Source organism: Urocampus carinirostris, chromosome 1, assembly GCF_059441175.1.
Source record: "Urocampus carinirostris isolate Australia breed hairy pipefish chromosome 1, RoL_Ucar_1.0, whole genome shotgun sequence".
NCBI lineage: Eukaryota > Metazoa > Chordata > Actinopteri > Syngnathiformes > Syngnathidae > Urocampus > Urocampus carinirostris.
This window is the reverse complement of record NC_142349.1, coordinates 16,676,345-16,748,433: the sequence shown is the minus strand read 5'-3', so window position 1 is coordinate 16,748,433 and position 72,089 is coordinate 16,676,345. Positions and strand designations below refer to the sequence as shown.

The 72,089-nt window shown below is 39.9% G+C and overlaps 1 protein-coding gene and 1 pseudogene across 1 annotated transcript; one reads left to right on the top strand and one right to left on the bottom strand.

Moving 5' to 3' along the window:
- Positions 1–21,722: 21,722 nt before the first annotated feature.
- Positions 21,723–61,326, bottom strand: c1ql1l2 (complement component 1, q subcomponent-like 1-like 2). Its single transcript, XM_088328888.1, has 2 exons — positions 60,197–61,326; positions 21,723–23,814 (listed from the first exon to the last, which is right to left on the bottom strand). Exons 1-2 carry the CDS (start codon positions 60,815–60,817, stop codon positions 23,635–23,637), a joined length of 801 nt encoding a protein of 266 aa, XP_088185014.1. The 5' UTR covers positions 60,818–61,326; the 3' UTR covers positions 21,723–23,634.
- On the top strand, positions 55,911–56,089 carry LOC148373740 (U2 spliceosomal RNA; annotated as a pseudogene).
- Positions 61,327–72,089: the final 10,763 nt, after the last annotated feature.

Below are 72,089 nucleotides of genomic sequence, written 5' to 3'. Positions count from 1 at the left end.
GACAACAAATCCCTTCGACTGCATTGGAGTCCCCATCATTTTCAAATAATGAGTCAACAAGGAGACAAGCTAGTTCTTCTGCTGTTGTCAAGGGCAAAACGAACCCTCTAAACACAATACTGGAATGTACCTTATTCAATGTTCAAAGCTAGAAAGTGACGTCATGTTTGTCCCGAAGTTTATTTTGTTTTGTGTTTGTTAGTGTAGCATGGAAATAATAGCCGTAAGGAAAGGCTTTTAAATATAGTCTGAACGTCAACCCAAACCCAAAGAAAGATTTTATTTGAGTGCGTTTCAGAAATGCAAGTACTTGCACGAATAACATATGGAACTTGACAGAGGTTACAAAGATAACAAAAAGCCAGGAGATGGCAGCAACCAGGAAAACAACCAAAATGCATACAATATTTTGTTTGTGTCTGGTTAATTTATGTCATGCCTCTGTGAAAATGACAAAAAAAACCATTGGGCCTGTTTTGCTTTTTTATTTTTTTTTATTACTTAAATAAATATGTTCCCTATCTGTTAAAACATTTAAAGAGACATTGTGTGATATTGGCGACTAGATACTGCTTTATTGTGTAGTGCAACTGAGAATACATTCTACAAAGTGAGAGGAAGAAACGATGGAGACTTAAAGTGACCAAACCATACCAATTTTTAATCATCGTATTGTTCAGATTACAAGGCACTTAAGAGAGTAAGTCGCACCAGTCCAAAAATACATAACTAAGATAAGGAGTTATTTAGATAACTCTGGCATAAAAAAGATGTTTGCCAAACTATTACCTTTACTCCAAATGACTAAATCCAATGAAATATGAATTATCTTTGTCACTTTTACCGGTTAACACCTCCTCCAACTTGAGACGATAAGCCGCTTCATCTTTCCGCTTCTAAAAATGTCCCCCCACCACAGGGCAAGGTTGAAATGATCAACACAGGCCTATAGCGCCCACTTGCAGTTTAGTGTGAAAATAACATGTGAAACATGTACCGGTAATAACAATGTGAAACTCAATAATGTAATAATGTGTAACTATTAACACATATAAGCCGCCATTTGTTACTTGCCATTAGCTTGAAACCACATCAAACTGCCAAGAACACAATAAGTCTGGAGCGAACCAAAGTGCAGAACCGCAGATTAGTCAAGAAAGTGGTTGGGATAAAAAAAGGGGACTACAGAGCAGAATTGTGACACAACACTGTTGTTCACAATTAGGGGAACGACCAATCATGGTCCACTTGTTATCGGCACCCGTCACGATTGGACATTACCTGTGATGTTGTTATCATAGCCCAATGGATAACAATATGTTAACTTAATTTAACATATTTTCCAGTGTAATCTACAAGCCACAATAATTTTACCCATCATCTTTTAACTAACGGCGGCACAGCAGTTGAGTAGTTAGCACGTCTGCGGCACAGCTCTGAGGTCATGGGTTCAAATCCAGCTACTTGCCTTTCTGTGCAACGTTTGCATGTTCGCCCTATGCTTGCGTGGATTTCCTCCCAGCACTCCGGTTTCCTCCCAAATTACAAAAACGTGCATGTCAGTTTAATTGGCTGTTTCAAATTGTCCGTATATTGCGACTGGCTGGCAACCAGTTCAGGGTGTCCCCTGCCCACTGCCCGAAGATAGCTGAGATGGGCTCCGGCACCCCCCTGACCTTACTGAGGATAAGGTGTAGACGGATGGTTTTAACTAATAATAAACTTTTACATATAAATCACACTCTTACATTGAGTTTCCATTTAATATTGGCAATTATGCTGGCTGATGTCTTTTTTTTTAACCGCACTCGTTTTAAACTGTCCAACTTATTATTTCCCAGAAAGGCTTTACTAGAGTTTAGCCCAAGGCATAGCTTGCAGGTCGCTCATTGAACGCACCTTACCTCAACTTATTTCTGATGCAACTTTCAGGCTCAATTAGCCTTAGCAAATCACTTGGCCTTTTGGCTGTGGTGGCGGCACACAACCCCGTTGCCAAACTTTTCCGGCCGCCATGGCAACTACGTGACACGGTGACATTTTTAGCTGGCGGCGTTTATCACCTCACACAATCCCCGTCGTGTTTGCCTCTGACATTTTGAAGACTGGTGGAGTTGGCGCCCGGAGCCACTTTTGGCTCAGGCGCCTTTTCTATTGCCGGCAGTTTCTTTTGAATTTTTCTCTCTTAATTTGGATGATTATGGAACACAAGCAAAAGTAAGCAAGTATATGCTGGCAGCTAGGATGGGCTCCAGCACCCTGAGAACCCTAGTGAGGGTGAGTGGTGCAGAAAATGAGAGGTTGATAAGTAGGGGCAAAATTAGAATATATGTACAGTGGTACACCTCTAAACACGAGATTTTTGGTATACGAGGTTTTTTGTCAAACAAAAATCTACCTCGCTATACAAAAGAAGATACAATTCACGAAGGGTCCCAGAGGCTAACACCAGAGACCGCTCCAGATAGCTCACGGCTTGTGACTGCCTACTCCCACATCAGCCCGTCCAGTTTGGACATGCTCACTACTCGCCAGTTCACGGATCCTTTAACCGCATAGGTTGTCTGGGCACCGAAGACTAGCTGGCTAGCTGCATTGGGTTACCTCAAATTGAGCTGGATCTCTGCAACAATCAAAAGAAAACCGTCCTGAATGTAGCGGTTTCCCACGAGTGTTCGCTCCAGGTCATCCGTTTCATGTCAAATAGACCACCGGTGGCTTGGGACAGTTTTAAGTTTAGCCGAAGCAGTAGGCTGGACCAGCAGCACCGCTCCTGCTTTCTATCTCGACGCCGTCCCAGTCGCCTCTGGAACCCGATAATAATCCACGGAGCACCTCCTGGATATCACTATTTTGTTGCGCTCTTCTGATTTTCCTCAGAGATTGATTAAATTGATTAATTTATTTTCATTAAGCCCATATTAGACCCCACCCCCACATTTTCATATTACACTATTTTTATTACAGTGTGTATTTTATGTAGCACTATTTACATACTCTATATCAACACGTTACATTGGGTATTTATGTATTCTATTTATTTTACTTAATCATTTTTTTATTTTCAACACAAGGATACTGCTGGAAGTGTGAATTTCCCTACAGGGATGAATAAAGTATCTACCTACCTACCTACCTACCTACCTACCTACCTACCTACCTACCTACCTACCTACCTACCTACCTACCTACCTACCTACCTACCTACCTACCTATCTATGTATCTATCTATCTATCTATCTATCTATCTATCTATCTATCTATCTATCTATCTATCTATCTATCTATCTATCTATCTATCTATCTATCTATCTATCTATCTATCTATCTATCTATCTATCTATCTATCTATCTATCTATCTATCTATCTATCTATCTATCTATCTATCTATCTATCTATCTATCTATCTATCTATCTATCTATCTATCTATCTATCTATCTATCTATCTATCTATCTATCTATCTATCTATCTATCTATCTATCTATCTATCTATCTATCTATCTATCTATCTATCTATCTATCTATCTATCTATCTATTTAATGTAACAAGCTACTAAAGGCTATGCAGCGCTATTCTTCAGTTTGTTTTGGGAGACACCCACCTCTGTTTTACCGACAACATACATCAGCTTGTAACAGATAGTCACATCCACCCAACACAGAGCCCCCTCACTAATATGTCCCCGCTGCCTGCTGACTATCAGAACACAATTCACAATACAATGAAATCAATGACAAAAATTAATTCAATTCAAAACCCGCAGAGTGAGCCAGCGATAACCAAAGAGCGAAATAGCAAGGGGTCCCTGTATCCTCTTATATATGTTATTACTATATTTTTTAGGTTGAATTACTATTTGCATTTGTTTTGTTGTGATCAGGGAATGTGTTTTATAGCTATTTAGGGTTCACTTGTAAGCTTTTGGAAGATCAGGAACGAGCCAATTAGTTTTTCATTTCTTCATGTTAGGAAAATTCGCTTGTTACACAAATACAATTTGCGTTACAAGCACCATCCTGAAATGAATTAAGCTCGTAAGAAGATGTACCGCTGTATGTGTGTGTTTGTGTTCTGGTGGCACGCAGAAACACACGTTTAAGCTTGCGGCAAAGTAATTGAAAATTAAATTTAAGACTGAAGTTGTGGGCTGTTGGCCTAATTTGGCAGATGGCTGAGTGAACGTCTCCATGGAACCAGTTCCTGCAATTTGTATCTGTGTTTAAATCAAGACAAAGACTCCTCCATGTGTCCTCTTAATGATTTTTGGTTGGATGAGGATCAGCACAGGAAGCTCATCTTGGGTCAGCTTATTGATATTTGTTCCGATTGTTGTTTTTTCCCTTCAGTTCCTCTGAAGCCCTCCTTCCCCTCTGCGCTTGGCTTCACCTTCACGCGCTCAGCACTTCCTCTCCTTCTCATATGGTCAGCAGATTAATGATTTCACTTTGTGTACTTCACCCTGGTTAATTGTTTTATTTGTGTTCTCTTTTTCTTATCAACTTGACTTTCTGAGTCTTTGTTGAGACCCCAAGTTCAGCACAATTGACCTTTTGTAACAGCCTGAACCCCCTCAATTGATAATTTTGTGTTAAATATCTTTCAAAACACATATAAGTAGAAACATGTTTACCGATAATTTTCAAACACACACCTCTAGGATGTAATCTCTAAAAAGGAATCGCCTCTTCTAACACTTTCACCTGTTGCCTATTTTGGTAAGATTATCCAAATATCTTAATGGTTAGTGGTTATTGTTTAACATTTACTATCCAGAACACACATTTAAGGTCATGGTACCATTTTGGAATATTTTCAGTTAAGGTAAATATCTGATTTAAGGTGACAATAAAAATGTTAGATAAGCTGTCAATGGTACTAAAACGTGACTTGCAGGTACATTGATCAGTTTATATCAGAGGGGTCTCACTTAAATTACTTGGGGCCGACCATATAATACATTAATTTAAAAAATAAAAACCCTAACAAAAAATCAACAACATTAAGAGAATAATAAGGAAAAATGCATAAACTATCATATAAAATTGAATTTTTTAAATTCTAATTTCCTCAGCTAGAGGCAACTGACATGACAGTCAGTCATGTTGCTACTACCCAAAAAACCTTGCAGAAGGCTGAAGAATTCGAAGAACATCGGAGCAGTTTGCTCATTTTAAGTCTCAATAGTTTGTATTATTTTTTGAGCTTTTTATCTCTCTTTTTTGTTGCACTACATAATGCAGCGATATTTATATGACACAGTGTCTTTTTAAAAATACTTCACAAAAAATCCATAATTTGTATCCTGCACTGACATTAAAGGGACAGTGTGTATCATTTGACCACCAGATGTCACTGTATTGTGTAGTGGAACCGAACATTGAAAATTTGCTACGAAGCACAAAGATGAAAACAAATTACAGAGGCTTAAAGTGACCAAACTGCAACGTTTTTCTTTTGCCCACAATTTCGCAAGGTTTTGGGTTTTTTTGGGGGTTAGCCATAGCAGCAAGATACAGACAAATATGTCAGCTTCCACGAGGTAAAGGTAATGTCATGTAAAATAAATGTCAATATCTCAAACCCTGAGTATTTTAATAAATACATGTGTATTTCATTGCTGTGTATTTTGGGTTATTTTATAAATACATATAGTTTTTTAAATGAATAACTATTTTGCCACCACCACATTGAAAAATAAGGCCAAAAATTATATTTTTCTCTTAACCATCTTTTACCAAATGCTTTACCTTGGATTAATACATTTCTAAAAAGCTTATTGTGTTTCCAAATTGATGGGATCTATTTTATCCGGAAACTACTTAAATTGACTTGAATGTGTAACACAATTATGTTTCAAGAAATATGCTCTTGAGGAGAATCGTTGTAAACAAGACATGTGATACGATAGGAGACTCACTTTTATGATGATAGAAGTCAATTCCTGTGTAAACAGGCCTAACGGGAATATCCGGAGTTAGTGTGCCAGTATGCGTTTGTCTGTGCGCGAGTGTGCGACAGTCCATGGGAACATATGGCGCGACAGGAGAATAATGAAGTTGTTTTCTTGCACTGGCACATCTCCAGAGGTCGCCTGGATGTTCTTGTATGACACTACGGCATATGGGCCGTGCACACATGCGTATTGTATACGTGTTCATGTAATTGTCCGCAGCACGAATTTAAAGAAAAGAAAAAGCTCTGGAAAAATAAGAGGTAAAAAGGGTACAAATTCTTTCAACTAAAGATGCGAACAACCGCAACATAACACAGGGGGCATATTTGGGTCCTAGCATGTTTTTTTATTTGTTTCCACAATAGAGTGGCAAGTTTTGGAACAAGAAAACTGATATTTTGATACCTTGTTACTTTTACTCTACTATTTTCTTCATTTTCCCAAAATTGGGCAGAGGTGGTTATAACCGTTTTCAAGCATGCAACAAGTTTGTGAATACAAAAAGGTGTAGTATCAGTATTGTCACAAGCGGAACGACACTATACACCAACATCAACGGCAACCAGATGATAAAGGTGCTGTATCTGAGTCAGAACAAGAGGATTTCCTGCTACTGGTAACCATGGGAACCAAAAATATAATATATATGATCTTGTTTGTAGATTAAAATCTGCATTTTGAGCGCGGTTTGCCTTTTTAGCGAGGAAAGAAAGAAAATTGTGTCATTCGGCTCCACCTGGCAACCCAGCCGTTGTCGCTCGGTGGTATGATGTTGCGATTATACATCTAGAGTGATTGGAGCGATTCAGAAGATTATTCATATAAATTAATGAAATATCTTGTTTGGAACATTAGTTGGTAAAGGGCCAAGTTTCAACACCGCACAACACAACAAAAACCCACAATTTCATGTTGACTTTTTTTATCTTTTCAATTACCCCCGTCGAGACACACAGTCTGCAAGTGTGCCTTATGTACAGTAATCCTTGGCTATAACACGGTTGATATTCCACAGTTTCGCTACTTCACGGAATTTGTGTTCAGAATTTGGATTGGCTAAACACATTCTACATTTATTATTAATTAACGTACAGTCGCTATTTTTAAAAGCAATAATATTAATTAAACGTTTGTCCAGAACTTTTATCTGTCAAACAAATGCTTGGAAAAAAGGGGTTGTTCTTTGTTTTTAGTGTATAATAGAGTAGTTATGGCTTGTATGATAGCAAATGCAGACAGTGGCAAGTGCTACGAGAAAGCAGCCAGATTAACGATTTCAACCAGAACTTTCTTCAAAAAAAAAAAAAAAAAAACATCAAGCGCCACTGGTCACATGATTTACCAACAAATACCGACTCAATTACCTCTGCCACGACCGTAAAATATCGACTGACTTTGTTTTTGTCAACTCTTAAATCTAAGCATCATCACACACCTCTGCCCATCAACGCTGAGGTCCGGCTCATCTCTGAAGAGTGATACAGTGCTTTACACTAAAAAATGAAAGTGCTGTATCGGAGTTAAAACAGGAGGCTTCTCCTGCTACTTGTATCCAGGAAAACCAGTTCTGTTTCATGTTTCATGTGGGGGAGTAAATTCCTTCTCAAAAAGCTGCCTGGATAGGGATGGGTGCTGCCAGGCTGTACTTGTCCAAGACAACGCAGGAAGTGGTGCCCCGACGACCCAAGCAGTTAAACGATCTGTGAATCGCGAATTGTATAATTGAACAAAAAAAAACATTTTTACTTCACAGATTTGGCCTGAAATGGTTTCTTTTAGGAACGTTACCCCCACGGAAAACAAGGGATTACTGTATTCCGATTACGCCGATGGTGGCGCCCCTCTACATATCCTGTTGTGGTGCTCTCCTGCAGGTGGGACAAGGCCATGGTGACAAGCGCACCACACGACAAACAGCGGGAGTGAACCGGCTAATTTGAAGAGTTCCTATTTGTGACGCATGCAAGCTGTCGTTTTTGTTCTAAAATTGTATTGAAACTCAGTTCATCCTTCTGTTTACTCACGTAAGCAATCCATGTGGTTTAGGGCAGATAACACATTTACCCTGCTGGCCTTTCTATCTTTGGATAAGATATTGCATCTTTATCGAATTATCGCAGATCATATGTTAAAGACCCACTTGCATTTGGTAAACACATGCCATGAGAAGACTACCTAAAGACATTTGTCACTTACAATGACCCAGTTTACAATGTATGATTATAAGTGTAGTGTTGGTACTCAATAAATATCAGTGTTGTGCTTGCAGAGTCAGATCTCAGAATGACATGTACAGAACAGCCAATTTATCATTTTATTGGTATCGCTTAATTGGTTTTTTGAAAACCAGCATTTTTACCGAAATATTATTCAAACTTGAGCATAGAAAAATACCTTCACTTATAAAAAAATGTAAAGTTTTTTTTGAATAAATGCATAAATAACCCAGTTGTTTTCTGCTTTGGTTTAAAGCTCAGTTGGAGAAGTTCAATTTAAAGATGTCCTCATCCATTTTTATTTTTTCACATAAAGGCCATGCAACATGACCAAGAATTAACCGATGGCCGGACCTGAATTGCTGTTCGCTTGCTGATACTGCTCGCTGTCTCAGTATTGCCCCCTGAAACGAGGTATGCAGCTCTGCTATCCCCCTTTTTGGTGGGTATAATGGGACAAGTGATTCTCGGCTGCTGCACGCTTCTAGTGTTTGAGCAGTAAATGGTAAAATCCAGCAATTTTGAAATAGAAAATCCAAAAATTGTCAACTTAAATCAGAAATAACTTTGACACTGACTAAATATAACTTTTTACAATTTTTAATTTCATATTTCCATATTGACAGGTAAACTGTACCTTATCTGCTCCCTCCCTTACTGCAAATCATTGATGATTTTTTTAAACTCTCTAAAACCACATTGTGTATTATGAAGATAGTCAAGCAGATAAAGCATATTTAACACACTTGTCTCAAAGGTAGAAAAGTTATTTGTGAGGTGAATCAACTGTCCTTTTTTGAGACCCCAAGTTCAGCAGTGATGTTATCCGCTCCGGAAGGGGTGTCCATATCGAAATTTTACATTTGACTTAGGTGACAGACTCGACAGTAAATAATAAATTTCCCAGAATATAGTCTGACACAGTCAGATAAGTTTACATTTGGGAAAGAAAAGTTACTTTTTTAGATGTTTTTAACTAATTTATATGCAATTCGATTTTATGATGACTTTTGACCCAGAAACAGTAAATACCATAGATTGTTGGCTGATTAGCTTAGCCACTTGCCACATCTGAGTTTGAAAACCTCTCTATTTTTCCCCCATATTTGAGATGTGTTCGTTGACTTTTACATTGTCAAGATTGCCATGATACTTTGTAAACGTTACCATGGAGGCAACTGAATAAAGCATGAAAAACTTGAAGAAACGTTTTAGTTCGCATTACAGCAACGGTAGAGTGAGAGTGAAGTAGTTTTTTTACTGTTGTTGTTAAAAGATGTGGCCTCGGAATGTAGTAGCTGTGCCCTCTTTGAATTTGCGATTTTCTCAGTGTAAAGCTCACCATGCCGCAATTGACTAGGCCACGTGGGTACGCTTGCACACGCTTGGCTGCAATCACAGTTAGACATCTCTAGCTCAATACCTCCCACGGATCCAACCGAGGAGGTCAATTTGCAGATGAAGACCACAAATAACCTTCAATGCTTGCAAGTTGGAGATGGACTCAACAACCCTTAAGCCAATTGTATAAAACTACAGTATACTGCGTTAAATTCATACAATGTTGATATTCAGAACAGTTGAGTTAATATGAAGGACATTATATTAATCTTGTATATATAGACATTTATTTTAGTGTTTGACCTTCAAAACAAACTACACTTGCTAAAAATCGCAACTTGGGCCCAGTAATCATGTGCATGCTGGCTACAATGTTTTGTGTTTTTTTATTTATTGTAACATCCATAAAAAAGGTCATCTCACTATTTCTTGTCTTCTTTTGTCCTTTCGCCCACTAGGCGCAGTTTTCCAGTGCACTGAGTATGTGTCCTACCTCACACTTATGCAAAAGTTTGATACTTGTTAGATGAGTAAACATATCAGCCCAAGGTGGTATTGCACGAAAGTAAAATGCAAAAATCCAGGCTATCTGAATAAGAATGGCTTTATCTAGTCTGGCCAGCACACTTTGGCTTAATCGTTTGAATATGAAAGTGCAGCTATGTAAGGCCAGCTGTAGATATTTGGGATTAATGCACGTTCGTGGCATCTTCAAATAGACCCCAAAGATCGATCTCAGAACCACGGATCAGGGAAAAATGTCGTCCATCGTCTTTTACAGCCGCTGAACAACAGCTCTTTATGGAGTTTTATACAGATGTGAGCGAAATAATAAGGAATAAAGGTTACACGAGCACTGTTAATAAGAAAAGGGAGAAAGCCTGGCAGACAATTGTGATCGTGGTCAATAAAACATCATCCTATTTGTAGGGAATAAAAAGGGATATCTGTGGTTCAGTTGTATTGCTTTTGCCTAACACAAGAGAATCCTAGGTTTGAAACCTGACTGATGTGACTACTTCAGATTTGAACCTATTCACCCTAACAAAATGTTTATCGTATCTTTCTCCTTAAAGTGTATTATTACATGTGTATCCTGGAGTGCTACGTCTAATCTCTTTGCAAACCACGAGCACTTCGTTTTTATTAATGACATTAGAGACGAATCTTAATTCATTTCTAATACGTACAATAAAAAAAATCATTGTCCGTCATAAAGAACAATTCTCTCACTCTTTGACAAAGGAACAGATGAATGCGAGTTGCACTTATGTACACTAAATTACCCATGTCAAATACTTCATTGATACACTCTGCATGCTTTTGCGTTGCTTTTTGAATTGCAAAACGACAATTCAGGCTTGAGAGCGTTCTCCATTTGGGCCCCGGTGCTATGGAATGCCCAGCCTCCGGAGATAAGATCTGCAACCTCAATGGAAGTTTTTAAATCAAGACTTAAGAAACACTTCTATTCCAAAGCTTATGATTGATGCCCATCTCATATTCTGTATTGTCCTGTCTTTTTCCGACTGCCTGCCTGGTGTTGACACGAAGGAGAAGGACGATTTGAGATGAGTCAGCGGACCAGCGTCGACCTGAAGCATGTCAACGCCTGCATTTACCAGCTGGCAGAGATGGGAAGCTGCGTCGTGGCCGTCCTAGACTTTCTGGACTAGTTTACAGGCTGGGGGCGTCGTTGCTGTCATGCACTTTCCGGAGAAATTTTCAACATGTAACCTCGTGTTTACTATGTTTGTGTACTTTAATGCAAAAACTAATTCACCCTGGTCATCCTGAAAGGGGGATTACCACTTGTGAGCCATGTTCCCTCTAATTTTCCACGGGTCTGAGCGTTCACACAAAGTTGGTAAGCAACGCTTGAAACAACAGTGAGCAACAGCAATCCCAAGTGTGGCAACTAAGTCATTATCAAACATGTCCAAAACTTGACATCACGTTACATTTTGCTGAGTTTCCGGCAATGCAAAGTTATTTTTCACTTTTGAATGAATTGACTAATGTACGATTGCAAAGGTTCCAGGGCCTACAAACGTCATTTCTTTTTACAATTCTTTCACAAGATTTCCATTTCTTTTTTTTTTCCTGGTATGTTTTGCCTCATAATACTAACATTTTGGGGGCTTATTTAGTCGGTTGCACAATACACAACTGTACTCAATCATTTTTTTTTGTGGAAGTACAATGTTGGCAACAAGATTGACTTGGTATAATTAATAATAATAATAATTATTTGAATGCAACACAAACTTTTTCTTCTTTTTCCCTGTTTTTTCTTTTTTTTTTTTAATTCCTTTAAAAAAATATCATTGTGTTAATTTTATCCTAGCTGTTACTTTTTTCTTTTTGTTCTCTATTTACTTTTTCCCCTTTGTTTCTTTCTTTTTTTTCTGAATTTTTCCTTATTTTTTCTCTTCCTTTCGTTTCTTTTTTTCTCAGCTTTTCAACTATTTTTTCATTTTGGTATTTTTTTTTCTTTTTTGTTCTATTCCCCCTTCCTTTAAGCCATTTTATGCATAATTTTACATAATATTTGGTGATATAGGGACGAAAGAAGCAAAAACAATCTTAAGAGCCATTTAGGACCCGAAAGAGCCGGTTCCTTTTAGTGAGCCGAGCCGAAGAAACCAGTTCTCGAAAAACTCTACTGACTTTACTCAACTTTGTTGTACTTCGACCTTGACTTCAAAATGCCACATTTAGAACACTGCGTCAGGGGAACCCATGCATTTTTACCTTCATGCACTGTAACTTTGACTTAATTCACTTCTCAATTAGCAATTTCGAGCCTTGATTTTTGTGAGCTGGATAGATTTTCTTGTGCGCGGAAAAGCTCTGAGTAGTACGCAATTGCGCACACACGCAGCTTAGAGGGAACATTGCTTGTGAGGTCCCTTCTCAAGGTTTCCCTTTTTCCTCACGATGAGGTTTTGAGTTGTTCCTTGCCCGCATGTTGGTTTAAGATCAGGTAATTATGTCATTGTAGTCCTGTGCAGTCCTTTGAGATATTTTTGTGATTAAGGGCTATATAAATAAATGTGACTTGACTTGACTTGACTTTATTGGAAAGAAAAATGCAGTGAATGTTTGTTTGGAGCAGTTTTATCGCACCTTAGTTTTTGCCGCAAGAGACACACTGCTGCACCATGTTGTTTCCTCCTTTTTTTTCTTTTTTGTGAAGGCGAAGGACAGAAAATGGGAGGTGAAGAAAAACTCTCGCTATTGTCTCTATTGCTTGTAAACTTGGCATCTTTGTGACAGAGTTGAGTAGACCCTGGTACAATTGAAGGGGTTGGAAGTCTGATGTGTCCAAGTGAGACATTTTGCTGTGTTGTGCCCATCTTTAAGGCGACTTTCGGCTGCTCCGGATTTTGCAGTCTTCTTGGATTCAGTATACACAATATTTATGAACCAAAAGAAACCAAGACCTGAATAGATCTCTGAAATATATAAACCTAGACATCAACGTAAAATATATTTGGAAAAGTAATTAAATTTCTTTAGTAAGCAATAGGGGAGGTGGATCGGTCAAAATATCGATGATAACAAAACCAACCAAATACAATGGAACCTCGGTTCTTGACCATAATCCGTTCCAGAATTCTGTTCGAAAACCGATTTGTTCAATCACCGAAATCGTTTTTTTCCATTAAAACTAATGTAAAATCGTTTTCATCCGTTCCAACACCCTGAATGTTTACCATGAACGTAAACATGAAGCTAACCCAGGCTAATCGTACGTTCCGTACGAAAGATTACGCTAACATGAAAGTGTAAAAATAAAAAAAAATCAGGTCGTTTACACGTCATTTAACACCCGGGTCTCCACAAAAAGTGGTGAGCGGTTAAAGGATAAAGAAAAGAATTATGAATAGGATTTCTTACCTTTGTGGTGGTCTGCAGAAGCCATGCTCTATTCCCTCGAAAGAAGGGAAACTCGCACACCTTCTTCATATTTTGCTATTATTTATTTCTTAAATGCAATAGTTGTACGCACTACTCTTCTTTTTTCACCTGTAGCAACTTTGCTGCTTGCACCGACCTTCTTCGGAGGCATAATAAGGGGCTAAAACACTCTGTCCATCGATATGAAAAGCGAAAGTGAAAAGAAGCAAGTGCGCACGTGATAATAGTTGGTCACGAGTGGTGGGGGCAATCCCGTACGCCGCTCAGCATCGCACCCTAGCAAACCGGCGTTCGAACTTCGATTTTTTGAACAGCAAGAATTTCTCGAAATTTTTGGTCGAGAACCGATTTGTTCGAACTGAGAGGCGTTCGAAAACCGAGGTTCCACTGTACTTTGATCGGATGGATACTATGGGCCTGGAACTTTGCTTCTCCACCAATTTCCTCAAAGCACGGCTTTTCTATGTTGAATTGTAATGTTTACAACATTTGCATTTTCAAAGTATCGTACTATGAAAAGTATAGGTGTCCTGTTGACATTGTTATGTTCGTGTCATTGTTACGTTGCTGCAATTTTCAGTTCAACTTTATCACTTATGTTCAGAAACTGTTGTGGATTTTAAATTTGTTGTGCATTTAACCTGCTACAATGAAAATAAACAATTCTGGCTGAAATATTGATTTTCTTAGCCTGTTAAAATTTCAGTGTTTATTATTTAGCGCCTCTTAGTGGTAAAAAAAAGAAGCCATGAACGATGAAAGAAAAATGTATCTTATTTAATGTAGTTTTTTTTATATCCAAAAAATATAGAAATTATAAAACATTTTTTTTCAAAATGTTATACATTTAATTTTTTTGTTAGATTTTTGATGTATAATATACTTGAATTAACAATGTGTCATGATTGCCTATTGCCCTCACCTTTGCCCTCTCGTTTGGCGCCAGCTGTCGCTCGTTAGCTGATTGCTTCCCGTCCTATTTAAACTCAGTATTCCATTTACTCCTTGTCAGTCCGTCAGCGAACCTACGCAACGCGAGGCAAGCACTATTTGACTCTGGCTTCCGTCTGTCCCATCCCCACCTGTATCCTGCTCGCCTGTCCCTGACTTCCCGATCATCTCCGGCTACTTACCCCGTTTTGGCCCACCGAACACGCTCCGATCTCCGGCTACTTGACCCGTTTTTGCACATCGACCACGCTCCGAACGCCCGTCGAGGCAACTCCACACGTTTCCGTTTTCCGACCACGCTCCGATCCTGTGAGCTCCTTGCTTCTCCTGCCCAGCGATCGCCGAAGCGCTAGCGTTTGTGTTCCCGCGCATGGTATCGATCCCGTCTGTCCCATCCTGTCCAGTATCCTGTTCGTCTGCCCCTGGCTTCCTGTTTTCCTGCGCATGACTTCTCTGCCCCGCTTTTCCTACCCAGCAATCGCCAAATTGCTGGCGTTTGTGTTCCCGTGCATAACTGCTCTGCTTCCAAAAATAAAGCCTGGTGTGAAAACACATTTGGGTCTACCGTCGTACGGGTTCTGACACAGTGTGTATAATTTAGCTTCATTTAACTTCATGCATTAAAACAGTATTGATTTGAATAATCAGAAAAAGTACATGAACAATCATATAAATTTGCATTTTTCAAAGTACTCATCGCTTGACAACTTAGTTTTTATTTTACATAAGATGAGCCTCACCTAAAAGCAAACTGGCATCTTTGTCCGACATCTTGCTGCTACGGGTTCCCAACAATCTCAAAAAGGGTGCGGGGAAAATAAAATGTAAAATTGTGCATTTTGGTCACTTTGGGAAGTTGTATTACTTTGTTTTATTCCTTGTTCTTTTTAGAACTAGGTTTTGACGGCTCTACACAGAGTAAGGGGCCGGTCACACAGACATTTGCGGCTGAATCACGGCCAGAAATTTCTGACTTTGAGGCGGACGCTATAGCACGCATTGAGATCGCCATTCAGACTAGTTACGGCAGTGCATAACACGAGGTCGGAAATTCGCGCGCGGGTGGCAGCGCGAAATCATTTTCCGCTGTTCAATTCTTGAGAGCGCGTGGACTCAGCCTTTCACGAGTTTATCGAGGCTGGTTATTGTGTGATTTTTCTGAGTGAATGAGTAAATCAGGCTATGCGTTTGAATTCAAATCAGTGTAGTTCACGCGGGCAGTAGTACTGTATTCATATGTATGTAACATTTGTAAAAAAACAAAAAGCCATCCTGAAAGATATAAATAAACGCAAAATTTGCACGTCGAGGAAAACAAATATAAGAACAAGACAAAAATACTATGTCAATTTTATGTTGGTATTATGTTTATATATGTCAATAACTGATTTCAACCAGGCGGCATGTATTTAACAATGTGTGTGTCGTGATTGCCTAAGTGGAGCCACCTGGGGTAATCGTTTGGCGCGCTGGAGCGCGCTTCCTGATTGGATGGTGTTCCCCACTTAAGCTGTCAGCGTCCAGAGATGGACGTTCGAGTGTACTCCTCGTATCTCTAAGTGTGACTCCAGATTACAAGGTACCCACGACTTCTCTTGCCTGATTCATGCCTGCCTCTCGTTGTTTGACCTATTTCCGTTACAAGTTTTGCGACATACTCTCCCGCCCCGGCCATCGACTTACCCGCTACGCTGCACCTTACGTCTTCCGTCACGGAGCTGCCGTTCCGCCCAAAGAGGCTTTCGACCAACAAGCGCCGACGTCCCAAGCCTGCTCCAACGATCCTTTCTAATAAAAACTCTGAAACTAACGCGATTGGATCCGAGAGTCTTTTCTGGTTCGTGACAGTGTGTCAATTTCAATGCTTGCAAAAAGTCAAACAAAATTTTATACAAATATTTAATGCAAAACTAGTGGTGCGTGTCATACATAAATAAATATGGTATATTCTCCACACCCTTCCCACCTTTTAAGCCCTAACCATTTTCATGCAGGATTCATTTTATTAATTCGTTGTTGCAGCCCTATAAAAGATGAAATTTGCAGAAATTACGGTACCATATTGTACTGAACACAGCGTACCAAAAACCTAAACACCATGTATATTGTTACACTCTGAATGATTAGCAATTGTTTTTTGCATGCGGCTGCGGTGTCACCTTAAATGACTTCCAGGGTTATTTCTGTTTGCCCCCTTTGGCCAGATGATGTTTTTGGTGGCACTGTCAACACAATTAGCGCATAGGACAGAGGTGTGGAGCAAATGATCCAGCAAGCGAGTGACTCGCTTCCCTTAAGAGCAGAATATCGTTGAGCTGTGTCACTTCCCATTGCTGGCAGTCCTGAAGAATGTCCAGTGCCTGACGCTTGTCCAATCCAAGCTGCTCCAGCTTCAAGCCAGCTAATCCCCCTTGACGCCTCCTGCCGCCTCCCCCTCACGGGGAAATGGCAACAATCTGGCCCCCTTCTTCTACTCCAGCCCAATTGGGCACCGGTCCGTCTTCCTTATTCGCTTGTAGGCTACCGAGCTCGTCTTCATTACTCCCCTTTGTGGCTTTGTCTCGTCTCTCCATCTGTCTTTGTCAGAGTGAATTGCAGTCTTCTTCTATCTGGCTCAATATCACATCACTCCTGAAACGTGCAAGCCTTGATGAGGACCTGCGATTGTCGAGTGAGCAATAGCTCCGCGTTTCCTCGAGGGCCTGACAGCGGCGGGTGCTAAACTTGGAGGCCGTCTATCTCCGAGCGCACCTTTTTTGCAGATCAAGCAGCGCTCACTTAGGCGCCACAAGACAGGAGAATAAACAGCCCCGGCTTTCCTTCGATACCCGTCACCCCGTTTCTGCGTTAAGGGTTTGACATTTTCAAAGCACTCGCTGATAGGATCCCTCGCTCAAACAAGCCCAGGTATTCTAAATATGATTTCATTGTTACTCTTCGAACGATACACCAAGAGTTCTCTGAGCATGAGCGATGAGACTGTAAAAGATATATAGAATTAAGTAAAATATTAGGGAATATTTGACATGGCGGGTTAAAGATGTTTATCCCATAACTTGTCCAGGTTGTCCCTTTCTTAGCTTTAAGCCAGAGTTTTAATAATACAGACACTGCCCTACATACGAACAAGATCGGCACCATCGTTTTTAAGTTGAATTTGTTTGTAAGTTGCTTCAGTGCTATATTGTGTATGTTTAAGGTATATATAACTATGTTTAAGGCTTGTATAAGTAACTTGTATTGTTTTGTACTGAAAAAAAACATGTCATAAAATAATATGCTCTATAAAGATAAATAAAGTTGAGTTTAACTTACTTTTGGAAAATGCGCTTTAAGAAGTCCTCCTCTGTGGTAAAAAATGGCCGGAAAAAAGCGATCCAACCATTTTCTCAACCACATCAAGCTTTCTTATTCCACTCTCTTATTACAAAAAAAAATGTCTCGCCTTCTCTTTACACTTTCAGTGTTCATTTTACCTCTGAAAAGTGATGGGTCCTGGGGAATCGCATGCTCAAAAATCTATGGGTCCCAACAGAGATCTATGGGTCCCCAAAATTTAGTGTGTCGTATTTTCCCTTCCAAAATACAAACAAATCTTTTTTTTTTCAAACATGTTTATTTATGTAATTTAACATGTTATATTGTACATGTGTTTCCTTATATCATATATATTGTTAATGAACATTTTGTTGTGAGACACTAAGTTGCTCAACATGAATGTGGTTTATTATAAAAAAAAGTTGGACGTTCACTGTAGAAGGACAAATTACATGCAAATATAATTAAGTAGAATAATACATTTTCTTATTCAAATGATTAATTCATTTTCTGGATTAAATTATTGTTGGTAATATACTGATTAAAAGGGATGACCACAAACCTGTCTTTTTTCATTTTCTCCTTTTTTTTCTTTTTTTCTTAACTTCTTTCCTAATATAATGCATCAAAGCAAGTGAGCCGTTTGAGAGCCAGCTCTTTAATGAGTTGAGTCGAAAAAGTCGGTTCTCTAAAAAGGGACGGATTACACAACTCGAAATCGAGATCGGCATGCAGACGAAAACTCGAACCGCGAGACCAAAACAACAATGGCGGATCTACCTGACGAAAAGTTTGGAGTGCGGTAAATCTTTGTTAAAAAATGATAATGACAATTTCGTGTCAAAAAAGTTGCGTCCCGGGGACGCACGTCGATTTGAGACTATGCATCTCCAGCAAAAATAATGCATCTAGGATGCAGGGACGCAGGCAAACGAGAACACTGCACTTTACACCAACCATATTGAATGGATGAGCGAGATATTAAACAATCAATATGTCAAAGTTCTTAGTGCGCTAGAGATAAAGTATACGTTTACACACAAACTTGGAAGAAGAAGCCTGATCTCTTCTTCGGGGTGGACGCTGGGTGACCTCACACAGTGGCACCACACGCCGGCAGCGGCGGAAAGAAGCACTAGAGTACTGTCCTGTACTTGGAATAAGGTGCACAATACTAACTTACAGCAATGTCCGGATATATTTCGACACCCCAAAAAAAATGTTCGTATTTACCAATTTACGTACGTCAAATGGTCATAAGTAGGCGAATGTCTGTATTCCGATGAGGGTGATTTATGGGTTTGTATTTGGCTTTGTGACTATTTTTTTTCTGTTTCTGATATTTGATACCTGCAATGCAGATTGCATAGGATGCTAGTTCCTTATTCTGACTATTATTGTGCACGAGTGTCCCTTGCTTTCTGTTTTAACTTATAAACCTTTAGTGTGGATCTGCTTTTCTAACCTAGGAGATTTTTAATGAAAATGAAGCGGTTCAGGGGAGGGTCTTTAAAACTGGTGGGAGTTCTTATCGGAGAATTGGGCTACCCAATTCTACTTGCAAGTCCAAAATGCATTAATGCCTGTCTATTTTGATTGACTACTAAACTTAAGACTCATCTCTTTATACTGAGTTTTCTTTTTTTTTTTTTTTGTCATGAATTTGATGTTGTTTAATTTCCGTGCCAGCTTTGACATCTTTACTTCTAAAATGATATTTTATGTTCGTTTCTATTGAAGTTAGGATTGATAACAAAGTATTACGTGATTTAAAAATAATAATTATACCTTCTCTTTATTAAACGGGCAATACAGTAGTGAAAATTATATAAAAAAAGAAGTGTAGTCAATTTTTGTTTACCTTTCATTGAACAACGGAAAATAAGTCACCAGGATTGTACATCTTGGTAGCATGGAACTGTAGTTAAGGTAATTTGCAACACTGCATTTGAAATGTGGGGATGTGTTGATACCAATGCAAAGTGTACCATATTCATTCGAGTATATTGCACGATATTTCTTACCTGAACAAGAACTCAAAGTTAGCGTGCGTCTCATAAACAAGGGCTGGGGTGACACACTTAAATGTATTAATATATTATTTGCACAATGTTTTATAAGGTAAATATTTTGCTGACCACAATCGCAAAACAACATATGCGTCCAAATCTCTCGACCCACTAGAACCTACAGTCTATTTTTAGTAACAATATCCAAATCACTTGCGGGAACGATCTAAAATAATTCATTATGATGGCTCATGCGTAGAGGTGAGGTGTTTCTAAGGCAACTGCATTCAATAATCATACGTGTCTTTAGCAGATTTTGTCAGACATTGCCAATTCTGAAAATTCTTATCCTTTTGCTGTGATGTATGTTATTTGATTGTTGATTCCCAAATACTTCATAGCTTAAGAAGCAGGGAAAGTATTGATACCTGCCATGCTTTTTGCTCCCGCCGCCTGGCCTCAAATCTAACACTAATTTTGAGCCGAAAAATGTAAAACCTAAGTGCTATTTTTAATAAAAGATTAGGAGTGAGCACGCTTGGCACACATGTGCGCGCTTACTCAAAACAATTTGGTAAAAAATACATACGGTACGTATCATGGTGATACCAAACTTTTTCAAGGTATCTGTACTTGTAAAAGTGGCTTGTACCAGTATCACTTTTAGTAATGTGGGAGCCAGCTAGTTTTTGGAATACTAACACTTACCAATAATATTGTCGCACTCACACTTGGGCAATCCTGTTGGGCCTAACCACGCCTGCCGCTTATTTTAGAGGTAGTCGAGCACAATTTATTTGCGCTTGAACACAGCCTGGATCCCCACTGGTGCACGCTTTGGGGAGGTAGACACAGCAACAGAAGTAGCCGCGACGCAAAATGAAACCGTAACGTTGCGTGCGTGCAAACGTATGTGCCTTGTATTTAGTAGAATCTACTTTTTTTAAATACCTCTTCATCTCTGGGGATTTATTTGATCCAGCAAAAACATCAACTAAAAATCCATTTTAAAACATTTTGAAGGCATTCAATTGTAACTCAAAGTCTAATAAAACAATTGTCCATTACAATCACACTCAACTACCAATAACGCCAAAATATTTAAAAAGATAGAATTAATTAATACTACTAACAATAATAATAATAATAATAATAATAATAATAATAATAATAATAATAATAATAATAATAATAATAATAATAATAATAATAATAATAATAATAATAATAGTAATAGTAATAATATAAAACAAATTAAAAATGGTAAGGCAAAGACTCACCATGTGAGGAGAGAGATCTGAGGGATGAAACTGTGAAACAGAAATTCAAATATATTACAGTAAACATCCAAACATTTTCTGCACCACTTATGCTCACTAGGGTCGAGGGTGTGTACAAGTCACTCGCTCATTCACACCTAAGGGACAATTTGGACCGGCCAATTAACCTGACCTGCATGTTTTTGGAATGTGGGAAGAAACAAAAATGTCTGGAAGAAACCAACACATGCACAGGAAGAACATGCAAACCCTGCACGTGTAGGTTGCGGTAGTTGGAATCAAACCCTGGATCCCCGCACCGTGGGGCTGCGTGCTAACCATCCAACCACCGTGCATAACAGTAAACAGTTAGAAGTAAAGTGAATCCAGGTATAGAGTATGTTTTCTTTTCATTCTAAAGGATTTGTTTGTTGTAGTAACATATATTTTTTTCTTGAAAGGTTGATTTTCACTTTTTTTTTTTTTGCATTAATCGTTAGGGCCCAAACACTGGCCTATTGTTTTTGGTAGAATGTTCTGTTTTTTTCTTTAAACAGTCTGATTCTTGAGCACTTGGCGTAGCATGGGAACTCAACAAACTGGTCACACTTTTTTTGTTTTGGTGAAACATTTAATATTGAGTATTGTTTTAAGGCTTGGTTTGTCCCCTCACCCACAGAATTTGAGAACCATTGCTCCAACAATTGGAATCAATCTGCTTTTGTTACAAAGTTTCCCAAATGACAATTCACTCAAAAAAATCCCCATTTATTATTTAAATGAATTCAACAATTCCAAAAGATAGACAAACATTTCATAGAATTCCTTTACAAGCTTATATTTTATCATTTTTTCCCCTTCTCCTTTCATATCTGTCGCACAATCTCTTCATGGGCTTGCAAAAGAAAATTTTGGCTATAGCACAGGAGACGAGCGCAGAGAGTAGCATGGCGTCAGAAACCGTTTGAGAAGTAAATCGTACTTGCTCTTACATGTAACATCATGCACTAGACTCTCATACAAACACGGCCATATCGTTGCACAAATACTACTTTACTCTCTCACACATACTACGACACACTCATACAGATACTATTATACTCTCTCTCTCACACACAGGCACTACAGACACCATTGAAATTGCTCTTACGGGTTTTTCCTCACCTAGTGTAATGCTCACTTCACATCTCAGTGTTTTATTGTTTTGGGTACTTTTGGTTACCATGTCTAACTGGAGTTGCTCCCTACTATAGTAGTATGTGTGAGGTAGTTTAGTAAAAGAGTGTAGTAGTATGTGTGTGACAACATACTGTGTGGATGAAAATCATACACTTAATGTGTTTTGGATAAATATACAAAAGAAGAATAATATCGACAGAGTTACCTTGGGTATTCCTGTCTTTGTTTATAATGTTCCTTAGTTGAGTTATTTCCTTGTTTTGATTTTAAAAATGTTCATTCTGCAAGTTAAAAAATGAAACAAGGGTAGGCACTTAAAAGCTTCGGCTTCCGCTACTCCCTTTGGACAGATGTTTAACTATTGCATTATTGTATTGCATGGCTGTTTGTGTGCAAATAGTTTATTATTTTCATTTGTTGATTAATGATTGATACTGTTTTTTATCTTATTGTTTGTGCTGTGCCTAAATAAAAATTATACTAGTATGTGTGAGAGAGTACAATACTCTGTGTATGAGGGTGTTGAACTATGTGTATGCGTGAGAGAGTATTATAGTCTGTCTGACGGTATAAGAGTATGTGTGCGAGAGCAAGTAATATTTACTTCTTAAAGATCGTCTCATTGCATGGAAATATGACCCACAGCATGCTGGCATGTACGCACTCCCGACGGCCGTGCGTGCACGCCGTCCACACACACACAAACATGCAGTCCGACGGTTCCGAGGTGAGTGGCCGGGTGCCCAGTTAACTAAATACGGTTTTCTGGGCCGGACGCTGATAATGAAGGGAGCACAATCGGTCACGCTCCTGTCACATTTGCTCTTTTGCTACTGTTCTGCAGGAAGGATCTCACTGTAACAACAAAAACACATTTTGAAGAACTCAGATAGCAGCAGCAGGATGTCACCTGGTCTCTATATGTTTCAGGGTAGTTTTCCATTCAGCTGCCAATTAGATTTCTGAATGGGACTGGATGAATACAGTCATTTTCCACTTCCATTACAACATCTTGTGGGGTTCACAAGGGACAAGCATATTATTTATTTTTTCTGTCAATCAATGTGGATTATTACGCATCTTTACCAAATAAAAACACAATCTAAGCATTAAATTACACACAACGGCACAACAGATTTCAGTCAAGTCGGAGAAAAGAGGTGTGACGGTCTGCATTGTGCAATGTGGGAAGGGAGGAATGAGCTTGAGACACTGGTCGCGAGAAGCTTCGGGCACATTGGCGCCGTGGCGGTGGTTGCTAAGGGCGTAAAAGCCCTCCAACTGCCCCCATTCCTACCGGCAAATCCCGCCCCGCTGCCAGTGTGCCCAGGCCTCGGCCGCAGCGGTCGGACAAAGCGAAGGGTTGTCCGTGATGATAGAGAGAAGAAGGGGGTGGGACTAAAAGCCCCCTGCACCCCACAAGTCTTTCCTTCAGTCAAGCCGGACTGTCTTTTTTTTTAAATTCTTGGTCGAATTGAGCTCAGTCCGCATAGAGAATGAAGCCCGAGAAGGTGCTGTATTTGTTGTTGTTGCCACCATGTGCTTTGCCGCCATCAAGTTTGATGTAGACCTCGTCCCCGGCGTCCAGGTGGAGAATGACGCTGTTCGAGGCATAGTCATAGTTCTGGTCCGCGTCTTGGGCAATGGCGCTGGCACGGACCTGAAAGGACAAACAAAGGAATACAAGTTTGATATTTGATAAGTTGTTTTCTAAGGTTGACGCTTCAAACCAGTCAGACGCATGCCATGTATTTTACACCTAGGCCTTCAGCTCTACTCTGAATCAATGACGTATTATTTGTGAACATACTGCTTCTAGGAGCCGGCTACTAGAAGTGAAATTTCTTATTTTATTTGCGAGGACTCGGATAGGGTAAAGGTGATTTGGGCTAACCCCGGCTATTGCCGTGTTCCCAGTTCTACTCATTCAACGCCGCTGGATGCCACTGGACGCCACTGGACGCCACTGGACGCCGCCGCCAAACGCGGTCTGCTCAAGGAGCCGCCCACGCAGACTGCGCGAGACGAGAGTTTGGGGGCATGGGACGCTAAGTATAATTTTAAAAAAGAGTCGCAAAAGAGAAGTTTGGCCCAAACCCAATATAATGATTGACATTATGAGACCGGCCTGGCCTGAAATTCGGATCGGTTCGGGCTGGGGCTTAAGATCTTAACTCCAGGCTCAATGTGGCGGGCAAAACCTTTGACTGCTTGTAAATGCTTATAATGGAAAAAAATGTAATACACGGAAGTATTAGAATCTCGTTAAAATATATACTACTAAGCTATAAACCATAATCAGCTATATTGGAATGATAAAAGGCTTGTTGATTTTTAATAAATTCAGAATGTATGACTTTTTTTTTCAATAAAGAAAACACATACCTTTTATATTTTATTTTTCCAAAACAGTGTGTCGAATCGGTATTGTCTGCATAGTTAAAAAATAAATTGATTATTATTGAAGTATTATATCTTGGCATCGTTGACTATTCTGTCTGGTTATTGGTATCAGCCTAGAAAAATAACTTATCGGCTTATCTGTACTCTGACAACAAAGCTTTTTTACTGTCTGTTTGAAGCACTTTCTACTTGAACTCCTTCCTGAAACAGGCCTTAAACCCATCACATCAGCTCAGGTCTTCAGCCGATGAGACCAGCATTCTTTGAAGTTTTGCACCTTATCACGGATCATCATCATATGCCATATCAGTAAACAGGGGGTCCGACTTCAGGAGCTATTCTTCAGACTATGTATGTTATCCTCAGACTGCCAAGCCTCTTCAGCTAAATCCAGAAATGTTATGATATTCCTCAGGTTGCAATGTCAAGGATCAAATGCTTGACAAGTTCTGATTTCATCATTTAGGTATACCCATCCATCCATCCATCTATTTTGTTCCGTTTATCCAGAGTCAGGTCGAGGTGGCAGCAGCGTCAGCAGGAAAGCCCCGACCTCCCTATCCCCAGCCGCTTCATTCATCTAAGCATTCCCAGGCCCTCCAGAGATATACCATCATAAGAAGACTCCAGTTTACACTGCAATGGGTTAAAATTCATGAGATTAACATTTCTTTTCTTAGGCTGTCATCGTGCGCCTTAATTAAAAAACTTGAGAGTCTACCGTTTTCATGTCTGCCAAAGCTGGCAAAGTGGCTTTTTTTTTCTCATATAACTTGAATGTCCTAGGACCTGAACCAAAAAATAAATAAAAAACACATGCTGGACAAGGAGGATTACTTGCATTGCCAATTGGGATGAAACAACAGCTGCGCTTGTAAAGGTGCTATACAAAAAAGTCTGTTCATTCTGCAAAAAAGAGGTACAATAACTGTGATTGATCGGGCTGTTTGCTGAACCAATACAAAAACAAAATGTCGGAAAGCATAAAACGAAAGATACAGTCAAACGGTACTCTGAAAACAGCCACAAATGTATCTGATGGCATGAATAATCAGAATTGATTCATACAAATAATTGCTTGTAAGTGTGGGTTTCAATGATATCCTCAAAAGCAAAAAACAATCATCGCATACAGCGTGTTTATGGATGTTTTATTTATTTATTTTGATCTATTGGCCCTTTTTTTATGGATAATATGATAACATGTGATAAAATCAGTTTTAATTTGTGTAAATTAAAAAAGATAAACTCAATAGTTATATTATAAAATAATATTTCACAATCATGACAATAATATGTACAACACATTTGATTTATATACTTGTATAGAGTAATGTTAAAAGCAAAAAAATTACTCCATATCTTTCTACTTTTTTCTAAAACCCCCAAATTATGACAAATGATAATGTTTTAAAAACAAAAATGTGGTTGATTATTCAAAAACTGTATCTGCAGAGGACCAATCTTAAATGGAAAATTCAAATAAAAGTTCGTTTCACTTTTTCTCAGCTCAAATTTTGCAATTTGAAAGGGATCGAACCGGATTCAGGGTGATGAGAGCAGCGAAACACAACCCCTATAGATGACATATGAAAAGGCATTGGATTTTTTTTTCTCATTATCACACTATTCTTATTCACGGCTCCAGTGACGAATGTTGATTTTGTTGTGTATTTCAAGGCTACAATGACGATAAATCGTATTCTGTTTTTCTATTCTATTCTAGCGTTTATTTATATCTTTCACTATGACATTTTGTTTATCTATTCATTGACATTAATCTCTGGCACTGCGACTAAAAATAGTGTGATAATGAGATAAATTCTGATGTCTCTTCATATGTTCTGTTTATCACTGATTTTTCAGTAATTAAGACTGGCTTCCACCGACCCGGGTTCGATTCCAGTTCCATCCAATGTTTTGGGATTTTGGTCAGTAACGATTGAAATCTTGTGTTTCTTACGTAAAAAAATGTGCATACAAATAACTATGATAGAAGAGACTGTAATATTTGACCACGAGATGTCGCTATATTGTTTAGTGCAACTAAAAACAAGTGCTACAACCACAAAGACGATTATAAACTACAGGGACTCAAAGTGACCAAACTGAACCATTTTGTTTCTCATTTTTTTGCCCAGCCTCTCACAAGGTTTTTGGGGTACCCCTAGCAGCAAGATGCTGGACAATTACATCAGCTCCCTCTTAGTGAGGCTTTTTATGTAAAATAACTCAACATTACTTGAACTATGAGTGTTTTAAAAAAATGCACATTTATGGTAGTTTGTGTAATTTTTGTATTTTTACTATACAAATCATAGTAGTTTGTTTTTTTATGAATGCCGTTCAACCACTAGGACGCACTAATTGATACAAATTGTCCCTACAAGCCAAACTACAGCACGTTTGGTCTATGTAAGCAATGGTGGTATTCTTAGAATTATTGTAGTCTTTGACTCGTAGCAAAAAGTGTTTTCTCCTAACAAGGCAAATCGCATGTAGCCAGTTAAAGAGAAACAGTATTGAACCAAATGATTACTATTTTTTGAACATCCTCGAAAGGTAGCAGCAGTTAAATCGGCCTATTAGTCACTTAGTCAAGCCAGGTAGGTCGAATGAAAATCAATCGCTTTCCAACATCCGCTGTATTTTCTCATGGTTCATTATCAGCTCTCTTAAGATTGTATTGCTGCCGGTTTGAGTTGTTATCAGGCGACACTGAGGATCGCCCATAATAACTCTCTCTGGAGGAGGCGGCAATAATGACCAATTTGAGGAAATAGAACCTGCAAATGGAAATATCTTATTCGATCAAACGGGTTTGGGGAGTAACGGAATACATGGAACGGTGTTACGCATTTAGGTTACAAAGAATGTGATTGTATTTCATTAGTTACAGAAAGAATATGTAATCGAACCAATTTTATATTTATTCAAAATAAGGATTAGTTTGCAGGAATACAATTGTATAAAAAATTGTACTTACTGATAGATAAATGGTCTCTCAAAATTCCAATCACTGACACTAGAGTGAGATGTAGCTTAAACACGACGTGTGTGCGAATCGTAGTAACGTCTAAATCAGTTGCGCAGAGTGTACGGAATGCACGTTTGTCACACTGAGTTGTAGTTAAAAGCACTTTTTTTGTCTGCATTTTATTTTTCCTTCAATGTAGCACCCATTTCCTAGAATTCGCGCGAGCCTGCAGTTATATGCGTTGGTTTATGTGTGTACATATTAGTGCGCTAGTGATGCATTCAGGGATGTTTTTTAAATTTGATTGATCGTATTCTTTTTGTATTCTTCACTTAATTGTTGTTGTTGATAATCAACTACTGTATACGATCACTGTATAAATATGAGCCTAATGTCAACTGAAACAGAGCATATACTGTCGCACATGTGAAAAAAGAATGTTTTGTTTTGGCTTGATAGCACATGGTTACATTTTGAGCACTTTTTGTAGGACTGGAAGCAACTCCCTCCAATTATTTTTCTTTTTCAAAGTTGCATTGATCATTTATCTTCAACATAATTTAGATCTATCATTCATATTCTGCTTATTTTGTCTCATAGCACATTTGGTATTGGGGTATTCATAACATAATTGGAAGTAAACAAGTTACATTACTGCAATATTATGGTAATCGGTAACGTTACTGATAATATTTTTTCCACAGGTAACTTACATATTTAAAGTAACCCCCGCAAACGTGCGCTCGAACACTAAAAATGTTTACATGTGGGACACATTCGATCTCAATTCTCAGCTTTAGATTAAGTCACGAAAGACTTGGGAAGAACAAAAAGTCAAAGAGAGAGGCCCAACTGGGTCACAAAATCCAATTCCCGAAATTTCTGGCAGCACTCCGCTAAAAAGCATTTGCGTGTTCAGGTGACATCTCCTTGCCAGCAAATGCAGGTTCCAGTACACAACTGATAAAAGCTTCCACCTGAGTGTCGACTGCTTCTTAAACCTTAATGTTTTTTTTTTTTTTTACTACTTTTCCTCACCAGAAATTAGGATTAGCAATTTCAGCCAGAGTAGTGTATATATATATATATATATATATATATATATATATATATATATATATATATATATATATATATATATATACATATATATATATATATATATATATATATATATATATATATATATATATATATATATATATATATATATATATATATATATATATATATATATATATATATATATATATATATATATATATATATATATATATATATATATCTCATCTCATCTCATCAGCCGTACCGCTTATCCTCATTAGGGTCGCGGGGGGGCTGGAGCCCATCCCAGCCATCTCCAGGCAGTGGGCAGGGGACACCCTGAACTGGTTGCCAGCCAATCGCAGGGCACACAGGGACAGACAACTCATTCGCTCATTCACACCTAGGGACAATTTGGACCGGCCAATTCTCCTGAAATGCATGTTTTTGGAACGTGGGAGGAAACCGGAGTGCCCGGAGGAAACCCACGCAAGCACGGGGAGAACATACAAACTCCGCACATATATATGCCCTATATATATATATATATATATATATAGGTTTCATTAGTTATCTTTAGATTGTGGACAAGAAAGGAGAAAGTGATAGCAAACTGATATCAAGGAAAAAGCAAATGGGCATTACTCTTTTTCTGACGTACCAAATTTTACGCATCTTGGCACATATATATATATATATATATATATATATATATATATATATATATATATATATATATATATATGCATTTACTTAACTTGATTTGAATCAGTCAAGTTTGGTTGCTAAAAGAAAGGATAAAAAATTAATGGCAAGCCCAAACTTGGAAGGGAAGTAAGCCGGTGCTGCAAGCATGAAATATCATTTTTTTCCTTTTGACTGTTTACTTGTCTGATTAAATCTGGCACAGCTCATATCGGTGCGCAAACAAAAGCCCGCCGTTGTGATCTGGCGACGTCTGCGTCCAGTGTGTGTTAATAATACGCCGGCGTGCGTCCCCCGCCACGAAAAGTCAACAGCCCCTGAATAAGGAGTCGCGACGGCTTGTGAGGATTTGTCAGTTAAGATTTTAATGAGACTTTATCAAAACATTTGCTTTGCAAGTGATCACACATACACATATGCAGATTTTGGCAATATAGATATTCAATTATAATCTTTGTTTGCTCATCTGTCGAGGTTACATGCCTTTGTTTGGTCTTTTAAGGGAAATTTCTTGTTTAAGTTTGCAAAAATGCACGGCCCTAAATGGTAACGTCAAACATATCAATGGCTGATTTCTTTTTAAAGTTGAGTTTGCAGAATGTTTCATTTAATCTGTTTTAAAAGTTCAAAGTTTAACTCTGGACAACATTAGATGAAAACAATGACTGTGAAGCAAATTCGTGTTATTTAGGTTGGCGTTGGTGAAATTGCTAGATGAGAACTGGAACGAAGGGATCTGGTCAAAGCATCAATCCAGTATGGGATGGAAATCAGCACAGAAAAAACAAAAGAATGAACCAACAATCCCCATGGTATCATCACAAACATCATCATTAACCACCAAGAGCTTGAACCTGTAACCAAATTTAAATAACTTGCAGCTGTCATATCACAAGAGAAGTCAGAACAAAAATAATAATGACCAGGATAGCTAAACAACATCCACACTTCTAACCATCCTTTCTCTGCGCCGCTTATTCTCACTAGGGTTGCGGGGGGCTCTGGAGCTCATCCTTGCCAGGACACCCTGGTCATGGACCGCACTTGCCAGACTTAAACCCATCTGGAAGGTCAAGGACATATTAGTAAAATCAAAGATCAGATTCATGCAAGCGTTGATTACTTCCCTCTTCTTTTATCCTTGCAAGACATGGACGTTTACAGTAACACTGGAAAGAAAATCCAGGTTGTGGAGATGCAATGCTACGAGAACTTCTAGCCATCATGTGACAAAAAAACAGTGTGCGAAACGATCAGAGAGCACATTGGACCGTACGAAGAACCGTTGTCAACTGTGGGCAAACACAAAGTTCATTGGAATGGTCACATCACAAGATCTTTAGGACTGACCAATATAATTCTCCAGGGCTTAGTCCAAAGGGGTATGAGGTGAGGAAGACTGGAAAACAACTGGGCAGACCATATAAAGGAATGGACTGATCCCAACTTTGCAATGACTTAAGCGCAGGCTAGGAACCGTCAACAGTGAAGATAACTGTCCAGAGTAGCGTCCTCATTGGTGCTCCGATGACCCATGCGGTTACAGGATCCGTGAACCGTGAGGTTAGGGCTAAAATTATGCTAATGCTTTGCCTACATCTTTTTTTCAGTTTGTGACTGTTGAGAGACCATGTAAGTCAGGGTTCTCAAACTCAATTGAGTCTGGGGCAGCTGAGGTTGGGCCAAATTGAGCTTTCCACAAAAAACAGTGCTGATAAAAACTTCCTGCTGTTCTTAAAGTGAGTGTTTTATATTTTTCCACTAGATGTCGTTGTAATATTTAGTGCAATCAAAAATTAGTCCAAGGAAGACTAAAAACTATGGAGACTGAAATTGAGCATAAAGCGCCCTCTTTCTTCCAATTTTTACTCAGCCTTTCTCAAAAAAATACAAAAAGATGGGAAAAATATTTTGTAAAGTACTAAAAGAGTAATAAAAAGAGGAAAAAAATGAAAACCCTTATAAAACGAAAACTGGGGGAAGCAAAAAAAGGAAAATTGAGAATAAGAAAGAATACAAAAAAGAAAGAAGAGAAAGGAATTGAAGTGGAAAAGGACAAAAAAGAATGATTTTCTGTCTTTTTCCTTTCCTTTTTTCTTGGGTTTTACTTTTTGTCATTTTTTCATTCTTCTCTTTTCTGTTTTTCTTTGTTTTTCTTTCTTTTCTTTTTCTTCTTTATCTTCTCTTTAATAGTATCATCTCATCTCATTAGCTGCACCGCTTCTCCTCAGTAGGGTCGCGGGGGTGCTGGAGCCCATCCCAGCAATCATCGGGCAGTGGGCAGAGGACAGCCCGAACTGGTACAGACAACTCGCTCGCTCATTCACACCTAGGGACAATTTGGACCGGCCAATTCACCTGAAGTCCTGAAATGCTTGTCTTTTGGAATGTGGGAGGAAACCGGTGTGCCCGGAGGAAACCCACGCAAGCACAGGGAGTACATACAAACTCCACACAGGAAGTCCGGTAGCTGGATTTGAACCCACACAGGAGGTTCCCAAGACCTTAGAACTGTGCCGCACACGGGCTAACCACTGCGCCGCCGTTCTGCCCATCTTTTTAATAGTATTAAGGTGCATTTTGGTCACGTTAAGTTGCAGAGTGTTATCTCATGATAACAAAGTTTCTTGTTTTTTGAATCTGGATGGGGGATAAGATAGCCCCAAGTCTTACCTATCATTAGAGCCAATGATCATTTTTACATCTTGAAATATTCCACAATACCAGCCTTTTTCCCATTAAACCATTAGTTCCAAAGGGTCACCCAATCGGCACACTTTTGGTGCGCCTGAACCACTCCTGAGAAAACTTGTGTAAAATGCTCATTTCTTTGTAGTATTATTGTCAAAATTGATGACGAGCTGGGAAAGATTTGGGCTGTAATCCTGTTTTGTTACTCATTCCCACCACTCTGCTACATTAAATTTCCATGCAGATTCTTGTGGAGAAACAGTGGTGGACATAAAAAGTTTTGTTTTCTGTTTTTTTGGTATGTATTCAAACTTTTGAAATTCAGTGCCGGTATAACCTAAACAAATTTTGACTGTAGAGGAGAAAACTTTAAAGTTTTAGGGATCCAAAACTGTGCTGATACACCAATTTTTTCAAGTACAGTTCCAGTTTTACTTTGGGTGCAGCTTTTTAAGCATCCAAGTAATACTACCAGGTCACCCTTCAACAGGTTAAATGGTCTATTAATAGACAAAAATAAATGATACCATATACATAAACATGTGTATTTATTCATTTAATAAAAGAAATCCTCATGCCTTCCCGCTGTATTTGATCGAGACTCTGTATCAGCAGATTTAAGAGTGTATGTTTTTTTGCAATTTTTGAAAAAATGGGTATCCAAGAGAGCTACCTCAACAGCCGACCCACGCACACAGTTACCCGGCGCCCCTCAAGTGTTAGTTGTGTCTCTCCGCTCGGCAGCTTCTTATTTCCCGCCAACAGCTAAAACTTGTTCCTCGGAATAATGATGAGGAAGGCGCCTTGTTAGGGAGGCCGGCGTAGACAAAGCGACGGCGAGCGGCGTCATTGCGTGACCTTGACGGAACGGATGTCGAACGGCGTTGACAAGGCAAACAGGGCGTGAGGCCCCAGGCTGGCAAACGAGATGTCACCCATTCCCGCATCCGTCAACATGATGGCTTTGATTGAATATTCACTCTGCGCTTGGCCCCGAAAGATAAAGCATGGCGGCAAGAGTTCAGAGCGGATTTCTTTGGGCGTAGTATTCAATAATGAGTATGTTTGTGAGAGGCACGGGGGCACTTTTGTGGGTCATCCTGCAGCATTGAAGACGTCTCCATCAGATACTGTACTTTTTGGGTGGAGGTTTAATAGAATAGAATAGAAAAGAATAGAATAGAATAGAATAGTTTTTATGGTCGATTATAATAACGTAGTGAACGTTGTTTGTAACGAGATTAGACATGGCACTCCAGAATATACAAGAAAATCAAATCAAATTATAAAGACTAAAATGAGAAAAATAGGATGGACTAAAACGGTTTACAATGTAGTGCTTGGAGACAGGCCTAAGTTGTGAGCGCAATTTCCATTCTTAATCATAGTGCATTATATAGTCTTGTAGGGAATTTTCATCATCCTTCCGATCTCCTCTTTCTTCCACCCAGTCGCTTTACGTCCACATCCTCTCACGTTTAGTGACCCTATAACTAGGGTTTGCGAGACCTTTAGGTCCCCCGCCCCACTTTATTTGCCTTGTCTGACCTAGTAACCTATGCAGACAAAATAATAATTATGGGGGACTTTAACATTCATATGAACTCCCCACTCAGTTCACTTACTGTTGCGTTTCGGTCTTCAATTGATACATTTGGTTTTAATCAACTGGTTGATTTGCCGACTCATAAAGATGGAAACATGTTAGACTTGGTTCTGACTCGAGAAGTTTCAACTTCAAATGTAACGGTGTTACCGTGTACTACTGTTGTTTCAGATCATTATTGACGTGCTGGCTAAATGTTGTATTGATCTTTTCTTCCTCATGCCATGAGGCTCTTTAACTCCACCCGGCAGAGTAAAGGCCCACATTAAACCACACCACCTACATTGGATATTACCGAATCTTACTGCAATATGTATTCTGTGTAGCACTATTTAGTTACTCTATATAACACGCTACAGTGGGCATTTGCACGTCACACTGGGTATTTGTATATTGTATTCTTTTGGCTTTATTATTGTACTGTTCTCAGCTCAGGGATGCTGCTGAAAATGTGAATTTCCCTTCGGGGATGAATAAAGTATCTATCTATCTATCTATCTATCTATCTATCTATCTATCTATCTATCTATCTATCTATCTATCTATCTATCTATCTATCTATCTATCTATCTATCTATCTATCTATCTATCTATCTATCTATCTATCTATCTATCTATCTATCTATCTATCTATCTATCTATCTATCTATCTATCTAAAAAAACTGAAGGATTTAGCGGACGCAATATAAGCACTGGCATAGTTTCTGAGCTCTCTGACCTTCTTTCAGGAGCAGTTGCGTCAATTTACTTTATATAAAGGCTCTATTGACTCACTCATGAATGAGTTTATTGCTACCCTGGCTAGTGTCCTGGATTCAGTATCGCCCATACGGCTTAAATCACGACGTAAGAGACGCACGCCTTGGTTTTCTGATGAAACTAGATCGCTTAGATTTTTAAATCAAAACTTAAAACACACACATGAGGACGAGAATGAAAGGTAAACCAGAATCAGCAGCAATGAGGGGCTCATTTTTGATATTGATAAGTGCAGTTTTTTTGCTGTGGCACGAACGGAAACCGCAATGAATGGGTTCAAATAAGCTGTTGGTAGTCAGCTAAGCATGAAGTTGGGAGGAGACTACATTTTGGAGGATTTATGTTATGAATGGTAGGTTAAAGATCGGGCAGACTACTACTACCACTACTACTACAAGTATTACTACTAAACCTTGGTTGATTGGATCCCTTGATAATAGTCTGTAGTTTTCAATAATCTGTGGTCTGTGCAGCCCTTTGAAACTATTTGTGATTAAGGGGTATACAAATAAGAATAACTTGACTTGATTTCTACTCTATAGCATATAAATAATCTATATTTTATGTTGATAATATGTTATTTGCCCTCGTGTAGGTTTTAGATGAGGGGATGGTGTCATAATAGTCTGTAATAATAGTTTGCAATGGTCTTTGATCTGTGATGCCCTTTGAGACTCTTTGTGATTAAGGGCTATACAAATAAACATGACATGACTTGACTTGACTTGCTGTCTCTTAGGGAGTAGAGATAGAGAGGAGAGGATCCCCAGTCCCCTCGCTCCCTCCACTTTAGTCGCCTCTTACGACACGCAGCGGACCACGGTGGGAGAATTCTCACACCTCCCTGAGGGAGAGGGTCCCTCACCACAAAGAAAAGCTTTAGGTACTTGGGTTGTGATGTGGCTGCAGATGGTGGAATGGAGGTATTGCACAGAGTGAATCAAAGAAGCAAGGTTTTGTGTGCTCTGAGGAGAGTGATGAACAACAAGAGTATGAGTATGGATGTAAAGAGGTTACTGTATGAGTGTGATTGTGCCGACTGTGTTGTGTGGTGCAGAGCCTGAACGTAGATTTGAGAAGGAAATTAAATGTTTTTGAGATGAAGTGTTAAAGGATTATGTTAGGAGTGTCAAGATTGGAGAGATTGGGAAATTAAATTATGAGAGACAGAACTGGAGTAGTAGTGGAACTGAGCAAGCGTGTGGATAAGAGTGTACTCGGTTGGTTTGGACACATGGAGAGGATGGATAAGGAGCGAATGTTGAAGAGGATCTTCAGGAAGTAAGTAAGTGAATGGAAGGAGACCAAAAGGAAGGTCACGATTGACGTGAATGGATGTTATGAATGCACTGCAGGAAAGAAGTGGTAGCTAAAGCTCTTGTTGGTGATAGGAATGAGTGGAGAGGTGTAAAAGAATAGTGGGATGTTCAGACGTGTTCTAAGGGATGGGCAGGGCACCTGTATGATGCCGCAGGGTTAAACCAGTGAAAGCTGTCGGGCCCTGCTGTTGAACAGAAGAGCGTGTTGTGTCACCCTGACCCGAGTGACATGGCCGCATTCTTGTGTCACGTTTCATCTGGAGGGACAAAAGCATGACCAACTTAGGTGCCGAGGTGCCTAACTTGTTTGGGTGGTTGGGCATTTGGGTGGGCCATGGTCCCGCAAAGGTTTTGGGTGTGTTTTCTGCTACTTTTTCCCTTTTTATTTTTTTATTTTTGTTTTTGTGTATGTGTTTGTCTTGCTGTCGGTCTCCCCTCTTGAGGGATATGACCAGGTTAGATAGATAAATAGATAGGGGTTTTTCTTGCTTCAATTTTGAAAAACGTTATGATTGAAACAAATTACTCTTTACTGCAATAAGTAAACAAATTTGCCTCTAGGTGTTGCTTGTGCTCCACCAGAAATGTTTTTATTTTTTCTGAAAGATGCTAGAATTTCTTACACTGATAAAAAAAATTAAATTACGTTCTTACTTGAGCTCTTTGAGTTCTGATGTGCATTACTAATCTCAAGATAATTGATTCAATGAACCAGGCCAATAGAAATTTCTTAACAGCGAATAAATGAAAAGAAAAGAAAGTTTCCCCGCTATAGTCTATTTGGGGGGATTCCCTTGTACAGAGAAAAAAAAGCTCATTCCCAAGAACCAGCAAACATGGTGTTGAATCTGAAACCGTCCTCTTACTTGTTGTTGCGAAAAGATTTGGTCTCGTGCTCCGTTTTGTCTTAACATGTGGCCCAGTGCAGGCAAGCGGCTGTCACGCAGAGCAGTAGAAAAGAGAACGAGCTACCGATCAGCTCCATTTTAAATGGACCAGGGACGCTTGACCAGATCTTGCCTCTGTTGCCGTGGTCTTAGCTATCTGATCCACGCAGCATTCGAGTGACGGACTGCTAAACCTGTTAAAAAGCCAAAAAAGTGAGAAATTTGCGTAATGTTCTGTACTTGAGAGGTCAAGTCAACTCATGTTTATTTGTATAGCCCTCATTCAAAAGGAGTCTCAAAAGGCTGCACAGATCACAGACTATTGCAAACTACAGACTATTATTACACCACCCCAATCGCATAATTACGTACGATGAGAACATTATTTTATCAATACATCACCTTACATTCAAAACTTCATGTTATCAAATTTCATTATGGTACATGGTGAATTGGTACGTTTGGGAACTGGCCAAAAGGGGACTCAGTTGTTCCATCCATTCCAAAGTTCTGAGTTACTTAGAAGTCAATTTTGTGCTGGGATTATTTGCTCTACAGTGTAAACACATTAGCAGTAATGACAATTCCAAAATAAGTCGCAATATATATTTATATTTTCAATTTTGTACGCTTGTTCAGGTTAGTGATGGCGCCTGGGAAGAAACTGTCTATGAGTCTGTTTGTTCTTTTTTTAAGGGACCTGTAGTGTCTACCAGATATGAAAAGTAAAAAAAATAGTGCCCAGGTTAGGAGGAGTCCGTCATGATATTGTTGCGGTATCACAAGCCAGCATTATTTGCAAAAATGCTGAGCGTCTTTACAAATGGTTGAGATGGCTGAAATGATTTTTAAATTATCTGATTTTTTTGAGAGGCCTACTGTGAATGAAAAGGACATTTTAGTTCTACTGCTCTGTTGCACCTTCTTTAATCAAAGTGTACCGTCGCACAATTGTGTTTGAACTTTGCTTTGGTCAGTTGCATGTAGATTTAAATGTATAAATAAATAAATACATAAAAAGTTAAATAAAGAAATAAGACAAGTATATGCCATATAAATAAATGGCCCACATAAATAAAACACGTCATACCTAGATGTATGACATTAATGTAATGTATTCATTAATTTATGCATTTTGTCATTTATTTATTTTGGTATTCATATATTAAAGTTTTTTTTTGTTCATTTTGTTGTGGATTTTTTTGTGTAATTATCAGGCATTTTGTCTCGATTTTGTCGTGTATTTTGTGACAACAAAACGTTATTCAAATTAAAAGGTGGGTCACAATGGCTGAGCTTTTCACCTACTGGTTGATCAGTGATCTCTATATTGAAGCACTCGTTGAGTTTGTATCCACTGATATATCCCTTGAAATCCCTTATTCCCTTGAAATCTATGATTAGTATAACCACAACTCTCTAGTGTAGGGAATAACACCTAACGAAAAAGCAATCCAATGTTGTGGCATCGTAAAGTGATCAGCGATCAGTTCATCAGAGCATTTGTTGATCAACTCATAGATACACGAAAGAAACGAATGACAAAATCAATTCCAAAATGCACAAATAGATTGAATTTATGTCATAAAAGTTGTACTTCTTGATTAATGTATGAGTTATTTTATATTTATGGTATACATTTCTAGGTATGTATTCCTATGATATACCTACATATGGCAGGAGTGGTCCTCCAGACCTTACAGTGCCACGTCAATGAGCATGAGTGTCTCCAAACACACTCATCAGCCACAAAATGAGTTGGATTTTAAAAATGGTGTCACACATTCCTTCACGAAACAACGCTCATTTCATTGAGATCATAAATCACATTAAGTGCAGTAAAGCATATCGCAGCTCAGGTGGGTGAATGTTTACACAAACCCAATTTTTTATTGTTAATTTGACATTACTAATAGATTTCTTCTCATGAGAGCTTGTGTAACACGCACCATTATCCATCTCTAGCCTCAGGAGACAAGCTAATGAGATCGAACACAAGTGGAATTTGGATTGGTTGCTCTGTACTTACCGCAGTAAATTGACCTTCAGTATGAGTATCATGTATCGTGTGAGGATTTAACAGTGATGTGTGGTGAGGCACAGTCAGACTTAGAAAATAAACCTACAAAATAAAAAATAAAAAAATCCTCCACTTCCAACTGTGTTTTATCTTATTTTTATTTTATTGCCTTAACTCATATTGTGTTCATGTTTTTGATAGTTGTAATATTCCTTTATTTATACATGTATAGAGTTTCTTAGTTTTATTATGCTGACAACTGAGTGGACAGCAAAGTAAGAACTTCATTGTACAGGGAATCAAGGTTCTTTACTATGCATATGACAATAAACACTTTGAATCTTGAATCTTGAAAGAAAATCACTGTAGATTAATTCTGAGTAAAACCATTCTCACAGGTGTAGGAAAAAGACCTTAAGAAAAATCCATTCAATTCCGTGGGTGGCTTCATAAAACCCACATGAAGTGAGCATGGGGCCATCTCACATATTTCTTATATCACAAATGATTGAACTATATTCTAATTAATGACCAACAAATGTTTTTTTATGATTATCTACCCATGTTTCAGAAATGATTGATTGTACCTAAAAATTTGATCGTACAGTTTCAGCATTGTTGAAGTTTTGTATATCTGTTGTATTTTGTGTTTTCTATTTTTTTTAGCCCTTTTTATTATTTTTTATTTGTATTTTTCTCTTTTCAAAACGTGTTATAATCTGAATTTTATTATCATCTTGCCTAAATTATTATATCACCACATTGAGTTAATCTTTAATTGATTACTTGTGCAACCTTTTGTGTACAGTGACGGCTGTTTTGATTGCTACATAAAAAGTTGAATTAAAATGAGGTATAATACAAATTCTGGATTATTTGGGCCTTTTTGTAAATCCATCATTTAAATTGAGACATGAATTGTTTCATTGTCATGTTAAAAATGTAAGCATTTTAATTCGAAGTGCTTTGACCTAATAAATGTTGTGTGGGGCAGCACGGCGGCGCAGTGGTTAGCGCTTGTGCGGCACAGTTCATGTCATTCACGACAGGTTCAAATCCAGCTCCAGACTTTCTGTGCGGAGTTTGTATTTTCTCCCCGTGCTTGCGTGGGTTTCCTCCGGGCACTCCGGTTTCCTCCCACATTCCAAAGACATGCATTTCAGGTGAATTGGCCGGTCCAAATTGTCCCTAGGTGTGAATGAGCGAATGAGTTGTCTGTCCCTGTGTGCCCTGCGATTGGCTGGCAACCAGTTCAGGGTGTCCCCTGCCCACTGCCCGATGATTGCTGGGATGGACTCCCCGCGACCCTACTGAGGATAAGCGGTACGGCTAATGAGATGAGATGAGATGTTGTGTGCACAATTAAAACCAGAATAGGGGGATATTCTTTAATTGTCAATTATCAAGTGGTGCTATATGTACAAAATAGTATGTTAAGGTCTTATCACTTATTATTGAAAATTAGTCTGTATTAGATCGTTGTTGTTGTTTTTTATTAATGATGAAGCTATGAGAAATAATTACGGATCATAAACACAAAAATATTGACTGTTTTAATATTTCCTTCTTACGTATTAAATGGTATCCTGGCAATTATCATGTTTTATCAGTTTTCTTTTTTGTTTTTCAAATGTTTCTATCATTTACAGCTTGCAGGGAAATAATTAACCAACATCCATTGTCTAGAAAAATTATGGAATGAGAAAATGATCATTGTTTTAATTGGTGCAGCCTCAAATTTCTAAGGTGTGGAGTTTTAAATCACAGATCAGATTTTGTGCATAGTCCCTCCCATATTTTTAAGAACGTTAGATATTGTTCATATTTGTAATTTTAAAACCAAATGGTTACACTCCAACAGGATAAGTTTAAGCTCACTGGCAAAAAATGCATTGCAATTGGATGGGTTATTGGCCTTCAGCGAAGTCTTCCATTTATCTTTACAGACGTAGAATTATTAATCGTCTCTCATATCAAATTCCTGATCTTCTTTGGCCATTAAAATAAATGCTTTTTTAATGTTCATAACAAGCTGTGTGGGCGTTTACGTGGAATTGTTGTATGTCTCGAGGCAACAAATTCAAAGAAGATCGATATGGAATCCTGCGCAGTAAACCTTCGCAAACGTTTCAACCATGAAAGCGAGCAAAGCCGTCGGGAAAGGCGGTCGGATCCTGAAAACATGGACACTCGTGTTGGCTTTATTCATCAGATGAGGCTTGATTGAAAACATGACAGGGGTAGGTTATCTGTTAACGGGAGATTTGCAATCTGTCAAGAGCAGAGTAGGAGAGGAATGAATTTCACCAGCTGTCTTTTCTCCTGTTGAAAGACGGCTGCAAGAGCATCTCTGATGTGTAACTGAGAAGAGTCTGTGAGGGTCTTTTTATTCTAGACAGACTGCAACTTTGACCCCTGCTGTCCGGTCACTCGAGTTTGCCCCTTTACCCTTTTGCAATCCTGACTCATCACTCAATTAGTAATCCTCACTGTCTGCCTCCAGCACTCACACCCACAACGCAACAGTGGATCTCAGTGGAGTCTAAAACCGGTAAGAGTTGACCTTTTGTTCACTCGGACAGCCTCTTTTGCGGGCTTGAAAGTACCACTCATTTAATGGTTACTGTTGTTGTCTACTTTTTTTTTAGAAACACAGCACTTGCACTCAATAAATCCATTCACCTTTAATTTACATACAGCGGCCCCTCTACCTACATAGGAGCTACTCAAGACACGAGATATTCGGGATACAAGATGTCTTTCGAGCAAATTTCTTGTCCGAAATACTCGGGAAAATGGCAGAGCAAGACAAAATAGGCAGACCACATTGATGCATCCCCGTCGCAGAGGTCTGCACCCCGCTGTTGCTACAACAGCTGCACCGCAGCTAGCAGACCCTGGCCCCGTGCAGAGAGTGCCTTGGGGTCTAAACCCAGCCTCCAGGTACATGATGGGGATCTGAGGTCATTTTATTACCATCTTATTTATTGTACTACTTATTTTATGTTAAATTATTATTTCATCTTTTTTGCGATCAATAAGACACGTTTTATAGTTATTTACTGTTAACTTGGATGCATTTGGAAGGTCAGGAATGGATTAGGTGGTTTTCAGGTATTTCATACGGGTGAAATTTGCTCAAGTTACAAGAAATTCTATTATCAGAAACTGGGAAGGAATTAATCTCATATTTGAAGGTATCACTGTACATTATATTCAAAAATGAAAATGTACTCACAATGTTTACATTTTTTCACCCACACATTTAGTACTCATTTTACACATCTGATTCGAATAATCAAAAACGCGACACTTTTCCTTCCATATTATCGATGTCAATTTCAGGTCGCTGGCCCTATTCTCCACAGTATGAGTAACATGATGCTGTTGTCTAGTAATATAGGGCCTGCATTGTACGCAACGCAGCACCCATTTGCATTGTCCTTTCGCGTTGTAGTAAATATGTGCTCGTCTTCGTAATCTGCATCTTGAATGGTCACATGATCCGAAAACACCCGACGTAAACAACTCCAAGCAAATTAAAAAACAACCCAACTGAAAACAGCATCAGATGAGTCCTGCCGCCGTTGGCGTTCTGAAGGCAAATTCCTCACACGGTTGGGACCAGTGTGTATGGTAAGAAAGGGGCAATTTAATTTATTGTTATGGATGTTAAACGCTCGCCCTAATATCGGGGGTGGCTTGTTACGAAAACAAAATTTGTTCTTAAATTTGAGCATACAATTTCTAATCACGTGTTCTTTTTTTCTAATGCTTGAAAAACAATTGGTACATAATTTAACATGATCAATTTTACAAATTTTCTATAAAATATTTTCACATTAAAGCTTTTACCATAGAAGCAGTGAAAAATGGAATTCGACTTAATTGTCAACCCGATATATTTTTTTTTATAAATGGTTCGAAATAATATACCAGGGTTATGCAAGGAGGCCGAATATGCAGACTCTTTGTCATAAGATGCCCCGTCGAGGAAAGAAGAGATAATTGTAGATATTGTTGACGGATTTTGGGGGATGGTGGCTAAATGTCAGGGATGTGGGAGGGATTGTGAGAGGGATATTTGTATAAGAGAGGCCGGGGGGCACTCTATATCCCATATGGCCCTCATTATAAAGTAGAAGCCTTATGAGTCAACAGAGTACTGTCCTTAAAGGTTTTCCCAAACAGTTTTTCTTTTCAATTAGGCACAGAACGTGTAGTATTCTTCGTCACAGGTATGATGTTTTTAAAACGCATTATCTCGGAAAATAATTGGAATAAACTGAATAAATGCGTATGGATTTCATGCAAAAAAACTTGTGCTAATTACTCACATTTTAAGTCAGTGTCATTTATGCATCTGAGACTGTCCTCTTAGATTTGATTTTTATCTCTCACTTGGAGGCAAGAAACTTTCCTCAGTGCGTCTCACTTTAAACAGAACAAGATGTCCTGCATTTTAGCATACACGATGACAGCAAAGAGTTTAGCAGAGGTCACCAACAATGTTCCCTCTAATTTTCCACGGGTCTGAGCGTTCACACAAAGTCGGTGAGCAATGCTTGAAACAACAGTGAGCCACCATAATCCCAAGTGTGGCAAGATAATTAATTATCAAACATGTCCAAAAATTGACATCAAGTTACATTTTGCTGAGTTTCCAGCAATGCAAAAACAACCTGAAGAGCCGTTTAGGACCTGAAAGAGCCGGTTCCTTTTTAGTGAGCCGAGCCGAAGAAGCCGGTTCTCGATATACTCTACTAACTTTACTCAACTTCGTTCGACTTCAAAATACCGCATTTAGGACACAACGTCAGGGGAACCCGTGTATTTTTACCTTCATGCACTGTAACTTTGACTTAAGTCGCTTCTTAATAAGTAATTTTGAGCCCTCATTTTTGTGCGCTGGCTAGATTTTCTTGTGCGCTGAGAATGTGCGAGCAGTGCGCAATTGCGCACGCGCGCAGCTTAGAGGGAACACTGGTCACCAACCTTTTTGAAGCTAAGAGCTTGTTATTGATTGGTGCGAAAGGCTACCATTTTTATATAATTTCTAAAATAACAACTTGTATGATTGCTATGTTGTTACCAGGTTGTAATTAGAAGTCAACCACTAAAACATAATATCAGTTAGAAATCAAATTTACTAGACCATTTCAATGACCTATCACTAATGAGTTATTTTCAGAATCGGTCTGAGAACTGCTCAGGTGATCTCAGGGGGCTTCCTTGTTCCCGCAGGCACTGCGTTGGAGACTGGTGTATAGTCAGCGGGGAAACCAAAAAAAGAAAGTTCCCTTGAGTAAAATATTTTCACACAAAATGTCTATTATCCGTTCATTTTCTGCATTGCTTATCCTCAGTAGGGTCGTAGGTTTTCAGCCAATATCACTAAAAATATTTTTTTGAGGAGATAATCAAAACTTACACCTATTTATTATTTTGTTTGGTTAATGGAAATTTGAGTTACATATTTGGGGTGAAATAGTACAAATTGAAAAAATAAATTAGGTACAATGATTGTGATTACCAATTTCCTTTTAATTTTTGCCAAAGAAATCTCACCACATTGATAAATAATGTTGGTCATTTAGTGTATTATTTTTCTAATTTAACTTTATTTTACCTTTAACTTGTAAATAAAGAAAAATAATTGTTTACAGCAAACTTTTCTTTAATATATATTAAATATAGATTTTGATAATAAAAAAATAGAAGGGTTGTGTTAGAAATAATCAACATTCTTAGAATATCGACTATTTGAGCTTTTTTTTATTTTACTGGAAAAAAAAATCTGAACTTTAGTAAATGAAGTGAAGAAAACTATCTTACTACAAACGAGCAAACCATTCTATGAATAAAAACAAATACCCTTCTCAATATTTTTTCCTGTAATAATATAATTAATAGGAAACTATCTTTACATTACATTATCATGTGCGGACGCTTTTAAAGGTTTCTTATTTTCCGCATGTTTTTGGAGGTTTTTCTTGACCTCATATAGGTTTCAAATCAGGGGATGGTGTAATAATTCGTGCAGCTTTTTGTGATTTTAAGGGCTACACAAATAAACAAGACTTTACTTGACTTTATATCAATATTGATTAGTGAAATATGTATAAAATTTCAAATACGGTGTACACTTTCTTAATGTACCTCAATCGGGAAAAAATGTCACAGTTAAGTAACACAATCTGACTACTATATAAAATAACAAAACTATTGCTGACGTGTTGTCAGAGGCATTATATGGTGAAGTCAACTCACCCTCAGTATGTTTTCCATGCTCTTGCAAAAATAACAAAACATATTGAGGGTGAGTATTTAACTGTATCTGAAAGTGACTTTGATCAAATGATCATTTTCTTTCTCCACTCTATAGTCGGTGCGCAGCAACATGGTGTGATCCTGACATTTACTATATGCGCTGTATTTCCTGACAATCTTCATTTAAGAGCTCTCACAACTAATTAGGCTTCAAGCTCTAATGTTCCACTCAGCAGAGCGTCAGCCCTGGTGTCCAATTACGGAGAAGACTGAGGCCAAAGGGTCCGCCTCCGTCGCCGAGCAAGGCGTCGCTATGTGGGTTGCGGACGCGAATGCATCACACGGGGTAAGAAATGTCGCAAAAAAAAGACGCACACGCATTCACTCGGAAGCTAGACCAGGGATGTCAAACTCAATTTGGCTATGGGGCCAGATCCAGACTTTCTGTTCTCAGGCAGGCCAGATATGTAAAGGAATTTAATTCTAATATTTTTAGCTTACTGTAGTTTTTCAGTATTGTGCTTTATCGTGCAGCCTACTGTAGTAGCCTACCTTACCTGTAGATATTGTAATCATGGACAACAAGGGATTTTTGAAAGAATAGATTGTATTTCAAAACAATATAAATATATATTTTTTTTCATGTTTGCCTTTGAATACGTACATAGGTACCTTTTAACAATTGAGTTAATGCAGTTTTACACCTGAACCAACTCACTATGCCATTAAAATGTAGGAGTTATGAAAAAATATATGATTGTTTGTCATACTAGTTTGAAATGAACAAATATAAAATGTAAGTTTTATCAGTGCATAGGCAATAAGATTAGACTACATCAGATTAAACATCTGACTCGGCTGGGCCCACAAAAGTTGATGGTTCATCCTTTATTGCCCTCTAGCGACCAGGGCAGGGGTCAACAACCTTTTCGGTGCGGAGTGCCACTTTCAAATTTCCTTGTAAATCAGTGTGCCACACCAAGATTAATTACTCGCACACCATTTTTTTAATATCCAACAGAGCTGTCATTTTACACCAATCCAAATATACAACATGGATAGACATTTTAATAGTATAACTCAGTGTTTTTCAAGCCCTTTTGAACCAAGGTACACTTTTATTTATAAAAAAGTTCCATGGCACACTGTCCGTCGAAAATATTTTAAAATGAAGTTACTTCAAATATTTTACTGTACTACCTCATAAGCAGACAATTACTATATAAAAAGAAGAAAATAATACTGAAATAAAAAAGAATGATGTGCTTTATGTTTTTATTTTTTACAGTGCAATCTTAAACCGCTTTGCAAAAACAAATTAAGTTATTAAATGTACTGTGCTACCTCAAAAGCAGATAATTAGTACATAAAAAGTATATAAAAATCTACTGCCACCTGCTGATATGGATGACTATTACAGTTCCTTGTCTGAAGAGTGCAAAAATACTGAATAATGGCCTGATTTTTTTGGAAAGATAAAATTCCAACGGCACACTAGACAAGGTCTCACGGCACACTTGTGTGCCCCGCACTCTGGTTGAAAAACACTGGTATAACTGACCTATTTATCTTCTACTATGTATTCTTGTTTATCAACTAAAACAACACATGTGAACAACATGTGGAAAGGCCTGTAGCCATTCTGACTTTAACTTTTTACCACAAAAACTTTTTACCACCAGAATCAATCATTCTTCATCAATTATAAACTTCAATCAAAAAACAAGTAATATGGTCAGCTACTATACCATTCATCAATGATATCTTGTTGCATAAAATATCAAAACTTGAAATACTGTAACAGCAGCAACGCAGAAGGCGCGTGCGCACACACACGCTTCTTTAAAATATTCGCCATCAGTCAATGGTTTTCCGTGCCTTACTATTCAGTGATCACTTTGTTAGATAGCTTCAGTGGTTGTGTTTTTAGCAGCGACAAAGGTTTTTAGGGTCTGTGTTCGTTTGCTATCTGAAAACACTGCGTTTTAATGGCCCGCGCTTTGAATTCATCTGTCCACACTGGCTGGAAAGAACAAGATGTTTTCGATCGAGAGCCGTCATGATTCGTCCATTTATCGCGCATGTGTTTCGTTGGCTGGGTTAAGACACGAAACTCATCTTTGCGTGGCGCCGCGCAAATACGCCCTGACACGCGGTGGGGCGGTAACGTAAATGATAAATGGTAAATGGTCTGCATTTATATAGCACTTTTAAAGTAAAACTTCGAAATAACACGGTGCGCAACTGAAAATGTCAAAATTTCAGGTAAATGCGCTTGAAAAAAAAAAAAACATTATTATGTTGCTGTTCGCTCGCGTGCCACTGGTTAACCCCCCGCGTGCCACTGCTGGCAAACGTTCCATAGAAATAACCAAGAGCAGGGATTTCAAACTCAGTTTGCCTCTGGGGCTGGATCCAGACTCTTTGCTCTCAGGTGGGCCAGATGACTAAGAAGAAGGTCAACACCGAATATTTTGCTTTGCTGTTAAGTACTAGATAGATAGATAGATAGATACTTTATTCATCCCTGAAGGGAAATTCACATTTCCAGCAGCATCCCTTCGCTGAGAACAATACAATAATAATAAAAAAAAATAATACAATATACAAATGCTATAATATACTATGCTTTATCATTCAGCCGTACCCTACAAATTTTAATCGCTGATGATAAGGGATCTTTTCTAAGCACAAAATAAACATTTAAAAACAATTGCTTTTTTATGTTTGGCATTAAATGTGTCAACATTATGTTTATTTTAACAGTTGAGTAAATGTAAATCTGAACCAACTCACCACTAATAAAAACAAACTCGAGAGTGAGCTAAATAAATATATATTTGCCTCAAGTGTCATGCTGCTTTAGAATAAATATGAAAACAAAATAAGAGTTTAGCAGTGAACGAGCTATGCAGGTCAAACTACTACGCTGGACCTACTGAAGCTAAGAAAATACTACAAAATATAGTTCAGTTCAGCATTCAACACCATCATCCCACAACATCTGGTGGACAAAATGAGACTCCTGGGTTTCAACACCCCCCTGCGGAACTGGCTGCTGGACTTCCTCTGTGACAGACCCCAATCAGTGCGGATAGGTCAGAACAGTTCAGATGTCATCTACCTCAGCACGGGCTCCCCCCAAGGCTGCGTCCTAAGCCCCTTGCTGTTCACCTTGATGACACACGACTGCGTCCCTAGGTCCGCCACAAACCACATCGTGAAGTATGCTGACGACACAACAGTGGTGGGCCTCATCATGGATGACGACGACCTGGCCTACAGAGAGGAGGTGGAGCAGTTGGTGGGCTGGTGCAGGGACAACAGCCTGGTCCTGAATGTCGACAAAACTAAAGAGATCATTGTCGACTTTAGGAAAAACCAGCCCGACCATGCCCCACTTTGCATCAACAACAAGGCTGTGGAGGTTGTCAGCAGTATCAAGTTCCTAGGGGTGCACATTACAAACAAACTCACCTGGTCCGTAAACACTGCATCACTGGTTAAGAGGGCACAGCAGCGCCTGTACTTCCTGCGGAGGATGAGGAGAGCCCACCTGCCCCCACCCTCCCTCATTACATTCTACAGGGGCACCATAGAGAGTATCCTGACCAGCTGTATCTCTGTGTGGTGTGGAGGCTGCAGCGCTACCGACTGGGGTAGTGTGAGGAGGGTAACGAGGACAGCAGAGAAAATAATCGGGACTACACTTCCCTCCATTCAGGACATTGGCCAGAAGCACTGCCTATCCCATGCTAAAAACATTACCGGGGACCCCTCTCACCCCCATCATGGACTGTTCACTCTGCTAGCCTCTGGGAAGAGGTACTGCAGTGTGCGGTGCAGGACCACCAGGCTCCGCAATAGTCTAGTCCCCCTGGCCATTAGACTGTTAAATGGTCAATCTAACATATAGTTAACTTAAATCTAAACGGCTGCTAATCTGACTTTTGCACTACTGGCAGTTTTTTTTATAGCTTGCCACTCCTTGCACATTGCTCTCTGCACTATTGTAATTACAGCGTTATTGTTACAGTGTTAATGTTACTGTGTACCTGACTTGTTAACCTGACTGCCCATTTTGCGCATCTGGTTAGCTACTCTTCTTGCACTATCGGCACTATGGTAAAATACTATACGTAGCCAAAATACAATACAACATTATTTATATCTGTACATTCAAGGAAACTGTGGGGGTCAGATGCATCGACATTTCGTTCTGTATACACGTGTACTAGAATGACAATAAAGTAGATCTGAATCTGAATCTGAATCTGAATAATCTTTACCATAAAGCCAGATTAGACACCAGCTCTTTTGCACCTTTACTGCCCTACGGCGGCAGGAAACTGCATTTGGTTTGTATTTATTTTAAAAAGTGTCAGGTTCTGCACGGTTGCCATGGCGCCCAGCTGGCACCCCCCCTTGACACCGGCTGACTCGCATTTGTCAGATCGTTGTTGAAAACTTGTTTATGCGTGTTTATACTTGTTGAGCTTGTTGGACTTTGTTGCACTTCGGTGTAACATTCTGAGAGATTCCTGCAAGTTCTGATTAATTCTGGAAATGCCTAGTTTGTAGTTTTGCCTGTGTTTGACCCGTTTTTTTTTTTAGTATGGTCCGTTTGTGTTTTGGACAACTTTTCTTTCTCAATTAAAATGTGAGGACGTCTACGCAAATTGGTTCCTACTTCCTGCTTCCCGTTCCGATTTGTGACAAAAAGATCATAACTTTTAATAGAAATAAGATGGAGACTTGCTTTTTTTACACGCAATTGTGGCGAGCTGGATTAAATCATCCAACGAATCAGGTCTGGCCCAAGGGCCATATAATTGACTTGACTGATCTCAACTGAGACTCATTCCTTCTCAAGCCAGGTCTGCCTATTTCCAACAATGCGTTTTCTGTTACAGCGCACACAGAGTCCTCTCAGTCCTCTCCGCCAAGAATAGCAGCTCCAAAACATTGCTGGAATATCAAAATCAATCAACGCTTGATGTGACCCGTGCATTTTTGACCAAAAAAAAGTCAAACTCAGATGAAGCTTTTTATTTTGTTTCAACTGCCTCATGGACGTATGCCAGCAAGCCGCATCCAGATGGCTCCCATATTCAAGGCCCGGGTTTGCTTTCGCATTTCAATGTCTTGTTCACCTGAACGCACAACAAAGGTGGATAAAGCGGCGACCGCTGAAGGCACAGTGGAACAACTCATTTGTGCGATACTTAAAAAAATCAGACGGAGCAAGATGCTTCGCGGCGATGCAGTTTGTCAGCGGTCCTAAAAAAGTTCCTTTTTTTGGGACCACTTGCAGAGCTGAGCGGATGTGAAAGGAGAGATGGAGGGCGATGCACGGCTGGCGTGTGCATGAGCGCGGTGAGGATTCAGTTTGTGGGGGGCCGAGCACGGACGCCAGAGGAAGACTGTGGCGATAATTGCCAAGGAAGCGCCATGTGCACGAAGGACGGTAAAGCTTATTAAAGGAGGAGACGGTGATTATTCAATACGGCCCTCTGGAGGGCCCCACGCTCTAGTCGTTGCTTTTAATTAAGTCTCAAAGTGTTTTGGAGGATTAATAACAATATTTTAAAAGGGGGGGAGGGCAAACATATCCTGGATCTTGCCCACTTGTCTTATAAATTTAGATTATATTGAGATGGGCATACATAAGTAGGGTTGGGAGTTTCAAGGTAACTCGATCCTGGAACGCACATACTTTTCTCGTTTACGTATTGTACTAAAAAATTGCTCGAGTTTATTTAACCCGTAACCTGCCACATCACACTGCTAATCACATAATTTAAGTGGAGTTGGCATGTACTGTATATATAGCCCTACAAAGTGCAATTCGAGTCATGTTTATTTGTTTGGCCCTTGATCATAAAAGGTCTCAAATGGCTGCACAGAAAACTCAAAACATTTACAGTAGCACTGTCTCAAGCACAGTGTATAAGAATTTCTTTTCACTGATATTCTCCCTACCCTTTATACTGGCATCTAAGCTGTCTCTACAATTATAAAATACTGAAATCATGGGGCTTGCTTGAATGCAAAAATTTGGTTGTTGGTCCTGGCATTGCGGCTGCGTGTTTAGTGCTCAGCTCCAGGGTTCAAGTCCAGGGACTGCGGCCTCTCCGTGCAGAGTTTGCATGTTCTCTCCGTGCCTGCATGGGTTTCCCCCGGGCATTCCGGAATCCTCTCATATTCCACTGATATACGAGTAAGGTTAAATGGCGGGTCCAAATTGTCCCTTGGCGTGAATATGCGAGTGAGTTGTCTGTCTCTGTGTGCCCTGCGACTGACTGGCAACTAATTCAGGATATACCCTGCCCACTGCCCGAAGATGCCTGGTATGAGCCTGGAAAACACTAAGCCTGGGAAAAGGGGAAAAGTATCCGAAAAAACTAAGCAATGAAGGGGAAAATATTTGAGTGATTTGGAGCCCATAGACAAAATGGATATGGAGTGTGTTGGCTAAGGGTTTGTTTGCAAGCTCTCAAGATTACACAAGAAATATGACAGCTTCATAACTCTATATTATTATGTGGGTAATTTTATAGCAGTTTAAGGGGGGCGACTTCAATGTGAGTATATCCGGTAACTTGTAACTAGATGGTTACTTTTAGAGTAACATGCTACTTTTGGGTGTAAGTAATCCGCAGAGTAACAGAATTAATTTTTAATTAAAGTACCTAGTAAAGGTTACTAATTTCAGCAACGTGCCTTTCTCCTTCTGCGTTTCTTACACCATCTCCAAGTTTTTCCCCCCACAAGCATCATCGATTTAGGCTCTGAGTCAAAGAACGTGCGCCCGTGGAGCTCAAGGACGGCGAAAGGGAAGAGGGTAAGAAATTGGCGGCGCTGAAAATAGATTTGTTTACCTCCCAGGAAGGCGCAGAAAAGTTTCAGAAACAACGCCGCAATTCTTTTGCACGCCGGCAAGTAAGCTTTCAAATGTCGTGTCAATGTTTGACACGGTCTGGAGAGGAGTAGGAGCGGCTTTTTGCTGGGGTGAAACGGCGCCGCAGGGTACGGCAACCTCGCCGCACCACTGCAGCCCGAAGATGATAAAGTAGTGGCTCAGTACCCTGGCCTCGCTCTGTGCTTCTTGTCCCAGTGCACAGTGCGGCTTTTTTGGCGCCTTAATGAGCTGAGGAGGGCTCTGGTACCGCTGCGCGGTCTCCGTACGGACAACCAGCGCACCATTAGCTAATGTGGCCCAACATTTAGAATCAGTCAGCACCAAATGTTCGACTGAGAAGGCTCTTGAGGCCAACGCCGTCATCCATAAAACAAGCTGAGTCCTTTTTTTTTTTAAACCACTTGCAGAGTAGTTGCATATTTGAAGCAAATGTACTTTTGGCCAAAGTCAGGTTAATTATTTTGACCTGGTGATTGAGTTGAAAATTGGATTCGGGCAGACCATAAAAGAAGAGAGGTTACACTTTTGAAATCTGAATTTGATGTTTTTGTGACTCAGTGGGTCCTGTTGTGTTTTTGGGGCTTTCCCGATATACAAAGACACCCTCCTTTTTTCAGGGTGTTTCTCAGTTTGTTCCTCACTTGCAGTAAATTTAGTAGTGCTTATTATGTACTGTATAGATTTTTATCGTGCATCGTGTTCTGCATTCTGACTGGCTAAGCAGAGGAAGATGCTTCCTATCGCCAACAATGTTGGACCTCTCCACCTGCTAAACCTACTCAGGAACCCCATGCAGTTTTTGGTGCTCCCGAGAGGCTCCCTGATGCTTTTTCAAAAATGTTTGATTTCTCTAGGACAGAACTAGAAGGGGAATACAGTTCTCCATAACGGTCATATGATAGTGGCAAAGTATCAACTAAAGTTGAGTGGAACAGGTCCTTAATTAATAAAGATGTGCAACAAAACAGCAAAATTAGTTTGAAAGTTCTAATTTGATAGTGGAGAAGTTGTTAGAAAAAAAAAAGGAATTAAACTTCATAAAGTACAAATACTTTACGTTGGATATATTCTTCACGAGGGCAGCACGGCGGCGCAGTGGTTAGCGTGTGTGCGGCACAGTTTTGAGGTCGTGGGAACCTCCTGCGTGGGTTCAAATGCAGCTCCCGGCCTTACTGTACGAAGTTTGTATGTTCTCCCCGTGCTTGCGTGGGTTTCCTCCAGGCACTCCGGTTTCCTCCCACATTCCAAAGACATGCATTTCAGGTGGATTGGCCAGTCCAAATTGTCCCTAGGTGTAACTGAGCGAGTGAGTTGTCTGTCCCCGTGTGCCCTGTGATTGGCTGGCAACCAATTCAGGGTGTCCCCTGCCCACTGCCCGATGATTGCTGGGATGGGCTCCAGCACCCCCGCAACCCTACTGAGGATAAGCGGTGCACCTGATGAGGTGAGATATTCTTCACTAATAAATAAATAAATATAGGTTTCTACTTTGCAGATTAGGATGTTTCGCGTTGCACATGCAAGTTCATGCATTTCTTGGATGTTCACCAATAAACTATTCTTTTTTTCATCTTTTCTAGGGTTACGGTTGCCATTTGACTGTAATTGAAACAGGCCTTTTCTTGATTTCATCATTTTCAGACTAAGATAACAAATAGACTTGAAAAAAAAATCACAGGAACGAGCATGAAGTCACTCTCCAGGACAAACCCCAACTCACCCCCATTCAAGCTACCTAATATGTTCTGCCTTGAACAGCTTTGCTAATGTCATGGAAAAAAGGACTCTTTGAACTCAGTTGGACATTGTTAACACATATCTTTTAAATAAAATATTATACTTGTAACATTTTAAGGACACCTCCAACGACGCACTCCACCTTTAACCACATATATTCTGGGTGCAAGTAGCGCACCTGCTCAGCTAGATCTGTATCTGTTTCGAATTCGGAAAAAAAAATAATAAATAAACAAATTGAGACATTTGCAACTTCATTTTCCTCACTGCAATTATCATTTCTGAATATGTCTGCAGTTTCTTTCATACTAGGAGCCAATTATCATGAGCAGCTGGCAATTAAAATCAGCATACAGCAAAAATCTAAAAACGTCTGTTGTATATTTATCTCTCTACAGAGAAGAATATGAAATTATACGCTGTCTATAATATGAACTTGCCAAGCTCATATCCCTTGTATATGTAATGAGCCTTCAAAATGATGTTTATGTTTGTGAAACCCCACCCGACTGTCAATCAAATAGTTGAAAATAAATCATAAACATAATTGTGACATTTAACTAGTCATCTGTCAGGTTCACTGTACGACCCACAAATAACTTAGTAAAAAGTAATTCCCAAGTATATCATATGGCAGGGTGGACAATCTTTTTGAGGGGCGGGGCCCATTCGGTCAAATGTTTTTTGTATAGAGGGTATCTTCGAAACATTGTGAAGGTTGAAAATAAATATCTTTTTTTTAATTATCCTTAATACTTCACCTATGTCAAAGTATTGCAATTATTAAGGGACGCCAAACTTTTGAAAGGTAGTGTGTTATGGTGTATCAGCTCCTGTCACTACTATACCTAAGGGCCCGGTCACACAGCCGTTTGCATCTGTATCGCGGGTAAAATTTTGCGGGTTTTTTTTGCCCGTGGTTGCCCGCGATGGAAAATGCGCAAAATTGGCTGTTCATCGGTGGTATGCCCGCAAAACAGACGCCGGCGACTGTTCCGCTTCCTCATCGCGTCATTTCCGCGTCATTTTCTCGTGTGGACCACGGGTATAAAAGCTCCCGAGCCGGTGTTGTTCCCAAATCCGACTCCTACGGAAAGCACTGCTGTATATCGTCTATATGGCGGTCTCAAAGCGTCCAACAGCGCCCAACAGCGTCTGCTTCATGGCCAGAAATTTCAGCCTCGATACGCCCGTGAAAGGCTGTGTACCCGTGCGCTAAAGTATTGAGCAGCGCAAAACTTTTTCGCGCTGCCAGCCGTGCGTGAATTTCCGACCGCGTGTTAAGCACTGCTGTATCTCGTCTGTATGGCGATCTCAAAGCGTCCGCCTCACAGGCAGAAATTGCTGGCCGTGATTCAGCCGCAAACGGCTGTGTGACCGGGCCCTAAGGCGTCGTTCAACCCATCCTCCTGTACTGCTCTATAATGGCAGATATAATAGTCCAGGATATCACTCACCAACTACACAAATACGTCATCCCACTACCATCAGGGCGCACATAGAGAATGATAAGATTTAGGAGGGCCTGCCTTATAAAAAGCCTGATCCCTTCTGCCATTGCCTTTCCAAATAACAGGTCCCACAGACAGATTTGATTCTGTCTGCCCTTATTGTCCCAGTGTAATGTGTGTTTGTCATTATACTGTTTAACCCTCTCATTACCATGGGGGCACCAGCGCCTCCGTTTGACAAGGCCTTTCAAATTACATTTCCAGACTTTGGGGCTAAAAGAAAAAAAACTTTAAAGAATAGAAGATGGGGTATGGATATAAGGGGCCGGTCACACAGCCGTTTGCGGCTGAATCACAGCTAAAATTTTGCGGTTTTTTTTTTGCCCGTGGACTTAGCAAAAAGGCCAAGCTAAGGACCTAGCATCAAAGCCTTGCTACTCTCAACCAAAAGGCTAAGCTAAGGTCCCAAATTTAAAGTTTTGCTGCGAATGCACCGAAAGATTTATTCGAAATGAAGAGAAACTACGCTGACGGGGATCCATGTTCACCCCCTTGACGTCACGAGCACAAATGACGTGTGCTCGGCATTCGCGCTGTTTATACACGGAGAAAGGCGTTTGACTGTCACACGCGTAACACGCTAATTTCACGTAATAACACCGCGATACAGGCGCAGAACATGCTATTACCATGCTCCACCCACGATTACCCGCTGAAATTTCCCATCCTACCCATGTGTAAGCACGCCCTGGCCGCGGCCAGAGCACGTCGTTCCGCGTCATTTCTGCGTCATTACCTCGTGTTGACCACGTGTGCGGCACGCGGTTTAACACGTGCTCAAACTTTTGAGCAGCTCAAAAGTTTTGAACGCGGCCAACAACGTGAACATTTCCGACCGCGAGTAAAGCACTGCTCTATCTCGTCTATATGGCGGTCTCAAAACGTCCAACTGCGCTTAACAGCATCTGCTTCACGGCCAGAAATTTCTGGCCGTGGTTTGCCAATCATGAATATAAGATTGTGTACTCCAGAATTGTGTACTGATCTTTGATTTTTGCATTCCGGAGATGGAATAAGAGCTTGCTCTGTCCACTCCACGCATCGGCCCGGTATTGCAGTACCTCCGGGAACGGTGCTTTCGCAATGATCGCAGCAAGGCTTTAGGGCTAGGACCTTAGCTTGGCCTTTTGGCTGAGAGTAGGTGTCCCGGCTCCTAGGCTTTGTAGCGTATTATGAACTGACCGATAACGGATAATGGATAATGAATAACGAAGATAGAACAATGACCCTTAAAAACCCCAAAACCCCCCCTCAGTGCGCTCGTGAAAGGCTGTGTGCCCGCGCTCTGAAGATTTGAGCAGCGCCAAATAATTTCGCGCTGCCACCCGCGCGCTAATTTCCGATTGCGTGTTAAGCACCGCTGTATCTCGTCTGAATGGCGATCTTAATGCGTCCAATGGCGTCCGCCTCAAAGGCAGAAGTTTCTGGCCGTGAATCAGCCGCAAATGTCTGTGTGACCGGCCCTTATGCATAAAATGGAATTCAATCAGAGTTGTTCTCCAAAACACCCACAAGGTGGTAGCAACTTCCCTAAATGGATTATTACTCAGACATTGGTATCACAGTCATCCACGTGTGGTAACCATCAAATCACAGGGTAGAAATGACACATATGCAGGCGGAGCAAAGCAGAGACAAAGCTGTTTTTTTTTACCCCTCAATCTATGAGAGAGAAAAAAAAGACCAAAAAGTAAGACCATGTGTAGAAAATCTGTGATAGTGAACAACCCTTCAATATGGTTGATAGAGAAGGAGTGTGGAGAGTTGGTTGAAGGAACAAGTTTGTCTAGGGCAGATCGATCTCAACAAGAATAATCACAAAAATTCCAGGCAGCCTGTACAATAATTGGTCAATACAGAAAAATTCCTGAAACATCTTGACATTATTTATTTTAAAACACAGAAAACTACAGACTTCCCTGGTTTTAAGAAACAATCTTTAAGCATTTATCATGAGAGAAAATGAGGGCGCCATGTGACCTACCGTCAGGCTTCCCATTTTGTCACAAATTGCTTGAGTGAATTTGAGCACGAACGGTTGAGCAACACACATAGACAGGCAATAGAGAAATCTCATCTCATTAGCCGTACCGCTTATCCTCATTAGGGTCGCGGGGGGGCTGGAGCCCATCCCAGCCAACTCCGGGCAGTGGGCAGGGGACACCCTGAACTGGTTGCCAGCCAATCGCAGGGCACACAGGGACAGACAACTCATTCGCTCATTCACACCTAGGGACAATTTGGACCGGCCAATTCACCTGAATTGCATGTTTTTGGAACGTGGGAGGAAACCGGAGTGCCCGGAGGAAACCCACGCAAGCACGGGGAAAACATACAAACTCCGCACAGGAAGTCTGGAGCTGGATTTGAACCCACGACAGGTTCCCATGACATGAACTGTGCCGCACAAGCGCTAACCACTGCGCCGCCGTGCTGAAATAATCAATATAATTATCTTTTGCAAAAAAGAGTCAGCTTTCATAGTAAGTTTTGTGTCTGCTGCGTGTTGCTTCGTCATTATTATATTTCCTATACTGTAGTTAAGCATGAAAGGGCAAACAAAGACAAACCATTTCTACTTGATTACAATGATGGGGACCCCCAGAGATGCATGCAATGTGTGTGTATTTGCAACTTAAGTGCCTCCACAGCCCCCCTTTCTTTCCCTCGGGGAGCGCAATAACACAGCAACAGAAGGTGTCTTACCATCAACATATGTTACTCCTCCCTGATTGTATATCAGCGCCTTTATGCACGGCCATAAAAAAGGAAAAAAGCTGTGGAGTGAGACGTTACGCTGCCGAGGCCACCGTGTTTTGAACTTGACGAGGGTGAAGCAGTTAACCTCTACCTGGCTGTCCTGATAAACGGGTGGGGGGCGGGGCTGTTGGGGTCCTTGCAGCAGAATCAGTGACGCTTTGTATATTCAACTCAGTTTCTAAACTTCATTTCAGGACCGCGGCACCTTCTTGCATTGTTCTGCGTTGAGCAAGTTGCCGTGACTCATTTGCATATGCATACGCATATATATATATATATATATATATATATATATATATATATATATATATATATATATATATATATATATATATATATATATATATATATATATATATATGTTTGGTGAAAGATAATGATGAGGCTGTTGTTTTCCCACTTGGGTTGCTGTAGACAATTTACTCTTGCCGTCAATGTTAAGATATTTAATTGGAGTGTTAAGCTTCTGAATGTGCAGTCTCATTATGCAGACAATAATTTCAAATAAATAAAATAAATACAAATTTAATTTTCTTGTGTTTGTGTGCATTCTTTCAAACATTTTCCCATCTAGCAGCATTGAAAGCTGTTCTTATAATGTTGTTTGGTAATGTTGCATAATGAGAAGCTCAAACTAATAACATACATTTTAAATTCATCATATTTGTATGACCTCACTTTTTGTTTTGTTTTGTTGAATGTCCGTCAGTGTATAACAGTACTCAAAACCATCATCTTTAGAGCAAAGATTTAAATTCCTTCATGCCATCGTCTGCTGCCACCTGTATATGTGCAGACGAGCCGCCCTCAAGTCCCTTTCCTCCCTCGGTTATTCTGTGCTTTGCCATTATCTATTTATTCAATTTTGTTTTCATCTATTTGCTTATTTGTATCCAATTATTTATTTATTTATTCATTGTCCTATTTCTGCGCTTAGTTGATATTCCAGGTTGGGGAGAAAGATGGCATTTTTCTTATTGCACATTGAATATTTTGATACAGCAGTTTGAGTTACATTTTAGAGTCGGAAGAGTTCTATACAAATAAATTTTGATTTGATTTGACCTGTAAAGGAGTTTTATGTATTTTATTTTATTTGAGCTTATTCAATTTCCCATAAGTACCAAAGGGAGGGTTAAAATAAGCACTCTCGGTTCTATATTCAAACTGGAATGCAGAATGGGTTTTATTTCTCTATTTATATTCCTGGTAAAAAAATGTTTCGAGATTTATGTGTGTTTATTTATTCTGTTTGTGCTTTTTAAAAGGGTATTTTAGCAGATTTATTTCAGGTGCACTCAGTGTCACGTCGGTCTCTTATTTTCCTTTTTTTTTTTACATGGCCAGATTTAATGACAGGCACCTTGACAGAGTGCAAACTGCACGGGCAAACACGCACATTAGTGACCCGGGAGGACCCCTCGTATCAAATTAGTGCCTTGTAAAAGTTATGCACGGACGGCAAAGAGAAGCGGTGAATGCTATTTAAATGGTATCAGAAGATTGTGGACACTTCCATACTCAAGTGTTTAACACAGCAACATTTAAGGTTGCATTTGTGTGGTTGGTATCGAGGTGTTGATTTAAATTTCCCTGACACACAAGTCCAAAATAACCTCCTCGTGCTAATCCCCAAAAATAAATTCTCTGGGAAGTGAAGAAAGGTGCAGATAGGCTTTCAAAAATGTATGTGTGTGTGTGGAAGGGGATGCAGGTTAAAGTAGGGATGGGGGGGGCAATGTCAGGACGCATTACAAGCGGACGGGGGGGACACAATTTGCAACCAGTCAACACATTTTCATCTCCAGGCGAACCGCATGCCACAGATGTGCGCCCTGCACGCAACCTTAGGGACCTTTTATTAGGTACCCCTGTACACTTTTAATGATATCCTGTACAGTAAATCATGGCAGTAGCTCAGAAGGTAGAGCACTCGTCTTGGGATCAAGAGATCGCAGTTCGAATCCCGGCTCCTCCGTGTTACATGTCGAAGTGTCCTTGGGTAAGACACTGAACCCCTTATGCCCCCAATAAGCAGGTTAGCGCCTTACATGGCTGCAACGCCGCTATTGGGAAATGTGAAGCACATTGTAAAGCGCTTTGGGAATTCTTCATTGACTTAAAAAGCGCTGTATAAATGCAGATCATTTCATTTTACCTATCTCAATCACATTGGTTGCATACCCACAACACATGCTAAGCTGATAATGCATAATTGTTACCTTATTATTTTAATTTAACAAATTGCTTACTATATTGGTTGCAGTGTTGGCTAAGTGAGCTTAAAAAATCAATAACAAATTGTAATAATAGATGCAATGTTTAACAATTACAATTGATAATAGAGCGGGGCTGTTGTTTGGGATGTCATTAAACAGTGCAAGTGGGGCTTTTTGAAGTTAAGTCGGACAAAAGTTCCCAAGCACTCACCTGTCCATTCTTGCATAGGTCGGCCCACATGCTGGTGCCGTCACCCCCCCTCATCAGCACGTGATAGATGAAGAAGTACGTGCCTGGGATGCTGCACACAAACTTGCCCGCGATGCCGTCGTAATTGTTGCCAAGGTTGGTGACCACGTCATCGAACTTCAGGATCTCGTAGCCCTCGTGTGGGTTCTTGAGCCCGGCATAGAAGGCCACCCGGGGCACTGTGCTGTAGGTTGCTGTGCTGATAGCTCCATTGTTCCCTTCCAGACCCAAAATCCCAGTCCTGGCTTGGTCCCCTCTATCTCCCGGGGGTCCCACTGGCCCGGGCGGCCCTGGTTCTCCAGGTGGCCCCGGCGGCCCCGGCTTCCCCGGCCGACCGGGCTTCCCCTGTGGACCCTGCAAGAGCGTGGAGGGTGGCAGGATGTTGGTATTGTCGCTCAACGCCTCCGCTTCTGCTTGCAAGCCGGTGGAGCTGGTGCTGCTGCTGCTGCTGCTGGGGGTCCCCTTGTTCAGGTAGGGGTCGCACACCATGCGACAGGTGCCCAGCATCTCATAGTGGCTGGGGTCCGTCCCCACGGAGCTGACCAGCACAGGGATGAGTACCACCAGGACCAAGACCAGCATTACCCCAACGGCGGCCGCCACCAGGGTCTTCTTCCCGATGCTGAGTCGGGGAAGGGGCTGAGCGGCCAGCGTGGGTCTCCCGGGGGCGGAAATGGTGACCGTTTGGTGTGGGGAGTCTGTTGCCGAGGAAGAGGACCCGCAGATCCTGAATGGGGGCGCGATGGGTCGGGCAGCGGGTGCGTGAAGCTGAAACCCGCATACACTTCGACGGACCTTCCGGCTGCGCTCAGTCCAGGACGGCGCGTACAAGGATCACTTTTAGAAAGCTGGTTGATGCGCTCTGAGCCAAACAGGCAGTGAGCGCGCACTTCAGAATACACTCTGACTTGTGAGCGGAAGACCGAAGGATGCGAGAGGGAGTCCACAAGGATGGAGGGCGGGAAGGATGGAGGGGGAGAGAGAGTATGAGTGTGTGCACTTGTGCGTGTGCGTTGAGTTTTTGGAACCCGCTTCTCAGGGTAGGATTTTTATAAAGCGCTGGCAATTGGGATACTCCCCTCCCTTCCTCTTCTGCGCCCCTACTGAGTGAAAGACAAGTGATGCTCCATACACTCCTGCTTCTCTCCCTCACTCCACTCTTGTATTTCTCTCTCACTATCTTTCCCTCCCTCCCTTGCTCTTTCATCACTCACCTTCCATCCATTCCATCCATCCATTATCTGCACTGCTTATCCTCAATTGGGTTGCGGGGACTCACCTTCTATTTCTTCATTTTTCATTTATCACCTCACTCTTTTCCTGATTTTATTGCCGTTTTTTTGCTCTTCTTGCTTTAACTTCTCATCTGCCTCCAACCTCTAAAAATAAAGACTGGGCCGCACAAGTAAAAGCTGTTGCAATTCCCAGAGATGCAAACATTTGAGTATAGAGCACATTGGCATTTAATAAATAATAGTTGGAACTCCAGGCATCTTTAATGTGGCCTCTAAATTTGCAATTCCTCCCTTAAGTTAGTACTCTCAGAATGTTACTGAGCACATGATTCTCTCTCATCTGGTGTTTTTCTTTTACTATATAAACAATAATTAGCTAGTAAATGTCATAGAACAAATTTTAACATTTGAGCAGGTTTTTTAATCTGATTACTTTGAACAACAGATGAAAGTTTTCAACCTACTAAATTATTTTAAGAATGACAGCACCCTCATAATTTATCCCCAAAGGTTGTTATTTTTTTAATGCAACTATTATTCCTGCATTTTTATCTTTTAAAAATGTACTTTCATTTTGAGAAGAAAAAAGCCTGTGTCTGCAGTGGACCTAATCTTATATGTAATAACTTGTGAAGCCCTTAGAGACTAATTGTGATTAAGGGTTATACAAATAAAAATGACTTGACTTGACTTCAGAGTACTCCATGTTGCATGGTCAAGGTTGGATTTAAGGTTGAGTTGACCGTCTTGAATAGAAAAAAGTATCGATATAACACCATTTTCAGGTTTACAATTCTAAGTGGTACTTGCAAATTTGGTTTTCAGATTATTTTATTCATGTCCTAAATCATGAAAGGTGCTGATTAATGGTAACATCCTGAACCCGACCGAAATTTGGGCCTCAAACTTCAATCATCAACTCGGGCTCGGGCTGGGCCGGATTTCTCTTTTGCATTTTTTTTTTAAATTAGTGATGTATTGTCTGGTGACATAATGGTGGACCGACGTAATAGTGGATGCTGCCAGAAGGTGACGACGCTCTGTGGAGCGGTTAAGTGTCCTGAGAGCAAACAATACAGTACGCAGATTTCCCAGGCTTCAAAAAAATGCGTTGGCCCTCACTGACCAAGCTATGGATTAGCATTGCCTGACTACACACGTTGCTAGCTTATAATGGCCCGATGGCGTCAATAGACATTTCAAAAGATCCTAACCATCAAAAGTACGAGACTGGCAGGGCAGGCAGGGCGAGAGACAGAGGAGGCAGCGAGAGTGGATGTTCCATCTTTGTCGCCAGTGTTGTATTCAACAAGGTAGTTGGAACCCTGCTCTGTGCTCACGGCCGTTTAATTACAGTAGCCATTCTCATCACCACAGTTTAAAGCAACCCCACACTCTTTGGCAGGGGTGGGCAACCTACAACACGCGGGCCAGCAATGGCACGCGAAGGGTTAACCAGTGGCACGCGAGCGCACGGCAAAATAATAATGATTATTTATTTAAAACATGCGCATTTTTACCTGTAATTTAGACATTTTTCTGTTGCGCGCCGTGTTGTTTAGAGGCTTTACGGTAGGGGAGGGCTCTTCTGCTCCGTGTGCGTCTGCACAGCGACTCGCAGAAGAGGAAAAATCCGTGTTTTGACCCAGCCACAGAAACACCGGCACGCGATAAATGAATGAATAATGATAGCTCCTTCAGCGAAAAAACCTGAACTGACGACTCGGGGCTTGTGCAAAAAATGACTGTGCTGTTTGCATTACCTGTCAACCTCCACGGCTTCAAGCCCTTACAAACTGTTGTATTTTCATCACAAAATACAAAAAAATCTTACACCATATTTTTTCATTTTTTCAAACGTGATTATTTATGTAGTTTAACATTTCATATTGTAAATATGTTTCATTATATCATTATGTACATATTATTACTAGAAAAATAAAAATAAAAAATAAATTAAAAAATCAGGAACAATTGTTATCAGCGTAACTAAAATACCCATTAATAACACTTGGAATTTGAGTTTGCAAATGAAGATAATTTTGGGAAGAAAAAAATGATTTGGCATTTCTTTTTTTTTTTCACTTTTTATTTCTCACACCAATTTTGACAGAGGTTTGATTCCTCCATCATACATCAACACAAAATATATACACTTGACACACTCATAAATAACAGAAGAAACAACAAAGAAGAAAAAAATACTATTAATAGAAAGGAAGAATAAATGTTCATACAATACATCCATACAAAAAGAAATATATATATATATATATATATATACATATATATAAAATAATAAATCAAAATATACACCCAAAAAAAAAAAAAAAAAAAAACAACGCACATAATAAATAGGGGGAGGTGTTTAGACATCAAGTAAAATTTGTGTGATAGGCTTCCATCTTTTCTCAAATTGGTCAAGTTTCAGTTGAAGTCTTGCAGTGATTTTTTCCATAATGTACATTTGCTTTAATTTGTCTCTCCATTGTTTTATGTCAGGAGGTTGTGGTTTCAGCCAGGACACTGTGATCATTTTCTTTGCTACCAGAAGCATTACCCTTAGTATATATTTCTGTTGACCAGATAGTAATTCTTCTGGCAAAATTCCTATTACGTAAGCCTTTGGGTCCAACCGCAACTCCCAGCCCGTGATTAATTTTATTTCTCTCTGGATACTTCTCCAAAAATTTAATATTACAGGGCAATTCCAGAAAATATGCGTAAAGTCACCGACCCCCCCACAGTTACGCCAGCATAGATTTGAGGTATTTTTATATTTTGAAGTGATAGAGGGTGTATAGAAGAATCGCATTTTTACTTTCCATTCAAACTCCCTCCATGTCGGGCTGTTGGTTATTTTGTGTCCCTCTTTCAATGTTTTTTCCCATTCGTTGTCTTTTATCGCTACATTAGTTTCTTGTTCCCATTTTTCCTTAACTGCCATGTCCTCATTACTGAGATCCATTCTCAGGGCTTTATATAGTTTTGATATAACCCCCTTTATTGATTGTCCTTTTGTATACGATATTAATAATTCCTCTACCTTAGTTGGCTCCTTACATATTTTCCCCCATTCCTCGTGTTTCTGGAGGTAATGCCTTAGTTGCAAATATTTGTAAAAATCATTTCTGGGTAGGTCAAACTCTTGTTGGAGTTGTTCGAATGATTTCATTGCCTGTGCTTCCAATACTTGGGTAATCAACATCAGTCCTTTTTGGGCCCATTTTTGAAACCCTACCTCCATACCCCCAGGTTTAAAATCTGGATTTTTCGCTATTTTGGTAGCCCTATTCACAGATCTTGATATTTTTAATTTTTTTTGTATTGTTGACCAAGTTTTAATAGTTCCCTTAATCCATTCATTCTGGATTTTTAATTTCTTCCACCTCGTGACTGATATGTATGGTAACGATTCCACCAGCATATTTGGACAAGATCGATTTGGCATTTCTATTTTGTAAACCAAACCACATTATCAACTATTGATGCTTCTATTTTAAATTTCAAACAGACTATTTAACCGGGACAGAAAATACAAACCTTTGCAGCCTTGTGACTGGGAAACATGTTTTTCATAAGCCTTGTGAAGTGATCGGCAACTGTTGGAGGTATGTGGTGCTCTGCGATGAAATGGCAAAACATCACTTCTGCAGCTGTTGAGGAGTCTTCCTAATTTCGACTCCGCTGGAAAATCCTCCCCCCCTTGCGTGAACGCGCATTCTGCTGCGCTTCCGACAATAGCATTATTGTTTTAAAAAGCTTATCATATAGAATACGATCGCTGTTGTCAGAAGCACAAGGAAATTTGAAAGTGGCACTCCACATCGAAAAGGTTGCTGACCCCTGCCCTATGGCCATGACGTCAGGCCGTCGTAACATGATTACGTGGCTGCGATTACTTGCCCAGTGTTCTCGTTTACCCGCGTCCCTGCGTCCTAGATGCATCATTTTTGCTGGGAACGCACTGTGTCAAATCAGCGTGCATTCCCGGGACGCAACCTTTTTGACACCAAATTGTCATTAATACCCAATTGCTTTTTTTTTTTTTTTTTTTTTTTAACAAAGATTTACGTCATTGTTGTGGCGGTTGTCGAGTGAAAGAATGAAGAATTAGAATTTACATTTATTGTCATTCTTTGTAACCATGCACACAGAACGAAATGTCGATACACCCGACCCGTACAGTTAAACTATAGCGAGCCGATGCAGCCGCAGCCAAACAGAGCGCAGCCGTTTTAGTCATTAGGTGACCAAACCCCCCAATTCCAACCCTTAATGCCAAGCGCCAAGCAGGGAGTCAATGAGTACCAATGTTGTAAGTCTTAGGTATGACTCAGCCGAGGCTTGAACCAGCGACCTCCCAGTCTCGGAGCGGGCGCCCTACCATCTAGGCTACCGAGCGGAGAGGAGTATGCCTCCGAAAAAAACAGTTGGTGTTAGATACAAATCAACAAAAAAATTGGTCATCTCTTCAGTGTAGGTAATAAGTCGAAACATAAAACAAAAGGTTTTAATTCCAGAACGAAAAAACGTCGGAGACATTTTTCAGAAGACCGCGAAGGCAAGGGAAACAACACGTGTTTTGAAGTGAACGATTCGACGAAAGAAAATAAACAAAAGAATACTCCTAGCAAGAAAATGACTTTTCTGATAAAATGGACAAAATTATATTCCTGGTTACGCTATGAGGAGCATGATAATAGAGGCTACACAACACCAGCTTACGAAGGTGCATCTTACCAAACAATTGGACCTTGAGAAGGCATTACAACTGTGGCGGGACAGCAAACCACAAAGAATATATGAACTGAAAAATCTGAATTGATAACTGCTTTGTATTACCAATTAACTGTGATGATTAAAACTGCATGAATATATAGACTACCATAATTATTCAATAACATTATTTTGTGTAATGTACAATATTGTTGAAAACTGAAAAATCTTTAAGTGATAACTGATTTGTATTACCAATAAACTGTGATGATTAAACCTGAATGAAAATACAGATTTATATTTGTGGCCCATTTACAATTTCAACCTCGATAACACTAATTTTTGGGGACCCATAAATCTCTGTTGGGACCCGTAGATTTTTGAGCATGCGAGTCCCCGGGACCCATCACTTTTCACAGGTAAAATGAGCACTGCTTGCCACATACTTCATGTATTCTGTGTGTCCTTTTCTTTGTCCAACAGTGCCGGTGTGCAGTGGGTTTGTGGCGCATAAAGTCGGTGGCCAAAGTGACACTTTCTTCCACCTCCATTCTCCCCCTTTGTCCTCACAAATAAAATATGCAAATTCATTTTTTTTCGGACTTGGTCCCCTAAATCAAACAACAAAAAAATCTATATGCAGCAGTAATTTTATTTTTGATAACATTTTTATGTCCTAGGAAGGACTATAGCAGGTATAGTAAAGTGAGATTTACATTTATGGTGTATTTATCTGACACATCTGTGTTGTAGGTAGAAAAATGTACCGTGCAACATGCTAAAAACAGATTTCAAAGAAATTCTATAATGACATAGGTAATAACTAAAATGCAACTTCCCATCTCCGAGCTGGTCAATGTAGATGATGCCATGCCTCAGGTCCAGGCGCTGGTATGCATACTCTGCAAACTTTTGATGCTAGAGATCGGAATACCAGAGCGCAACAAATTACAGTAATTGAGATAATAGTCAATAAACGCATACATTACTGTAAAGTGTAAACAAAGCCAATATGTCAACTCTCACTGTAATCTTGGATGCATGTGATTGTTCAAACTGACTCATGTCCAAGCTTTTATTGATGAACGAATCATTTAACGGGTGTGTCTCAAGGCTTCTTTTATCACAATTGGCACTTTAAAGCTGACATCAGCACATTTAACATTTTCTGGCCTCAGTTTATGCGGGATCACAAGTTGAACAAACACACTCTTGGCTTTTTCCCCAAAAATATCACCGTAGACTTTTACTGGCTGGTGTCAAACTGCTCATCTCAACTCTTGTAACCGACTAAATCATCAAACGAAAATGTCTGCGTTACACTTGTTTTTCCATCCGGACAAAACTTACAAACTGTTGGGCTTGTCGGTGATGCGTGTCTAATTTCCAAGTGAGCAGATAACACACCCTGAAACTCTGCTACATGCCCTCACAAAGCAGCTGTAACTCCATGCATATTTATCTCATTGTTTTAGTCCTCATAACAGAGCAGAAGTTTACCATACTGGGAAGCACACACGTCATAAATTGGTTTTGGGGTTTGTTCAAGGAGAGAGTGGGTGGGGATGTGGCGGCTGTTTGCACCTAACACCTGCTACCTCAACTTGTTGTCACATTGGCTGTGAACCCAACCATGATCTCACAGGCAAAGAGATCACTCCAGCAGACTTGTAGGCTGAAGGTCCTAAGATCCGGGCAGTGCGGTGGCGCAGTGGGTAGCGCGTGTGCGGCACAGTTCTGAGGTCATGAGATCAAGCTTCCTGTGTGGAGTTTGCATGTTCTTCCCGTGCTTGCGTGGGTTTCCTCCGGGCACTCCGGTTTCCTCCAACATTCCAAAAACATGCATGTCAGGTTAATTGGCCGGTCCAAATTCTCCATAGGTGTGAATAAGAGAGTGAATTGTCTGTCCCTGTGTGCCCTGCAACTGACTGGCAACCAGTTCAGGGTGTCCCCTGCCCACTGCCCGAGGATAGCTGTGATGGGCTCCAGCACCCCCGTGACCCTACTGAGGATAAGTGGTGCAGATAATGGATGGATAGATGGTCCTAAGATCCCAAACAGATCTTTCACCAGTAAAGCCGGATACGGATCAAGCAAGCAAGTAGTTCCTTTGGCCCTACTGACCATTTGAGTAAGACTATCAAGGGACAAATCATTGAAACTGGACAACGTTCCTGAACAGCCGCCGATTCGGTCCTGACCCAAAACCTCCGCATCTTTAAGGTAGGACTGGGTTGCAGAGTGTTCATTTAAAATCTCATTCCGGATGAGTTGAATATTTTTATTAAAAAATACCATAATAGGTAAAATTATTTGGGTTTAGTTGCTGTCTAATAAGTTTCGCTATTGTGTCGAACAAAAATTTTGGGTTATTTTAATCTACAACAACAATCGTAGAGAAAAACAATGCTTTATCTGAGGCAAGAGCTACTTTATATTTCAGCAAGCTGTCAGGCCAGTCAGAAGACCTCCAAATTCGTAGTGCGCCATTTTCATTAAACTTTCCTGCAACCTTGTTTGAGTGACCTGGTTTCTTCAGTAAACCAAGGTGTGTGCTTCTTTGGTCAAAAATTATGCTATCGGAGCGCCACAGACTCAAGGACATTAACCAGAGAAGTTTTAAAGTCATTTGAAAGTGAGTCAACAGGCCCAATGTACAAAGGGAAAGCTACAGTTGCTGTAGGTAATAATTATTTTAAAGCTAATGCCGTTGCAGGGCGGATATTGCTAACTTCTAAAGCCTAAATGTTCCTTATCACAGTAAACCTTAAACAGCACCTCACACTTAATAAGATAGTGATTGGAGATGGCATTGGGATACGGTAACACTGAAACATTTGAGCCTACAACATCCCGGGTCAGAACAAGGCCATCTTTATTAGTATTTCACCTCACCAGGATAAGATGTATCATATACTTGAAGTGCAACAAAAAGAAACAGTAAACAATATAATAAAATAACAAGCAGCAGCGTGTGCAGCACAGTTCTGAGGTTATGGGTTCAAATCCAGCTACCAACCTTCCGGTGCGGAGTTTGCATGTTCTCCCCGTGCTTGCGTGCGTTTCCTCCGGGCACTCCGGTTTCTTCCCACATTCCAAAAACATGCATGTCAGGTTGATTGGCCAGCCCAAATTGTCTCTAGGTGTCAATGAGCGGTCAAACTGTCTGTCCCTGTGTGCCCTGTGACTGGCTTGCAATCAGTTCAGGGTTTCCCCTGGCCACTGCCCGGAGATGGCTGGGATGGGCTCCAGCACCCCCGTGACCCTACTGAGGATAAGTGGTGCAGATAATGGATGGATGGATGGGTGGACAAGCAGCAGTAAACAATATGAAGTGAATATAATAAATTGAATCGAAAAAAATGCGGAAAAGGAAACAAAAGAGAAATTACAATAACTGAAGGGAAAAGAGACATAAAGAAGAAAAAATAACTTTAAACTTTATATTTTTATATACACAATTAAAGACACAGAAATTAAGTTTAAAATACTTCTAAATCTACAATAACAACGAAAAATGTTAACCCCATAATGCTTATCACATTTAAGTCAACAACACAGAATTCCCCCAAAATGCATATTGACCAATCACAAGAGGGAAAAAAGGCGACCCGGACGGAGCGGACGGTAGACTGTTGGGGGAGCCGGCTCCCTCAGGTCACTTCCGAGCAATGTTGCCTCTAATTTTCCACAGGTCTGAGCGTTCACACAAAATCGGTGAGCAACGCTTGAAACAACAATGAGCAACCATAATCCCAAGTGTGGCAAGATAATTAATTATCAAACATGTCCAAAACTTGACATCAAGTTACATTTTGCTGAGTTTCCGGCAATGCAAAATTATTTTTCTCTTTTGAATGAATTGACTCATGTACTATTGCAAAGGTTGTACGGCCTACAAACGTCGTTTGTTCTTACATTTCTTTCACAAGATATCCATTTATTTTTATTTCCTGTCATCTTTTGTCACATAACATTAACATTTTTGAGGGCTTTTTTAGTCGGTTGTAAGATACAGAACTGTACTTAATCAAATTTTTTTTATTGGAAGTACAATGTTGGTAACAAGATTCACTTGATATAATTCGAAATTATCTGAATGCAACACAAACTTTTTCTTCTTTTTCGTGTTTTTTTTCTACTTTTTTTAAAAGTCCTTTAAAAAAATCTCATTGTGTTTATTTTTTCCAAACTGTTACTTTTTTCTTTTTGTTCTCTATCTACTTTTTTCTTTCTTTTATTTTTTTCTGGCTTTTTTCTAAATTTTTCCTTCTTTTTTCTCTTCCTTTTGTTTCTTTTTTTCTCAGTTTTTCACTACTTTTTCATTTTGGTATTTTTTTCTTTTCTGTTCTATTCCCCCATTCCTTTAAGTCATTTTGTGCATAATCTTACATAATATTTGGTCACGTTGGGATTAAAGAAGCAAAAACAACCTGAAGAGCCGTTTAGGACCCGAAGGAGTCGGTTCCTTTTAGTGAGCCGAGCCGAAGAAGCCAGTTCTCGACAAACTCTACTAACTTTACTTTTCAACTTCGTTCGACATTGACTTCAAAATACCGCATTTAGGACACAACGTCAAGGGAACCCGTGAATTTTTACCTTCATGCACTGTAACTTTGACTTAAGTCGCTTCTTAATTAGTAATTTTGAGCCCTCATTTTTGTGCGCTGGCTAGATTTTCTTGTGCGCTGATATTGTGCGAGCAGTGCGCAATTGCGCACGCGTGCAGCTTAGAGGGAACACTGCTCCCAAGAGCCAGCTCATAGAAGCGTTTGGTTCGTTCACGAACCAGCCCTCATTTGTCTTTTCTCTCTATGCATTGGTAAATACTATATTAATAATTGCTATCTAACTATATGGTAGTCACTATACTTAATGGTGACATAATCCGAAAAGACATGACGTAAACAACCTGGAGGAGAGCAAAAAAATGTAGGGCTGGAGACGAGCAGCCATTGACGTTCTGCAGCCAAAGTAAGCACTGTCAGTAACGGTAACGGCGTTAAAATGGTGGAAGAAATAAGTAGATAAATTACCCCGTTACTTAATAAATAACGATGTTATTCCCACAATGGTCCCTTGAAATAAAAACCAAAAACATGACTTGGGGTGATGATGAAAGCAGACACAGTAATCAACACTATATTTTCCACAGGACGCTACAAAAAATTAAGTGAGCGAGCAAGTGAGTAACTTGTTTTTGGAACGTGTGAAAAAGCAAGCACAGGCACTGCACGCAAACTTCACTAGCAGTTTGAAGTAATCAACAACTCTGCACTGTAATTTTTACTGCTACCCAAAACTAGATAAAACATTTAATATATTCACTTTGCTGTGTTTTCGTAGATGCAGGCATATCCAAACCGTTTTTATTTTCACATTGTTGTATACAATGCCCCTCCCCTCCTAGAAAAAACTTTGGAAGCAAATCCGGATCACTTTTACAGCTATCTTGAAATTGTATTATCACAGTCTTGACAAGAGCTACAGTTAACAGTTTGGAAACTACTTAGTGGATGTAGGTGAGTATCAATAGCAGGTATCGTCTTTTCTAAATATAACGCTAATCCCGAAGGCTGTTGACACCAATATTTGCTGCCCTTTACTGGCTGTTTTACAATCAAAAAATAGAAATGCAATCAATATTACATATTTGTTGACTTTATGCAATTTCTTAGTAAAACATATTTTAGAGGGAAGGGGAAAGAAATTTTATGTCCTGGTTTCCGGAGTCAGTAGTGAGGACCATTCAAGGGTATACGTATCAGCCTGTCTGAAGAAAAAACATGATCTTTCAGCTTTAGTACTATATGCATTCTTTCTTACAGTAAAGTGGTTTAAAATTAATCAAAAGGTATTTCTATCTAGTGGACCCTTTATATTATTTCATTCTTTAATTT

Bases quoted from the DNA above. Each gene is read 5' to 3' on its own strand.
- c1ql1l2 (XM_088328888.1), bottom strand. From the start codon at position 60,817: ATGCTGGTCTTGGTCCTGGTGGTACTCATCCCTGTGCTGGTCAGCTCC. The intron at 23,815-60,196 runs GTGAGTGCTTGG...TTGTCCTTTCAG, and splicing joins ACCTATGCAAGAATGGACAG to GTCCGTGCCAGCGCCATTGC.